This window comes from Silene latifolia, chromosome 7 (assembly GCF_048544455.1).
Source record: "Silene latifolia isolate original U9 population chromosome 7, ASM4854445v1, whole genome shotgun sequence".
Lineage (NCBI taxonomy): Eukaryota > Viridiplantae > Streptophyta > Magnoliopsida > Caryophyllales > Caryophyllaceae > Silene > Silene latifolia.
The window spans coordinates 35,599,450-35,671,538 of NC_133532.1; the positions used below are offsets into that span (position 1 = coordinate 35,599,450).

The 72,089-nt window shown below is 40.6% G+C and overlaps 1 long non-coding RNA gene across 1 annotated transcript; it reads right to left on the reverse strand.

The window, feature by feature from the left end:
* Positions 1-33,871: 33,871 nt before the first annotated feature.
* Positions 33,872-37,309, reverse strand: LOC141592019 (uncharacterized). Its single transcript, XR_012521021.1, has 2 exons — positions 35,405-37,309; positions 33,872-34,344 (listed from the first exon to the last, which is right to left on the reverse strand). It is a non-coding gene; the product is annotated as an uncharacterized LOC141592019 (long non-coding RNA).
* Between the last annotated feature and the right edge of the window lie 34,780 nt (positions 37,310-72,089).

Below are 72,089 nucleotides of genomic sequence, written 5' to 3' on the forward strand. Positions count from 1 at the left end.
TGAGCCGGCTCTCGGCCTACCGGCAGAGAACTTCTATTCTTCAACCTTTCTTCCTTCTTCACTTTGGCATAGGCGTAGGTGTCGGTTGACCGGCTGGCGGTGCGTCAACCGGCACCGAGCGTTTTTGCCTTTTGCCTAACTTCTCTTTATTTTTTCTATTGTAGGAGGTGTATGTTCCCTAACCGGTGAGCCGGCTGCCGGCCACCTGAGGACACAACTTCATTGTCTTCTCCTCTTCTTCTTCTCATGCTAACACAAGTTAGCTCCCGTGCTTGCTCCTCATTCCGTCTTGTCTCGTTCTTGGCCTATTCCCTAAAAAATGAGACGGGAATTCATAGTATAGGAATGACGTTGAAAATGGAGTAAAATGCAATAAAATAGGAGCCAAAACCGTTTCAAGTAGAGTCAAAGTGCATGAGAATAAAAAGGGGAAATGGTATAAATTATTCATATATCACCTAGCCTCTCACTATGGGATAAAATACAATTAAAGTGCCCACACACTAGCCATGGATCTTGAATAGCCAAAGCAAATGTTTCTAGCTGCTCCCATAACATAGTTCTTTCTTGAAGATCGTTAAAATCATATACCATAGACAAATTGAACCATTTATCAGTAGCTAATTCTAGTACTCTCATGTTCATGCATTGAGCATACTAATCACAAAAGTCTACCTTAAAAATAGTCGAATTCCATAGAACCTAAATCCTTTCACCCTTATGTCACCTATTATTTGTAGATAAACTCTAACCATCCATAAGAGTACCAATAACACTATTTAGGGACAAAGATTTAATCTTTGTCTCAAGGAAAACAAACAAGCCTACTTTCTTCATATGTATAAACTATTTAACAAATCTTTGTTAACATTCCAAAATTCAAGGCTATGCATCCCTCACCTCTTGGTGAGGGGCACTACCACTCATCGCAATATCTACCTTGGGTGTATTTGATCTATTCAATGCTTCTAAAAAAGTATGTTGTCCAAATTTGGGAATACTATACCCTCCACCAGTAACCTCTCACCTGCTAAGTCAAACAATGAGCCTAGCAGGGGTGGGTCCCATAGAGTCAGTTCCTACTTGATAAGTAGTATTTTAGTGTCATTTTACCAACACTTTAACCTATTACTTATGTCGATTTTGTGTGTTTCAATTAATTAATAGCTCATTTTATTATTTAATTAGATGTTATTAGTTTAATTGTAGTAATTGTAGATAATTGGTCATTATTTCGAGTATGTGGTATTGCTTAGTTTTATTTCAATATTTGTAGGTATTCGTTCGTGAATTGAAGCAAACCGAGTCCGAGGAGACGGGTCAAAGCACGTTGAGCGAAAGATGACTCGAGTGAAGGCAGGACACTCAGGCCAAAACCAACAAAATAAGAAAAGGAAACCAAAGTCAAGTCAAAGTTTGAACTAGACAAAATTCCTTGACACCATCTTAATTCTTAACAAATCATCTATCACACTCCTGTATTTCATCCACAACTAAAATCCAGCCGATAACCACCACTGGTCCACTGTTTTCAACCCGACATCACCCTCCATTCACGCTTTAGAGCACCACCTGCACCTTCGACAACCAGGATCAACAAATTTCACCTTCTTTTCATCACCATTTTTCGCCACACACCATCATCTCCATCTTCGTTTCATGCTCGGAACCGAATCGAACTTTAGGCAGCCCTCGACTCATCACTTGCAACTACCGAAGACCATCAGCAACATCACCGATGCGAGGCCGGAATCAGACCCACGTTTCACCATCTCTGGTCACTCTACCCGACATTACCACTTGCTGCTCCATCTTCATATGTGTCACCGTTGACTCAACTGAGCAGCTCTCCTCAGCTCCTTCACCGGCGCACATCAAGCAATAAAACCCGACATCGAAACCCGAGTCTAATCAAGCTCAAATGGAGCCCACAACTGAGTCACACAACCACCATTCATTCCGCATCACCATGGCTGCCCGGAATCGTACTCCCATTTCCTTCACCGAATCAAGCACCTGCACTCCGTCACCACAACAATCAGCCATTTTCAAAGCATCATCAATTTTGAACTCCGAATCGAAACCGAGTAAATTAGAAACCAATGCTTTCCCACCCGCCTATAACGAATCTAGCAAGTCAACTGTCCACATCAGCAAATTAAGTCAACAAGTTGTTAGGAAGTTTGTTACAAATACAGTTAGGCTGTTAATAAGTGGTTGACTATTATAAATAGGAGTTAACAGTCATTCCGTCATTCATTTTGAAATAATTCATTACACATTGTTTCACTAGAATCTTTCTACATTTATGTTATTATATTGTAGTTTGTTACAATCTTGTATCCTTTACATTTTTGTAATCAACTCTTCAAGAAAATACAATTAGTTGATCTTCATTCGAATTTCTTCTTTCTTCTAGAATTCCTGTGAATTATCTGCCTTGTGTAATCTTTCTTCCGGATTAGTTCCCTTAGAATCGTTACATATGGTAACAGAGACTCTTTTCTGGGCTCTGAATATCGCCCGCCATTGCAGCACGACTCAAAAGCTTCCGCCATTGTTACAATTAACTCCGAGCTTACAAAATTCTGCCATTGAAGTCCAATTTGAAGCTGGTGAAACTTATAATTGTTCAATTACAAGCACAAATGGAGGAGCGCATGAAGGTAATCGAAGATTCCATGGGGTTGATGAGGGAACAAAATCAGAGGATTGAGCTATTACTTCGGGGACTCCAGAATAATCGAACCACCGAAGAACCTGGAATTCGGGAAGGTATAATTCCTCCAAACCCTAGAAATTTCGGCTTTAACCCTAAAATTGAATTTTCCCAATTTGATGGTAGTAATGCCAGGTTATAGGTTAAGAAATGCAATCGGTACTTTGACCTCTGTAAAATCCCTAACAATCAAAAAGCAGATTTAGCCTCTTTGTATGTGGTTGGGAAGGCAGAATCTTGGGTTCATAGTTACATGACAATTAGAGAAAATGTGGATTGGAATGATTTTGCTATGGATTTGTGTGTTAGATTCAAAGAAGCAATTGATAGTAATGTTGTTGAGGAATTTAACAAACTGTCTCAAGTTGGATCTTTAGATGATTATCTTGATGTTTTTTTTAACACCTTAAGGGATTAATGTTGCAAAGAAATAGATTGCTGTCTAACCAGCATTTCTTAGATAGTTTTGTGGGAGGTTTTAAGCCTATAATTAAGTCATTTGTTATGGCATTTAAACCAGTTTCTCTGAGTGAGGCTGTTGAGTATGCCAAACTACAAGAGGAAACACTTACTGCCACCAAAACTACAAATAAACCAATTTTGGACAAACCACCTCAAATGAGACCAAATTACACATCTTTTCAGTCTCAATATAGACCTAGTTCTTCAACATACCAGAAATATGACAATAGAGTCACCCCCACAACCCAAAATTTTAAAAGACATAACACAACTGTTCCTTCTAAATCCAATCCCAGAAATAGACCACCCTTACCTGTGGATGTAGAGGAGAGGAGGAGAAAGAACCTTTGTTTTTACTGTGATGAACAGTATACTGCTGGTCACATTTGTAAGGGCAAATTGTACAAAATTCAGGTGGTTCCTATTGAGGATGATGATGGATTTGTGGAGGAGTGTGACCAATGGGGTTGCATAACTCAGCTAAAGGGGGGCATTCAGGCATTCATGGAACATACATAAGGGTATCTGTAGTATTCTACTGGAAGGGAATGAAGAAGGAGATAAGAAATTTGATTAGGTAGTGTGTAATATGCCAGCAAAACAAGCCTCTTTTATAAGCTCCTGCTGGTTTATTACAACCTTTGCCAATTCAAGAGGCAATTTGGATAAATATATCCATGGACGTTATAGAGGGTTTACCCAAATCACATGGGAAGGATACCATTCTGGTTGTGGTGGACAGACTGAGTAAATATGCTCACTTCGTACTATTGTCTCATCCTTTTGATGCAGTTTCTGTTGCTAAAGTGTACCTTGAACAGATTTTTAGACTACATGGGGTACCTAAAACCATTGTCAGTGACAGAGACAAGGTGTTTCTGAGCAAATTCTGGCAAGAATTATTCAAAATGATGTAGGTAGATCTGTTACTATCCACTGCTAACCACCCACAGACCGATGGTCAAACAGAGATTGTAAACAAAGGTTTGGAGACCTACTTAAGGTGTATGTTAGGGGAAAGACGTAAAGATTGGGCAAACTGGATCCCTCTTGATGAATGGTGGTATAATAATAATTTTCACTCTGCAATTGGTACTACTCCATATGAAGTGGTGTATGGGCAACCTCCTCACTTGCATATTCCTTAAGGTAGTGGTGACAATCCAGTAGCTGTTGTGGACAGGAGCCTAACTACTAGAGAAGATTGTATAACAATGTTGAAATTTCATCTTAAAACAGCCCAAGACAGAATAAAACAGTAGAGTGATAAGCACATGAGTGACAAAGAATTTTCTATTGATGAGTGGGTATATGTGAAGCTACCACCCTATAGACAGCAATCATTAGTGTACATGCCTTACCACAAGTTAGCTCCCAAGTATTTTGGTCCTTTTCAGGTAATAGCCAAGAAGGGAAATGTGGCATATGTATTGCAGCTGCCTGCTCATGCTAAGGTTCATCTGGTGTTTCATTTATCTCAATTAAAAAGGCATCATGGGCCTCTTCCTGTTACAGTTTCAGTGCCAGAAATATATGGGATCATGCAAATACTAGCTGAACCAAATGTTGTGTTGAAGAGGAAGATGGTTAAGAAAGGGAATATGGTAGTGGTATATATACTGGTACACTGGTCCAATGGATCTGAAGCTGATGCTACATGGGAATCTTATGAAGATATAGAGAAAAGGTTTCCTAACCAAGTGGTGTTAGTCCAGTGGTAGCCGGGTTAAACCTTGAAGCTTGCAGAAGTGCAGGAGTTGAGAGGTCCCGGGTTCGACTACCAGCTGGGACGATGATCACTTGGCCACTGCAGCCTCCGAAGGGGGTGGCTTAAATGGTCCATGTGGTGGTGCGGGAATGCATGGACCCGGGGGGACTCAACCCCTCGTCATCAAAAAAAAAAGAAAAGAGAAAAGGTTTCCTGGTTTCAACATGAATGGAACTTGAGGACAAGTTTTGCTAAGGGGAATGGATTGTAACGAATCTAGCAAGTCAACTGTCCACATCAGTAAATAAAGTCAACAAGTTATTAGGAGGTGTAGATACCCAGTATCTGCTGAGACTCCAACAAACACCCGATGATTATCGGACTATAACATGCTTTGGAATCGCGGCGTTTGATCGACATTTTGTGTACAACTTTACGTCGGAAAACTTAAAACGATTCCGAAAAAAAAACATTTCAAAACTTTTCAAAAGTACCTGGAATGTTTAATGCACGACGACGGGGTCGCAATGACACTAACTAGAGTCAAAACCGACACCGGACCAAAAACTGACTCAAAAATTCAAATCCCGACTCCAATAACGAGTCAAACCGAGTCAACCACCAAAAACAAAACATTCAAAGCCTTCTATACTAAGATTTCCCGGATTCATGAATGCTCAAGTACCAAACATGTGACTACAAATCCTAGGATAGAAAAAATCATGATTGCACTTGTGTGAAAGCAACAAGACAACTCGAAGACCCGCGACGTGGCTCGCGCCTCTTTGAGCAGCCCAGGTGGCCACGTCGCTCAAAACTCACACAACCACTCATTTTCCTATAAATACCCCTCAAATGCCCCCATTTGAGAACTTACGCGAGTGTCCGCCCCCTCTTTTCTCCCTTAAAATTCTCGACTCGACTTCTTAAGTCACAATCCGACGCGTATTTACGACCTACCGATCGTAAATACAAGCCTTACACATTGTTTGGTACCGTCATCGTGCATTAAATCACTTGACCAACCACTTCGACCACTACACCGTCACTAATCTTAATAAAACACTCTTTTTACTTACCAAAACGGTTTTAAACCGAGTCTTTTCCGACCAAACAAGTTGTTACACTTACGTCGGTTTCTCGCCATAACCAAACATGTAAGTATGAGGGTGTAAAAATCCTTCTTTTATCATGTCTTCATTTGTTTTATGACTATAACATGCTAAAACACGCATAACACGATCCAAAACATGGGATAAACGAGCCAAAACTGAGTTTTGGCCTGAGGCAGAAGCCCCTTATTGTGCGAATAGGCTCGCGCCTCAATGGGGTTCCCAGGTCAGAACTCAATCGTGTTTGTTCTCGTCTTTCCCCTTTAATCCATTTTCATATTTGTAATCGGTTTTTACCATTTCAAATGTTTTCAAACCTTTTTTATTTTACTTGTTTTTAACCATAAAATATTTTTCACCCTTGGTTCCTCATACCATGGCGGTTAAATCCGTGTTTCGGTGATAATATTTGGTTAATAACATTTAAAAGGTATTTAAAGCCTTTTATTTCATTTCTTTACATTTTGGGAGGTATTTTAAAGCCTTTCATCATTTCTTTACATTTTCAAAACAAGCATATTAGTCACCAACACAAAGTCATCCTTGGTTCTACATACCATGCCGGATTTTAACCCAGGTACGATGATGAGTATCGACTAATTATATTCAAATGAACTTAAAATAATAAGTTCATAATTATTTTCAAAAACAATTCATGTCAAGCTTGTCAAGTCGAACTCGACACCGAATATCATCAAAATAATGATTATTATTCGAGTCTCGTTCTTTAAATCAACAAATGCGGTCTAAAAGACCCATTCAAACCAAATCGGGTCAAGTACCCATTTTTCAATACGTTTTATAAACGTTTTCCAAATAGTCAGAACACGGCATATAACCGTTGGTTGACCCGCGCCTAAAACAGGCCCCTTCTTTCATATTTCCAAAACCAGGGGAGGCCCCCTTACATTGTAGGCATGCTCGCGCCTCATATGGCCGCCTGGCACAGGGCCTGTTCCCTTTCCATCATTAGTCTAGGACGATCCCGACTCCGGTTAGCCCGGATATAAGACGGATCAGATGACTATTTGCTCATTGAAAATATCATATTTGCAAAATGCTTTACTAAGACAAATGGATCACGTTATGCACCATAAACCTAATACGGTAAATGGATGTTTAATTTCCGTCTTGCATGCAAATCAACCATTAATCCAACTCGACGTCTTATACTTGATATTTGGATTAAATCAACCGACTTAGAAAGCTCTCATATGTTATGTTTAAATTATTGGATGCGCATTCATACATTTAAACCGTTTTATCAACTTTTGCATTCAACCAACCAAGATCGATCAGTAGAGGTCGCTACCGCGGGCGGGATTGGGTGTCTGATTAAAGGGCTTCCCAATACGTACCCTCACCTCTTACTCAGAAACTTTGGATAGTGGATGACCTTATCCAGGGCGTACGAGAGTCATTCTAGAGATAGGATGCTAAAGAGGGACAATTCCTTATCTTTAGTACCTATGTCAAACACTGCTTTGTGTTTCGTTTGACCGAGGTATAAAGTGGATTCGAACGGGTTCCAAGCATCCCACAAATGCTTGGTGGCGACTCCGAACATCTCTAATCGTTTCGAGACCCTTACCGAGACGAAACCGACCGATCTAAAACGATCCGGTCGAAATCATTTTTACGCCGCCGAGCGTGGCTTTTAAAAGACCGCTGTATGTCCACAGATCGGCTGGGCTTTCAGGTGGGCCATGTCCACAGATTGGCGACTCCGCTGGGGAAAACTAGGACACTTACGTCTTTGTGATCCCTAGATGGTGAGACTCGAATGAGGTCTTGGTTGGAATGCATTAATTGATATTACGGTCACGGTCGGGTTCCTTGTCGGGGCCCACAACCTAACCTTTTTCGACCAATTGGCTCGTCTCGTCGGCGTGAGTTTTCTCATCCCCGCGTTTCGAATCCCGATTGAGTCAAGCATACCATTGACGTCACACATTTCTGTTTCGTCAAAGAGCTTTCATCACTTTCGAGCACGAGGCTAGGGCACCCTCCTTACACATTTTGTTTGGATTGGTATCCCTCTTGCAAATAGGGGTTTGATTGCTTGGTGTGTAACCCAGCCTTCTAACCCAAAACCCGTGTCAGCATAATGCATAATATAATGAACTGTGAGTGCTTATGTGCTACTTGATCATAAGTCCTTCCGTATCATTTTCAAAATTTCAAAAAACACCTTTTTGCGCCGTTATAATGGCCATTTCAAAACTCGGTCTTTTGCCGACCGTCGCTCGCCTTTCTAGGCCGTCGTAATGACGATTTTCAAACCCGGTTTTTATAACCATATCAACACGCCTTTCTAGGCCGTCGTAATGACGATTTTCAAACCCGGTTTTTATAACCATTTCAACATGCCTTTCTAGGCCGTCGTAATGACGATTTTCAAACCCGGTTTTTTACAACCATTTAAAATCACCTTTTTTACGCCGTTATAATCGCCGCGTCTAGACACGGATTTTAACCCATCTCGCGCCGACAATGGCTCTTTCAAAACCCGAGAAAAGCACACACCCTTTTCTCGAGACACTTTCGAGATCTCGAGGACCATGCACCGTCCCCGAGACCTCTTCAAACATTTCAAACATGATTTTCAAAACATACAATTTTGAATTTCAAAAACCGTCTTGGGAGGCAATACCTTGTTTTCTGAGCCGATTCAAACTCAAACCGTCTTTTGCAAATAAACTTAAGACAACCCTTTCAACTGACCGACTTACGGGGATCTCTATATTCGGAAGCCGTCCACAAAGCGACGAATGAATCTTTTTGAAAATTTCTATTTTCGAAAACTTCAGTCCACTATTCCAATTCCGCCTCGTGTCTATCGAGTGGAAACAAACGTACTTATGGGTCTTTACTTATGAGTCGTCTCACCACGAGACTCGTCCAATGGCGTCACGCCGCTACGTTGGACGCACGTCAAAAGTTCGGTCAACACCGTCACGTCACAAATAGAGTCAGCACCGAGGTACCACACACGGTCATCCTCGTCTTGTTGAGTCTGATCATTGTCTCATCCTTTGTGTTGTCTTCGTTCAGTCTTTGAACCGTGTCGGATTGAGTTGTAATGTGAGCCGTTTTTCTGCCTCAGAACCATGGCCCCGTCTTCAACTTCGTCTGTCAACAACAACAACAATGATAACAACAGGGATGTCACGACTGCTCAGCTAGCCAGCCTGCTCACCGCTCTTAAGGTCACTCTGGATCGTGTCGAGACCCGTATCGACACCCTGGAAAACAAAGAAGCTGGAGAACATAATACTCCACCTTTGACTGAAACTGAGAAAAGGCTCAAGCTCTTGGAAGAACAGCTCCTAGCCCGGGGTAACAATATCCATCTCGAGAACAACCAAAGGTTTGAACCTATTGGGGATCAACTACCTGACAACTTTACCCTGACTGATGTGCCCAAATTCAAGGGAGTAGAGGACCCGCTCAATCATATTCGAGCCTTCAAAGACTACATGGCCATAAAAGGGGTCAAACAGGAGCTCTTCACCCGGATCTTCCCATCATCCTTGGAACCGATCCCTCGCCAATGGTACTACTCCCATGACCCGAAGAACCTTACTACCTGGGATGAGGTCGCAGTTGAATTCGCCAAACAATACGCTGACAATGTTGAAATCCAAGCCAATACCCGTACCCTTGAGGTCCTAACCCAAAACGACAAGGAGGGATTCACCGAGTTCTTAACCCGTTGGAGGAGGGTAAGTACTCAGCTGGTCAGCAAGCCGAGTGAATCAACCTTGGTGGAAAAGTTCGTCAACAATCTCCGCCCAGTGTATGCCAACTTACTGAGGTATCAAAATATTAAGACCTTCCAGGATCGCAAAGTGCGGGGACACGCATTGAAGATGACCTCCGGAAGGGTGTCTTGGCCAAGACCACTGGCAGAGGCTACCATGGATCCACATCAACCGGGTCTCGCCCTTACGGCCAAAAAAACAAGATCGATGAGGTCAACCTCGTTGAACCATCGCTAAGAGAGCGGAGCGCCTCCAGAGAGTGTTCACTAGTATAGGGTCAACTTATGCAAGTGCCCTGAAGAGACTCATGGACCAGGGAAAGTTACAACCAATCGGACCCACCCCGGATCCGACCGATGCTAAGAAATCCCGCTTCTGGAACCCCAATGCCTACTGTCAGTACCATCAAGGGAAAGGGCATGATACAGAAACCTGCTTCAAACTCAAACACATCATCCAAGACATGATTGAGAAAGGGGAATTGCCTTTACCCCCACCGACTAAGCCGAACAACAAAACAAACCCTCTCGGAATCCACGCTATATCCAAAGATGAACCAACTCTGGACTGCTCTCACCTCATCCTGCCAATTGATGACGAGGTGAACACCTTGGAGAAAGATCCCTCGGACGGGGTATTTGTGTTCAGTGCCGCAACTATGCTCACCATGTTCCAACAGGTTGAGGAAGACATAGCCAGCCTCTCCGAGAGGATTACCCGACTTGACGATGCCTACCGTCGGCTTATCTTCAATCCTCCACCACCACGCCCGAGAGAGAGTCCCCCGAGCGCCCAAAACTACCCTCACCAGGACGGATTGCTCCCGCGACCATTCTGGCATGCACCTCACAATAATCACTCTCACAATAATCATCCTCACAATAATCACCCAATAATCAACCCCACAAAAATTACTCTCACAGAAATATCCCTCACAAAAACTGCCCACCATGGAATATCCCTCCAAAGCGCCTTCGAGATCCTGAAATCAATGGCATCTGGAGAGATGATGTTGAAGAGGTCTATATTCTCCCAGGGAAAGATAAAAGGGCGAAAGAGATCGGTCACCTTACCCGGTCCGGACGCCCCTATCAGAACCCGAACAGTTCAACGGTCGCTCCAACAACAAACGACCAAATCGTCCCGGAAGCGGACACTCAACGAAGAGCTCCTGAGAATTCGATCCTCAAGCAGCTTCAGAAGGCAAAAGCCGAAATCTCAATTTGGCAACTGATCGCTACATCCTTTGAGCATCGACAGGCTTTGCTACAGGCCTTGAGAAAATTAACTGTGCCCTCCACCTCTCCCCTGAAGAAATAGTGGCACATATGACGAGGGACGCCCCTGACTTGAACAACCCGGTCGTCTTCTCTGATGAAGATATCCCTCCCTTCGGAGCCAATCATAACCTTGCCCTGTACATAACCGTACAATGTCTCAAGAAGAATGTACCCATGGTCCTTGTAGATGACGGATCCGCGGTAAATGTCATTCCCCTCAAGACTGCTCACAAGCTGGGTATTAAGGAAGTTGATTTGGTCCCAACAAATCAAGGAGTACGCGCCTACGACGGCACTCGTCGCAAGGTCGCGGGACTCATCACTCTGACTGTCGCAACCAGACCACTGGAAAGGCAAACCAGTTTTCAGGTGGTCGACATCGACGCCTCCTTCAATATGCTCCTTGGACGTCCTTGGATTCACGCCGTCAAGGCAGTTACCTCAACTCTCCACCAAAAGATCAGGGTCCCCTTCAACGGGAAAACAATCACAATTCCTGCTTCCCCTATCAAAGCTGTTATGAGGAAGGGAATAGCCTCCCAGACCATTGAGGAAGATCATAGTGAAATGTGGGGGTTCCAAGCTATGAATGCCATAACTGATGAATCAACACCCTTTGATTGTGACCCATTTGCCAAACTCACGGTTAACCGCATCATGATGCGCCAGGGTTACTTCCCGGGCTTGCCCCTCAATCCACTGAAGAGCACCTTACCACCCTTGAAACAGGCTAAGGTCCCCAACATTCCCTTCGGACTGGGATATGAACCTACCGATGAAGATATCAAGGAGATGAACCTCCTAGTTCGGAAGCGCAAGAAGCACGGAGTTATCCTCCGTCCCTATCATCTGACCCTTAATGGATACTTTGTCCCCGAGGGAGAGTGCGAGCTCTACCATGGCTTTCCAGAGCCGATCTATGACTCTGTGGCCAAGACCAGGTTCCCGGGTATCGAAGTCTTCCAGGACTGCTACTTCATCCCCGACAACACCGAAGCTGCATCAACCGAGTCTAAGCCGTCGTCATGCCTCGATGGGCAAGCTGTCACCCTCCTCTTTGGAGAGGATAACATCAAGCACCTCGACTAAGAGGACATTATCAACATCGCCCTGAAGGACAACCGATTTGACCCAACTGCCTTGATCTTCGATACTGACCCGGAGAAAGCTACACAAGGCTGGAGGAAGACCGTCAAGTGGACCGATCGCCAAGGCCGCATTCTCAAGATCACAACTGGAGAAGGCCATATGTTCAAAAAAGGAAGTGGAGAAGAATCTGAATCTGAGTCGGAGTCAGAGTCTGTCATAGCTCCTAACACTCCTAATGTCCCAATCAAGGTCCCCTTCGCACTATTTTATCATAAGGTCGTGGCTGATTCAGAGGCTGAGTCTATTAGGGTCACCCCCACTCCCATGAAAGGTGACAACCTGGAGCCTGTTCCAGGGGCCACCTCCTCTGCGGTGTCGCCTCTGACTGACCACGAGATGTTTGTCCTCTCCGAGCTTTTCGCTCGTGTCAACTTAATGAACGCTAATTTTGCTTATGACTCGTCTCAATTTAACTGCAATGCAATTCTGAATGACTATAAGGAATTTGACTTGAGTGACTACCCACCTCACCTAGCCAAAGAACTTGACAAACGGGAAACCAGAACCCCCATTATTGAGGAGACCGAACCTATTAACGTAGGAACCGACAACACACCTCAAGAACATAGGATAGGGACAACCCTGGACCCCTCGGAAAGAAAACAGTTCATTGACCTCCTCCACGAATACAAGGACGTATTCACCTGGTCTTACAGACACATGCCTGGGATTGACAGGGAGATTGCAGAGCACCGGATACCCATTAAGCCCGGAGATAAACCTGTGAAGCAGAAGCTGCGTCGAATGCGTCCTGAATGGGCCCTAAAAATCAAGGAAGAAGTGGATAAACAGTTCATGGTTGGTTTCATCAAAGTGTCTGAATATTCTGACTGGGTGGCCAACATTGTTCCTGTACCGAAGAAAGACGGGAGAATTCGGGTTTGCGTCAACTTCAGGGATCTGAACAAGGCGAGTCCAAAGGACGACTTCCCTTTGCCACATGTTGACATTCTGGTAGACAACACTGCCGAACATGCTCTCTGATGTGAATACGGTACGGTGTCTTTAACGAAAATTCTACGGGAAAATTACCGTATCACGGATTGCAAAAAATAAAACGAAAACAGCGGGAATAAGCTTGAGGCTCACGGCCAAGCATGGGAAAGATGGAGAAGAAAATTAATGCATCATCATTTAATCCCATTTTTAGTTATTTGTAGTTGTTTCTAGTATTTTGTTATAGTATGTTTTTCCCATAAAAATTAAATAAGCTTGTAGGAAAACTAGGATAGATTAATTAGCATTTTAATTAAGGGTCCAAAACACCACCAAAACCCCTTGGGTTTGCCGTGTGATGTAGGCTTTATATAGCCTCTTTGGTGTAATCATTTGGATATATGTTGTTTTGATAAAAATTGAGTTGAATCTCTAAAATCTTGTCTCGGTTATTTGTGTCGTTACACAAGTGCTTTGGCTTAAGAGGTCGAAACGAGTATTTCGAACCTTGCTTAAACGAGGGACGTGCTCCTTAGTTTGAGTCGAGTTATTCGACGAGTATCGGATAATTCAACCATTGGCGTGATTATAGGTCTAACCGCGACAAATATCCCTTCCTTTTCCCTCATTTTCGAAAAGGCTAAAAAAATACAAAATTCAAAATGTCGAGTCAAAATCACGAGTCTTCCGCTTCCGCTAAATTCACATCAAAAGTGGTATCAGAGCTTCGGCTCTCGAATATCTTGTGCATAGAAGATCCTGTGGAATGCGATTCCGTCTTCAACCAACCATCTCTCGACCTTTCACTACCACCTATCTTCGACACGTACAACGACGAGGACGGACTCCGTTGGTCGGAGCTCCAACACGGGTTAGTAGACTAACATGATGATTGGTGCGAATCAGGCCCCAACAACCGCGACAATGTTGGTTTAGTTAACCCAACCCATGATGGTTTTATGCCCACTTCACGCGTCGAACAAGGCTGCCAAGGAGGTTGGCTAACCCCTAGTACCGATCTTGGTGGCGAGCAATCCATGCCGGATTAACTCACGGCACAACCAGGCCGCAACCCAGAGGCATTGGCAGGCCACGGTCCTGCACCACCCAACCATCCCACCATCGACATGGTCGTCCAAAAAGACGGGTTCCCTTTGCCGCCCCATAACGAGACTTGCCAAGGTGGATGGCTCACGGCTAACTTCAGGGCTCCACCATTACCCGTCCCGTTACCCCCAACAGGGGCGACGCAAAAGGAGAAACCGTCCGAGATTGCAAGCATTTATCGATTTGAAGCGAAGGGTCAAGGAGGCCTTAAGTTCGTCCTTAGACGAGTTCGGACTAATGACCCACCAAAGATGGGCGGGACTCATGGGGCCATGGAAAAGAGAGTCCAGGGGGAGACCGATTGGATTGGTCTGAATCCTTATGCTAGAAGGGGCAGGGGCAAGACGATAGCACCGTGAACAAGGATAAGGGAGTCGATTGGAAGCAACAAAATTGAGTCGAGCGACGAAGGCAGCACGGCCGCGTCAAGGGTCTTAGATAAGGCGTTACAGCCACGACTTCCTAGGCGTTTTAAGAATGTAAACCGCAAAAGGAAGCGACGAAGAATTGGGAACCATGAAGAATCGGGTCAATTCTTCTAAAAGAAGGAGGAATTGATGTGAATACGGTACGGTGTCTTTAACGAAAATTCTACGGGAAAATTACCGTATCACGGATTGCGAAAAATAAAACGAAAACAGCGGGAATAAGCTTGAGGCTCACGGCCAAGCATGGGAAAGAGAGAGAAGAAGATTAATGCATCATCATTTAATCCCATTTTTAGTTATTTGTAGTTGTTTCTAGTATTTTGTTATAGTATGTTTTTCCCATAAAAATTAAATAAGCTTGTAGGAAAACTAGGATAGATTAATTAGCATTTTAATTAAGGGTCCAAAACACCACCAAAACCCCTTGGGTTTGCCGTGTGATGTAGGCTTTATATAGCCTCTTTGGTGTAATCATTTGGATATATGTTGTTTTAATAAAATTGAGTTGAATCTCTAAAATCTTGTCTCGGTTATTTGTGTCGTTACACTAGTGCTTTGGCTTAAGAGGTCGAAACGAGTATTTCGAACCTTGCTTAAACGAGGGACGTGCTCCTTAGTTTGAGTCGAGTTATTCGACGAGTATCGGATAATTCAACCATTGGCGTGGTTATAGGTCTAACCGCGACAAATATCCCTTTCTTTTACCTCATTTTCGAAAAGGCTAAAAAAATACAAAATTCAAAATGTCGAGTCAAAATCACGAGTCTTCCGCTTCCACTAAATTCACATCAAAAGTGGTATCAGAGCTTCGGCTCTCGGATATCTTGAGCATAGAAGATCCTGTGGAATGCGATTATGTCTTCAACCAACTATATCTCGACCTTTCACTACCACCTATCTTCGACACGTACAACGACGAGGACGGACTCCGTTGGTCGGAGCTCCAACACGGGTTAGTAGACCAACATGATGATTGGCGCGAATCAGGCCCCAACAACCGCGACAATGTTGGTTTAATTAACCCAACCCATGATGGTTTCATGCCCACTTCACGCGTCGAACAAGGCTGCCAAGGAGGTTGGCTAACCCCTAGTATCGATCTTCGTGGCGAGCAATCCATGCCGGATCAACTCACGGCACAACCAGGCCGCAACCCAGAGGCACTGGCAGGCCACGGTCCTGCACCACCCAACCATCCCACCATCGACATGGCCGTCCAAAAAGACGGGTTCCCTTTGCCGCCCCATAACGAGACTTGCCAAGGTGGATGGCTCACGGCTAACTTCAGGGCACCACCATTACCCGCCCCGTCACCCCCAACAAGGGCGACGCAAAAGGAGAAACCGTCCGAGATTGAAAGCATTTATCGATTTGAAGCGAAGGGTCAAGGAGGCCTTAAGTTCGTCCTTAGACGAGTTCGGACTAATGACCCACCAAAGATGGGCGGGACTCATGGGGCCATGGAAAAGAGAGTCGAGGGGGAGACCGATTGGATTGGTCTGAATCCTTATGCTAGAAGGGGCAGGGGCAAGACGATAGCACCGTGAACAAGGATAAGGGAGTCGATTGGAAGCAACAAAATTGAGTCGAGCGACGAAGGCAGCACGGCCGCGTCAAGGGTCGTAGATAAGGCGTTACAGCCACGACTTCCTAGGCGTTTTAAGAATGTAAACCGCAAAAGGAAGCGACGAAGAATTGGGAACCATGAAGAATCGGGTCGATTCTTCTAAAAGAAGGAGGAATTGATGTGAATACGGTACGGTGTCTTTAACGAAAATTCTACGGGAAAATTACCGTATCACGGATTGCGAAAAATAAAACGAAAACAGCGGGAATAAGCTTGAGGCTCACGGCCAAGCATGGGAAAGAGGGAGAAGAAGATTAATGCATCATCATTTAATCCCATTTTTAGTTATTTGTAGTTGTTTCTAGTATTTTGTTATAGTATGTTTTTCCCATAAAAATTAAATAAGCTTGTTGGAAAACTAGGATAGATTAATTAGCATTTTAATTAAGGGTCCAAAACACCACCAAAACCCCTTGGGTTTGCCGTCTGATGTAGGCTTTATATAGCCTCTTTGGTGTAATCATTTGGATATATGTTGTTTTGATAAAAATTGAGTTGAATCTCTAAAATCTTGTCTCGGTTATTTGTGTCGTTACACAAGTGCTTTGGCTTAAGAGGTCGAAACGAGTATTTCGAACCTTGATTAAACGAGGGACGTGCTCCTTAGTTTGAGTCGAGTTATTCGACGAGTATCGTATAATTCAACCATTGGCGTGGTTATAGGTCTAACCGCGACAAATATCCCTTTCTTTTCCCTCATTTTCGAAAAGGCTAAAAAAATACAAAATTCAAAATGTCGAGTCAAAATCACGAGTCTTCTGCTTCCGCTAAATTCACATCACTCTCCTATCATTCATGGACGGGTATGCCGGGTACAACCAGATTAAAATGGCTGAGGAAGACATGCACAAAACTACATTCACTATACAGTGGGGTACATATTGCTACACAGTCATGTCTTTCGGTCTCATCAACGCCGGGGCTACCTATCAAAGAACCGCTACCACTCTCCTACATGATATGATGCACAAGGAGGTAGAGGTATATGTCGACGACATGATTGTCAAGTCAAGAGAACGGGACGGCCACATCAACGCCCTTCAAAAATCCTTCGCTCGTCTGCGGAAATATAACATAAGACTAAATCCTCAGAAGTGTGCATTCGGGGTCACCTCCGGAAAACTCTTGGGACATGTCGTCAGCAAAAGAGGCATTGAGATTGATCCAACCAAAATCAAAGCCCTTCAGCAAATGCCTCGGCCTAGGAACGGGAAGGAGATTCGGCGATTTCCCGGTCAGGTCCAATACATCAGCCGTTTCATTGCCAAGCTCACCATGATTTGTGAACCAATATTCAAGAAACTTCGCGCCTCCGATCACACCGATTGGGACGACGACTGTCAAAAGGCCTTCGACAGGATAAAGAAAACCTATCCAAACCTCCTGTCCTCATGCCACCTCAACCGGGGATCCCTCTATCCCTATACCTGATTGTCACAGACACAGCCATGGGAGCGATGCTAGCACAGTCGACGGCGAAGAACAAGCCATCTACTACATCAGCAAAAATTTCATTGAGTACGAGACAAGGTACACCCAACTGGAAAAGACATGCCTTGCCCTAGTATGGTCAACAAAGAAGCTGCAGCATTACATGCTCAGTTACACGGTCCACATCTACTCCAAGATGGACCCGGTCAAATACATCTTCGAAAAACCCGTACTAAACGGAAGGCTGTCGAGGTGGACACTCATGCTGTCCGAGTTTGATCTCAAGTTTGTACCCCTCAAGGTTATCAAGGGAAGAGCAGTCGCCGATTTCCTGGCAGAAAATCCCGTCAACAAGGATCCAACGACCGACACATGGTCACTTCCTGACGAAGACATCCTTTGTGTTGATTCTGACGCATGGGACCTATACTTCGATGGTGCATCTAATCTGAAAGGCTTCGGGGTAGGAATCCTCCTAATATCACCGGAGGGAGAACACGTTCCGATCTCGGTCAAACTAGACTTCGCCGTCACCAACAATGCCGCTGAATATGAAGCATGCCTCATCGGCCTCCAAGCAGCCATCACACTAGGCATCAAGAGACTAAGGGTCCACGGCGATTCCTCGCTCATCATCAATCAGGTGTCGGGATCATGGTAAATCCGAAGTGACAGCTTAGCTCCCTACCGAGCAAAAATAAATCAAGAGGCCGAGTTCTTCGACCAAGTCGACTACTTCCACTTGCCACGAGAGGAAAATCAATTTGCTGATGCCCTGGCAAAACTTGCCGCGCTCGTCAAGATACCTGACGACATGACGTCGATGCCCCTATGTATCGAGAGAAGGAGCGAGCCAGCTCACATTTGTGCCATTAACAACGACGAGGAAAGCCATGATGAACCTTGGTACCAAGCCATCCTCAACTACAAAACCAAAAACGAATTCCCTCCTAACTCTGACCAAAGAGGACAAAGAGCCATCCGTTTACTTGCATGCACAATTCGTGATAAACCAAGACCAACTATACAAAAGAACACCCTAAGAGATTCTCCTCCTTTGCATTGACCATCACAAAGCCAAAAAAGTCATGGTAGAGGTCCACCCTGGAGAATGTGGCCCTCACATGAGCGCAATGATGCTTACCCGAAAAATCATGCGGCTAGGTTACTACTGGAACACCATGGAAGCCGATTGCCGTAACTACGTCAAACATTGCCACAATTGCCAAATCTTCGCCAACATACAACATATACCACCATCCCTTTTATACACCATGACGTTACCCTGGCCTTTCTCAACCTGGGGCATCTACATCATCGGGAAAGTTAACCTGGTAGGCACCAAGGGGCATTGTTTCGTCCTCGTCGCCATCGACTACTTCACCAAATGGGTGGAAGCCCAGTCATATGCAGTCTTGACCGCCAAACAAGTGGCCAAGTTCATCCAGAACAACATCATCTGCAGATATGGGGTACCCCATGAAATCATCGGCGATCAAGGCTCTCACTTCCGGGCGGAAACTCAGGCCTTGCTGGACAAATACAAGATCAAACGACATCGATCATCCCCCTACCGTCCCCAAACCAACGGAGCGGTGGAGGCAGCTAACAAAACTCTCGTCACCATTATCAAGAAAATGCAAGACAACTATCGCGATTGGCCGAGCAAACTCCCATTCACACTCTGGGGATACCGAACCTTCATTCGAACACCGACAGGCGCCACACCCTTCTACCTAGCCTACGGTATGGAGGCAGTTCAACCGGTAGAGTTAGAGGTCCCATTTCTGCGCATCCTACTGGAGAGTCAAGTCCCTGAGGCGGAATGAACTCGCCGAAGGTACGAACAACTCACTCTTCTAGACGAACGGCGGCTCAACGCCTTGCACAACGTCCAGCTATACCAACGACGTATACAACGGGCATTCAACAAGAGGGTTAAATCCAGGAACATCCAGAAGGGCGATTTGGTCCTCAAGTCAGTTCGAGCACCGTTACCCGTCGATCCGAGGGGAAAATTCAAACCCAACTGGGCCGGGCCATACCTGGTCAAGAAAATACTTTCAGGAGGCGCAGTGAGACTGAGTGACCTAGATGGGGAGGATTTTACAAACCCGACCAACCTAGACCAACTCAAGAAATACTACCCTTGAACCATAGCAACCAACGATCCAAGCCTAGTTTTATAACTAGCGTCCACCTTAATCCTTTTCAAGTCAAGTTCCTCAAACATGTTCTGATTTGAAATTGCATGTTTTATCGAGTCTAAGTGGCGGCACCTTGCCCGTTTCGAATGTCCTTTGACCTGTCAAAGGCAACATCCATTTGCACTAAAACAAACAAAAACCCCTGAACTACGATCATGGTTTGATTTCACCTCTTCAGGTGGATACGTAGGCAGTCCCTCTTATACATGAGGGATACAACCACAAAACCCAATCAAAATTTACAAAACATTTCGAACTACGATCATGGTTTGATTTCACCTCTCCAGGTGGATACGTAGGCAGTCCTTTCTTATACAAGAAGGATACAACCATCCCCATAATCAAAAAACATCACCCACATACAAAAAACATCCCCATCAAAAAAGGAGAAAAGGGAAAACCATTCCCTTTCCCACAAAAATACAAAAAAAGTAGTGTTTCTCCCTTCCTACAAAAATCCCACTTTCCCAAGTGCAAACGTTTAGGACGATTCAAATCGAATTGCCTTTACAAAATGGATGAAAGAAACAAGCGTTCACAATTTTTGACACGGGTAATCCTCTTATTTAATTAACAATGGGAGGGATTACAATTTCAACAACAAATATAGCTCGACGAGTCTACAACTTGTCAAAGCTAAGTTGTCGACTAAAACACCTCACATAATAAAACTATCACAAAACACACAATAACTAGCTAGTACAACATAATAAAAATTCACAACACTAATACAACATAATAATAAAATGGGTAACGGAGGTCTTCACTCTTCCATTCTACCCTTGCCTTTTCCCTCGGGGTACATCTTCCCCTTGTTCTTCTTGTTGGCCCGCCTAGCATGGGTTTCCTCCTCGGAACGGATCCTCAACGGATCTAAGACGGCGACGGCCTCCGGTCTAGCACAAGACCCCATGTTCGGCCCAAAACAAGCCCATGCACGGCCCACCATGTTCTTGGGACCCGAGCTTCTCCTCTTTGGTGGTCTCATCACATCGGGACTAGCTCCATCAACATACTCCTCGAAGAAGGCACGGTTGGCCTTTCCAACCTCTCGATACTTCAAGTCGACAACCTCGTCCTTACTAAATTTGAACCTCTCTTCCAAGGACGAACCTCTTGACCACTTGACATAAGCGGGAGTCACCCATGTCGTGGCAACGGGGTCCGGTACCTCCCAAAGCGGCCGAGTGGCCCACCATCTTTCGAAGACCTCCACAAGCTCAGAGTTACGGAAAACATTCTCTTGGACAAGAGTATCTTGAGCGGGCACCTTTTGTTGACGCCCCATTTGCCTCATGAGCCTTTCGGGATAAATGAAGGAAGCGACCTTCAAACCCGCCACCATCAAAGAACGAGGACTAGCACCCGAAGCGGGCAACCCCGTGAAGGACCTCAAGTGCCACCATGGCACCACCCAACGGATATGAGGACCACCCTCCTCCGCCAATCTTGCGGCCCAATAAGCCTCGGTAGAAGCAAAACTATCCGAGTACAACTTCTTCCTCATGGTAAGGTGACGGAAGGAATAAGAAGAAGAATCAACTGGAGGCTCTAAATACCTTAGCCTCTCCAATAGCCACACTTGGAGGATCCTTGGGGACCCAAATGAAGAAACTTCTCCACAAGAGCCTTCCTTGTCCAAAGCTTGGATGATCTCTCCAAGCACCAACCATGATGGATCTCTACCATGCTCCATTTGCTCAACCACATGAACAAGGGTCATGCTACCATAGCATTTCGGCCCCTCCTTCTTCAAAGCGTCAACAAAGAGGTACACTTGGATAAGGCAAAAGGCAAGACCCCTTCTCCTAGCCACCTCCGAAACATCGGCGTCTAATCGGTTTGAAAAGATGTTGATAAGAGCCAACATGTCCACACCATGTGGAGCAAGAAGGAAGTTGACTTGACTTGTCGACAAACCCAACATGGAACGGAATTTCTCCTTGTAGCACAACCGAGTCAGAGGAAGCACCGGAACACAACCCGGCCACCCACCAATGGCTCCAACTTCTTCGGCAAGAGGACAAATTTCACCTTTCGAGAAAACAAAACACATGGTGTTTCGAATCCCAAAACCGAGAACATGCTTCGAGGAATGAGGATTGCACCTTGACTTGACGAAGCACCAACAATTGACCAACTCCCATGCAAATGAGTTGATACTTTTCGGGAGGCGACAAATCCCGGCACCATTGTCGCAACGCATTTTCAAAGGCATCCATGAAATATTTTTGTGGAAGAAGAAGAAGAGGTTTTGTAGAGATGTTTTTGTGTTTCGGGTGATGAGACAATGAAGCACAAACATCACTATTTATACAAAACTATCACCGCGTTTTTCAGAAAAAAAGGGGAGAGTTGGCTCCCATCGCCAGGCTGCTCGCGCCTCTTTAGGCCCTCCCCCGGGATTCCCGCTTTGACTTGTTTCTTTCAACTTGTGTTTTCTCCTGACACCTCAGACCTCCCGCCAGAACGCTCGCGCCTCTTCGGGATGATCCAGAACATTTTGGGTTTCCTCACACTCACATTTCCTTGTTTTCGCGTTTTACGAAATCCGACACGGTTTCAATGACGCAGCTTTAAACATACGGATTTTCCTTTCGTTTTTTTAGAGGGAAAGGGCTAGTCGCCCCGATCCGCGACGGATCGTTTCCATGTCAGTCGAAATTCCGAATTTTTTTTCGCTTTTTCACAATTTTCCATCGAAATAAAAATCGAAAATTGATAACACGACATCAATTTTCCTCAAAATTCAAGCACTCACAAATTTGAGTCTTAAACTCACAAAAATTGAATCAAATATAATCGTCAAAATCTTTTCTAAAATTCTTCCCTGGCGGATTGAGTTTGAAACTTTTCGAGTCAAAAATCAATTTCAACGCAATTTAATTCAAGACACGAGTTAATTGCTTAATTTTGAAATTAATTCCTTTTGAATTCCAAACGTGACGACTTGTCGCGGAATTTTTCAAAATTCATTTCAATTTTCAAAATTCAATTTTAACTTCAAGTCATCTTGGTTAATTTTCTTTTCCATCAAATGCTTTTACGTGTTTATGTTTATGCATATGTGCTACCTGTTGCATGTTTTCTACACTATCGATGCAGGAACTGGTGCAAAGCAAAAGGAGAATTGACAGCCGACAGCGCTCCTCCGAAACAAAACACAAAAAAAGCCAAAAATCACAAAATGAGCTACAATCCAAAAACACATATATACAAACCGCCTCACGCAAAATACATCGACACACGTTTGATACGAACAGCTGACCGTACAAACAGGATCCAGTACAGACATCTATCATACAGACACTGGCCTAAAACAACCATCTATCATACAGACACTGGCCTAAGACAACGAACTGGGGGCTATCCGCCACCTACCGAACTAAGCACTCCATATCCTTTCGCTCGGAAAAGAAAGGGAGCAACACAGGAAACAGAGGAGAAACAGCGGAAGCAGAGGTGGTTACCATAACGGTAACACCACGTTCCTCCTCCATAACAAAAAAAGAAAAATGATGCATGGCAGACTTCGGACGACACGATAACCGAGGATCGTAACTCAGCACGTTACCCCGACGTTGACCTCCAATCAGCAGAATTCAAGAGTGAAAGAGGACCAGGATAACGGACGCTACCCCGATGTTGACATCCAATCACCAGAACTCGACGACGATCAAAAGTGGCAACATGGGATAACGCGCCCGTACTGAACCCCACTCATCGGACATACGAACCTTTGCAGACAACGACCAACGATCGATACCCGATCATTGGCCGGGCAAAGGCCGCCAGGAAGAAACACAATCAAGCCTGCAACAAAAAACAGTCGCCTCTCCTCCTCCTGGATCATCCTCCTCCTCCAATGCCTCAACAACAGATCCCATAGGCCCCGAACGCTCCCCTGCGACCAAATGCAACCAAAGAACGTCAGCCGAAATTTCGGCATTATGACGGCGTAAATTGGACAAATCCAAAAAAACAAACAACCTGCAAAGCAAAGCAAGGGCAACTCCGCCCAAACCCAACCAAACAAAAAAACAATTCACAAAAACGCACAAAAAAAAACGACTCGCCCTTCTTTTCAAGCAAAAGACGAGTCGAAACAACCACAACGAAAAACGGCACCCCAAGACCCACACAAGATCCGCCAACAAACCAAAGTACATTCCCAATACAATGAGGAATTTTTCTACGGCTCAAAAAGGCAATTTATACACCAATTTGAGCACAAACCGGTCAAAAATTCAAAAACGACCGCAAAGAGGCAAACGTGATTTTATCACGCCTCAAGGCGACCTAAACTACCAATAAGGTCCATTTCAAGGCAAACTGACTCAATTCAAGCCCAAACAGGCGCTCATTTTGTCAGACATAAGACCGTCACAAAAGGCAAAAAATTTCAACTTTGCCCACAATACCCAAGAAAGGTCCACAATGGCAAATACGGTCTTTCCCGACTACAATGCAACCTAGTGGGACCCATTACCCAAGAAAATAAACTTGGTATTGCGAGATGAGACGGTTTCTACACCTCACTCACGTTTTTCGAACATAGGGAGCGGGAACGGGGACCAAAATGCAAACTAAAAGCACCCCTATACTCCTAAACAGGTTTCTAACCTAATGCAATCATCAATTTCACTTGAAATGGGCTCAATCAAAAATGTCCAAATCGATTTTCTAGGGTAAAATTTTCGCCCTAATTCAATTTAGCTAAAAGACCAACAAATTCAAATGGATTCAAGAGGGAATACATACCTTGAGATGACATTGTTGATGATAGCACGAATGGAAGCAAGCTAGAGACCTTCAATGGCGGTTTTTGGTGTGTTTATGTCGAAGGTTGAAGACGAAATGAAGGAATGGCATGCGAACCATCCTCGCGTGTTTTACAGAAAAATAGGGAAGCTCCCTTGTTTCGCCAGGTAGCTCGCGCCTCAATCAGGTGTTCCCTGCTCTTTCAGCGAAATTTTGGGCTTTGGCCCAATTTCCCGTAATAAACTTCAAGTTTTTCAATGACGATATTAAGGACCGTCATTTTGTAAATACAAAAACAATTAGTGAAATCAAAATTCACTATTTCCTTCAAAAATTTCAAACAAACGGCGATCAAAACCGCCATTTTCCCTTCAAAAAAAATAATAATTGTGAAAAATTCACTATTTCTTCAAATTACAATGACGGCGATTAAAACCGTCAATTTCAAAAACAAAACAATAGTGAAAAATTCAAAAATTCCCTATTTCTTCAAATTACGATGACGGCGATTAAAACCGTCAATTTCAAAAACAAAATAATAGTGGAAAATTAAAAATTCACTATTTCTTCAATTTTTAATTTCAAGAATAATAGTGAAGATTCAAAATTCGATATTTCCCTCAAAATTCAAACGACGGCAGTTAAAACCGTCATTTTCAAAATAATAGTTGGAAATTAAATTTCACTATTTTCACCACGCATGTCAACGGCGGCACATAAACCGTCACTTCAAACGTAATAGTGAAGATTCCCAATTCACTATTTCCTTCACATGTCAACGGCGGCACATAAACCATCACTTCAAAAATAATAGTGAAGATTCCAAATTCATTATTTCCTTCACATGTCAACGGCGACACATAAACCGTCACTTCAAACGTAATAGTGAAGATTCCCAATTCACTATTTCCTTCACATGTCAACGGCGGCACATAAACCGTCACATCAAAAATAATAGTGAAGATTCCAAATTCATTATTTCCTTCACATGTCAACGGTGGCACATAAACCGTCACTTCAAACGTAATAGTGAAGATTCCCAATTCACTATTTCCTTCACATGTCAACGGCGGCACATAAACCGTCACTTCAAAAATAATAGTGAAGATTCCAAATTCACTATTTCCTTCACATGTCAACGGCGGCACATAAACCGTCACTTCAAAAATAATAGTAAAGATTCCAAATTCACTATTTCCTCCACATATCAACGGCGGCACATAAACCGTCACCTTAGTCGTAATAGCGAAATTTAAAAAATTCAAACAAACGGCGATTAAAACCGCCACTTCAAATCCGAAAACGAGTAGTGGAAGGTCAAAATTTGCTATTCCTTCAAATGTCAACAGGGGGCTTCGTCGCGGAACCCGCTTATTTCAGAAACAGTGATAGTGGAAATTCAAAATTCACTATTTTTACGGCGGCATCATGAGTCCGTTACTTTCAAAACAAGCCCATCCGACGCGGCTATTCTCACGGTCGATCAACCGACCGCACCATGGCTGGCGAGCCTTACTACGCATCGCGACTGGCGAGCCCTCCTCATATACGCACCATGGCTGGCGAGCCTTACTACGCATCGCGGCTGGCGAGCCCTCCTCATATACGCACCATGGCTGGCCAGCCTTACAACGCATCGCGGCTGACGAGCCTTACTACGCATCGCGGCTGGCGAGCCCTCCTCATATACGCATCATGGCTGGCGAGCCTTACAACGCATCACGGCTGGCGAGCCCTCCTCAGGTACGCACCATGGCTGGCGAGCCTTACTACGCATCGCGGCTGGCGAGCCCTCCTCATATACGCACCATGGCTGGCGAGCCTTACTATGCATCGCGGCTGGCAAGCCCTCCTCATATACGCACCATGGCGGGCAAGCCTTACTACGCATCGCGGCTGGCGAGCCCTCCTCACATACGCACCACAGCTGGCGAGCCTTTATCCGAAAACGTGCAAGGACATATTCGAAGATGCCTCAGGTATGACTCCTTCTTATGGCTGCCGAGCCTTTGTACGTAGTCTAACAGACTTTAAACGACCCGCACGGATCGTCGACAGACTCTAAACTATTTCCGACGACAGGTCCTTGGCTCGTACTCTCGAGTCGCCTTGGCGTCGCCCTTCCCGACGGCAGGTCCTTGGCCCGAATCCTTTCTAGCCGCCTCGACGTCGCCTGGGTCTCCAGTTTGTAATCTTCGATTGACCTGGGGGCTCTACTTTGACTTTCGCCCTGTCCAAGCCTCAGTCAAAGTGAGGGCTCTGTAGATACCCAGTATCTGCCGAGACTCCAACAAAAACCCGATGATTATCGGACTATAACATGCTTTGGAATCGCGGCGTTTGATCGACAGTTTGTGTACAACTTTACGTCGGAAAACTTAAAACGATTTCGAAAATAAAACATTTTAAAACTTTTCAAAAGTACCTGGAATGTTTAATGCACGACGACGGGGTCGCAATGACACTAACTAGAGTCAAAACCGACACCGGACCAAAAACCGACTCAAAAATTCAAATCCCGACTCCAACAACGATTCAAACCGAGTCAACCACCAAAAACAAAACATTCAAAGCCTTCTATACTAAGATTTCCCGGATTCATGAATGGTCAAGTACCAAACATGTGACTACAAATCCTAGGATAGAAAAAATCATGATTGCACTTGTGTGAAAGCGACAAGACAACTCGAAGACCCGCAACGTGGCTCGCGCCTCTATGAGCAGCCCAGGTGGCCACGTCGCTCAAAACTCACACAACCACTCATTTTCATATAAATACCCCTCAAATGCCCCCATTTGAGAACTTACGCGAGTGTCCGCCCCCTCTTTTCTCCCTTAAAATTATCGACTCGACTTCTTAAGTCACAATCCGACGCGTATTTATGACCTACCGATCGTAAATACAAGCCTTACACATTGTTTGGTACCGTCATCGTGCATTAAATCACTTGACCGACCACTTCGACCACTACACCGTCACTAATCTTAATAAATCACTCTTTTTACTTACCAAAACGGTTTTAAACCGAGTGTTTTCCGACCAAACAAGTTGTTACACTTACGTCGGTTTCTCGCCATAACCAAACATGTAAGTATGAGGGTGTAAAAATCCTTCTTTTATCATGTCTTCATTTGTTTTATGACTATAACATGCTAAAACACGCATAACACGATCCAAAACATGGGATAAACGAGCCAAAACTGAGTTTTGGCCTGAGGCAGAAGCCCCTTATTGTGCACATAGGCTCGCGCCTCAATGGGGTTCCCAGGTTAGAACTCAACCGTGTTTGTTCTCGTCTTTCCCCTTTAATCCATTTTCATATTTGTAATCGGTTTTTACCATTTCAAATGTTTTCAAACCTTTTTTATTTTACTTGTTTTTAACCATAAAATATTTTTCACCCTTGGTTCCTCATACCATGGCGGTTAAATCCGTGTTTCGGTGATAATATTTGGTTAATAACATTTAAAAGGTATTTAAAGCCTTTTATTTCATTTCTTTACATTTTTGGAGGTATTTTAAAGCCTTTAATCATTTATTTACATCTTCAAAAAAAGCATATTAGTAACCAACACAAAGTCATCCTTGGTTCTACATACCATGCCGGATTTTAACCCGGGTACGATGATGAGTATCGACTAATTATATTCAAATGAACTTAAAATAATTAGTTCATAATTATTTTCAAAAACTATTCATGTCAAGCTTGTCAAGTCGAACTCGTCACCGAATATCATCAAAATAATGATGATTATTCGAGTCTCGTTCTTCAAATCAACAAATGCGGTCTAAATGACCCTTTCAAACCAAATCGGGTCAAGTACCCATTTTTCAATACGTTTTATAAACGTTTTCCAAATGGTTAGAACACGGCATATAACCGTTGGTTGACCCGCGCCTAAAACATGCCCCTTCTTTCTTATTTCCAAAACCAGGGGAGGCCCCCTTACACTGTCGGCATGCTCGCGCCTCATATGGCCGTCTGGCACAAGGCCTATTCCCTTTCCAACATTAGTCTAGGACGATCCCGACTCCGGTTAGCCCGGATATAGGACGGATCAGATGACTATTTGCTCATTCAAAAAATCATATTTGCAAAATGCTTTACTAAGACAAATGGATCACGTTATGCACCATAAACCTAATACGGTAAATGAATGTTTAATTTCCGTCTTGCATGAATATCAACCATTAGTCCAACTCGACATCTTATACTTGATATTTGGATTAAATCAACCGACTTAGAAAGCTCTCACATGTTAGGTTTAAATTATTGGATGCGCATTCATGCATTTAAACCGTTTTATCAACTTTTGCATTCAACTTACCAAGATCGATCAGTAGAGGCCGCTACCGCGGGCGGGATTGGGTGTCTGATTTAAGGGCTTCCCAATACGTACCTTCACCTCTTACTCAGAAACTTTGGATAGTGGACGACCTTATCCAGGGCGTACGAGAGTCATTCTAGAGATAGGATGCTAAAGAGGGACGATTCCTTATCTTTAGTACCTATGTCAAACACTGCTTTGTACTTCATTTGACCGAGGTATAAAGTGGATTCGAACGGGTTCCAAGCATCCCACAAATTCTTGGTGGCGAGTCCGAACATCTCTAATCGTTTCGAGACCCTTACCGAGACGAAACCGACCGATCTAAAACGATCCGGTTGAAAGCATTTTTACGCCGCCGAGCGTGGCTTTCAAAAGACCGTTGTATGTCCACAGATCGGCTGCGCTTGCAGGTGGGCCATGTCCACAGAAAGTTTGTTACAAATACAATTAGACTGTTAATAAGTGGTTGACTATTATAAATAGGACTTAACAGTCATTCCGTCATTCACTCTGAAATAATTCATTACACATTGTCTCACTAGAATCTTTCTACATTTCTGTTATTATCTTGTAGTTTGTTACAATCTTGTATCCTTTACATTTTTGTTATCAATTCTTCAAGATAATACAATTAGTTGAGCTTCATCCGAATTTCTTCTTTCTTCTGGAATTCCTGTGAATGATCTGCCTTGTGTAATCTTTCTTCCGGATTAATTCCCTGAGAATCGTTACACCGCCCCACCGGCTGCCGTCCCCACTACCGGGTCAGAGCGCCCCATAATTTTGGATCAAACTTTCAGAGACTTCCAAGTCGGCCTAGCCACCGACGGTCGACTAGTCGGCTGGCGACACTCAACAACATCTCAAATTGTCCTTCCCAGACGGTCCACCGGCTCCCTCCTCACCGGCTCGCAGCTGCACAACACTAATTCCACTCCTTTGTTTCCAGAAGGTTCTCAGCCGGTCAACTCACCAGCGGTCGGTCAGCCGGCAGAGAACCCTTTATTGCGCTTAACCCGTCGCTTAACCCGTCGCTTTCCCCCTTTTTGTTTTGCTTTATGTAAATTCTCCCCCCTCTCTATTTGTGGGTGTCGTGTGTCTTATTCTTCTTCTTATTATTATTATTTTTATTATTTACTATTATTATTACTGTTATTGTTATTATTATTATTACTATTATTATTATTACTATTATTACTATTATTACTATTACTACTATTACTATTACTATTACTATTATTACTATTACTATTACTATTACTATTATTATTACTATTACTATTACTACTATTATTATTATTAGATTATTAGACTAGTATAAAAGACACATACTCATTACAACACACACAGCCAATTCGATTAGTTAGTCCATTTTTCTCTGAACATTTTAGAACCCTAAAATATTTTTCTCTCTCAATATTTCTTCAATAAGAGTTACAATGTTTCTTTAATTCTAGTTTAATTACTCTCTTTTTTATCCAAGTTCCTCTCTTTTCAATAGTTTACATATAGTTGTGGGTTGTATCTTGAAGACTAAAAGAAATTCTTCTTCATATTTCTATCCAAGACTCTTACTTTCCTCTTAGCTGGTATAATTCTCATCTTTTGTTTACATTTGCTGCATTAGTTTACAGTTATTATCTTACTTGTTTGTTATTCATTTAAAGTAGTAATCTTTATCATGTGTACCATGTTACCTTGTGTATTGTTGCACTTTGTTGTTGATTTCTCACCCATGAAAATGTGTGAGTAGTTTTATTTAGAGCTTAGGGGGATCTTGGGTTGTCTATGGGTGTGAATTTGGGTTATTAACATATAGGTTTGGGTGGTTTGGTGGTCTTTACTTTCATGCACATGAAGTGTTTGTAGGAATACTTGAATGAAAGTTTGACCCTTTTTCTCACATGTTTGGCTTTTCTTGGTGCCCTTTTCTATTGGATGACCTATCTTGGTGCTTAGGCTATTAGAAAGTCGATGTGTTATGTGTGTAATGAGTTTATCTTAACTAAATGAAAATTTGTTAAGGAACTTAAGGTGACTAAGAAATTAGACGTAAACCCTTGGCCATTGTTATCACCCATATCTTGTTTTAACCTTGTTTCCTGCTCTATTACCAAGTGAACCCAAAGGCTCTAGTTTTTCCCGTCTTTGATCAATTTATCTTTGTCTTAGCTTATTTTCATATCTAGTTTGCATATTAGTTAAGAATCAATCAACCTCCTCCTTTGTTAGACTAAACTAAAGGCTTAAACAAGCCAAGTATCTAACCCCCGCCATCTTCGTGTTCGACCCCGATAAATATTACTTTTATTGGGTTTTATAAATAGTTTTTGATACCGGAAACAACGACTAAATCTGGTTATCACTGCTTTATGCCAAACAACATGGGTTTTCAGCTTGATCTCCAGTGGGTGACCGAGTTGAGCAGGAGTATGAGGTACTGGCTCCTTACCCTTACCCATTTGAGGCTTATCCTTCTCTATCACCTTTGGTCTCCGTACCTTTTGAACATCAACCTTTGGTGTTGTGTAGTTTTCTTTTTAGCTTTCTTAAATTCATTAGAACTATGTCCAATTCTTTAACATCCACATTTACCCAAGAGTCTTTGGAAAGACATTCCAGATAAATAAAGGCATTACCATCTCGGTTGCCGAGGCAGTGAATAACAAAAGTAACAATACAAGGTACTTTAATATAAAATTACTGTAAATTATCTTATTATAATAATCCAAGAACTAACTGAGTATTACATAACTAATTATAGTGGAAGTCATTATGATAAGTACACTGTCAAACTAAATTATATGACTAAAGTCCTATCAACTAAGACTCGGTTACTTCTTGCTTGTCACGCCCCACTCCGAGCATCCAACACATAGTTTCACCTGTTTGTCTTACTGCTCCCCATTTGAACGGAAATAATAAATGGATCATAATAGGTCACCGAATAGAAAGGGTTGGGTCATACATCGTATGGTTAACTAACTCAATGTCAGGTGTCCTTGGTTTAACTATAAGAGGTTTATTATTCAACAGGAAGTGCCCCTATTTTAAAACAGCCTCCCTAGCAACTATGCTCTTAAAGCGAACAAAAAAAACTTCATTAGGTAAAAAGGACAGTTTATCTACTTGATGGTTAATCCAAAGCCTTCAAATAAAGCCTTCTACTATTTCCCATGGAGGATTGGCACCTAGAATGAACCAATAGACTAAATTCTTCCAATAATTTGATCGCTCTACCTTGACTTCATCCTCTGTAAATTGCAGTAAGCCTTCAGGATCCTCTTCAATGACTTCCAAAGTAGTAGATTCAACACCGGAGTTTAACTCAATTGTTCTACAACATTCTCAGCCAACTTCTGAAGATCCAAAGAAGGAATACCCACTAATCCACTATCGAGCTCATATTTTTTTTCCTTGTTCTTATCAGCACTAGAAGGGCCAGCATTTCTTGTCAAAGCAGGAAATTCTTCCTGATTATGTGGAGAAAGAAGAAAGAAGTGTAATTACTATTTTTTTGTAAGCTGAAGAACACGATGATGATTTGATAGTTGCGGCAGTATTGTTTTTTGTGAAACAAAGATCCCTAGGGTTTCCCAAATTCTTCTATTTTCTCTTTCTCGTTCTATCTCAAATATTGTTTCTCCCTAAAGCCGTGATAAATAAGATTAATTGCTTGTGCAAGAACTTTATGTGCATGGGATGGGGCCACTGACTACTCCAAGTCCCCTCTGGTTGGATGGAATAAAGTTTCCATGCAGAAATATGAAGGGGGAGTAGGCCAGGTCTCAGGAACATTCACGTTTGGAATGAGGCATCTATTATAAAGTTGGTTTGGTGGATCTTTGAGAAAACGGATAAATTATGTGTTTATTGGGATAACCATGTTTACTTGAAAGGGAGAGATTAACATTCTTATAAGCAAACTGGACAATGAAACTGGTGTTGGAGAAAAATCAGTCATATTAATTAAGGATAAAATGAAGCATTTGTTACAGTAGGATATATGGAAAGATTATCCTAAACATTACAGAATACCCTGATGGATATGAAGCTATTAAAGATGTTGATACTAAGGTGAATTGGCAATCAAGTTTGGAATGTATGGTCCTGTTCCTAGGCACAATATGATTTCTTGGGTGATTCAGAGGTCTGCATTGAATACAAGTTGAAACTGATTAACTTAGGCATAGGTGACAGTCATAATTGCTATCTATGTCAAGCTGATAATGAAACAATCCATCATTTGTATTTTCAATTTCAGTATAGTTCTAGAATCATTCTGAGTATTGAAATAGCGCTTGGAATTAGGATGGTTAAGAATGTGACACGCTAAAGTCATATGCCTCAAATTAACAATTTATATCACTTAAATCCTTGATACTAAACAAGTAGTAAAGATCATCGACTACAACCAATTACCAACTTTTAGTGAAGAAAGTCAAATCGGTTGCCTTTAATCACCCTTTCTATTACTAACCCAAATCACGCAATTCAAGTTCAAGTAATTAGAAGCATTCAATCAATTGAGAAAAACTAATAGAAATAATTAATACCAACAACGTTGTCGATATTCAAATCACAAGTTTGATCCTCTTTATGAATAAATTACGACAAACGGAGTTCAATAATTTAATCACTATTGCTACCTCGATAAGATTAATATAGCAAGCTGAGCATTTAATCGAATCTTAGCATAAAAATTAATATAAACTCTAATTAGTTATACACCTAATCAAGATGAATATCAAAACGAATATTAAAACAAGGAACTAAACAATACTCACGATGAAGCAAAAGATTAATAATCTCACAAGAAATTACCGGAGTTTCAACTAGTTGAATCAAGTAGAAGAGAATTAGCCTTGCATAATGGTTGCTAAACAATATTAGGTTTTTCTAAGAAAATTGTACAAGCCTTACTAAAAGTGAAATTTTCTTTAAATACTCCCTAAAAAGTCAACTAAATATAAAAGTCAAAAATACCAAATCTCGGAACAAACCGAGTGAAATAATAAAACGCGACATAATAAGGCGAGCTACATCTAGGTCGAATGTAACTACAGACCTCGAATGTAGCTCGAATGTCGCTGAATAATATGACGTATAGTCATTTTCAGAATGAATGTAGCTCGAATGTCGCTCGAATGTAATCCCTGAAACTTCCCATCTTTTAGTTCGACCTACATTCGAGCCCAGCGGTTGTGTGTAGGTTGCACGTAGCTTCTTTCTTCCTCCTTATCTTGAGATACCAATCTTCAACTCCACTCAACCATGGCTTCCAATAACTCACATAGCACATATCCAATTGACAAATTACTCTATAAAGCACACTAAAGATAGTCACAAAGCCTCCAATTTGCATAAACTAACCCAAATTAGCACCTACTAACCACGTCTCATGAACTTCCCCATGTTTTAACTTTTACTCGTCCTCGATGTAAAACCGAAGAATTTAATAAAATGCAAATAAATGATAGCTCAATACATGGAAACCAACCTGTCCAAAAACTTCCATCCCTCACACACCCTCCAAAAATCCCTCTAAGTTAATGTATACTGTCATTTTGCAATCTAAATACCTCCACCAAATAGTAATGACCGTCATAAATCCCATCTCATAGTACTCACAACACAAGACAAAAGGTTAACAACGTGTCATATTTAACAAGTTATTAATAGCTACGCCCCTTATCTCACCAACCTAGACACAAATTCACACGGCTTACCAAAAACAATATATTAAAATCAATAAGGTAAGCATCAACAACACGACACCAAGCTATGTGAATAAACCTAGTTGCCTCTACTCGTCTAGCTAACAGAATAACAACAACCGCTATAGCAAGGTGCCCACAATGCACCGTGGTTCTTCTTACCTTAGCCACTAGTCCTACCCAACCGACCTTCTTTAGCACCCTTCTTATGACGCCACGCCGAAAATAGGACAAAAGAGCAGTGTTTTAGTTTTTTTCTTTTCTAGATCTCTCATTTTGCCTAGAGCGCCTGCCCTTGCGGGTTTTCACTCTAGCTATTTACCTCACACTAACTCTCGTGGCAAGCACCTCAATTTTTCATTTTACCCGGAGCGCTCTTGCGGGTTTTCACTCTGTCCTCGGCAACTTTTCCTATTTTTGCCTAGGCGCCCTTTCGGGTTTTCACCTAGTCGGGTCTTTCTCTTTATTGTCTTTTTCTTTTATTCAACTTTTTTTTAAAAAAAAAAAATTCTGTTTTTTTTCAAGATAAAGGAAATAAAGAAAATTAAATTACAATAGACGGAATCAAATATGTAGAATAGTGAATATACCCCTCCCCATGCTTGAACTAAACATTGTCCCCAATGTTGTACGGGAACACAAAAGAAAAAGGAAGGGGGCATACCACCAACTAGGAAGAACGTGACCCGAAGCACGAGTCGAAGCACGAACAACGGGTCTGACGAGCCTGGGAGCGAACCTCTCTCTCGTGAGTCCGCTGAGCTATCTTGGCATACAACTCACCCGAGGGGGATTCGTAGACATTGGGATACATGTGCTTGAACACGTCTCCAAAAGAGCGCTGGAATGCCAAGGATTCCTCATTCTGATCATGGACGCGACCTATCTTATCTCGTAGCTCCTCCATCTCTAACTCCATCCTAACCCTCCACTCAACAGCATCGCCACCTATCCGGGGTCCGCCCGAACCACCGGCCTCAGCCTCAACATCATCATCCTCCATCACTTCATCCTCCCCCCTCTCGACACGCTTCTGCCTTGTCAGAGAAACTAAATGAGCAGGATCACGCGGGATATATAAATCCCGATTAAGGGGCCTGACTGCAATTGCATTACCCTCAGGTCTAGGCAAACGCAAGTATGGGATTTTTACACGAGTCCCCTTTAGTAAAGCATATGCTGGCTCGTCACAATCAATACGAGCCAACATTCTCATCCTTGTCATTGATGTAATATCCATCCTATGGTCTCCAACAAGACGGACATTATCATCCAAAGGTAATCCCTGTATAGCAATCAAGGTAATAAGACCCCCTATGGCAAGTCTCCCACATTCCACCTGTCTCAAATCCATACAAACACTGACGAAGGCTTTCACCTAATCCGGGTGACCAACTCCAGCTGGACTCATACTCCACAAAGCTCTCAATTCATTTCTTGGAATATTAGTTGGTTCAACCATAACAAGGAAATGCATGGCTATGACACGATGCACAAATCTGTAAGCGGGGTGTGAAAGTTTAGAACTCTTCTCTGTGGCCCTAGAGATAGCGACATGGTTAATGACCTTCAAAATTCATTCGCCACCGTATCACTTGGACTTGCCCATCGTTCCTCATTCTCCCTCAGGTCTACACCAAAAGATGTCTGCAGGGCATTGTAAGTCATCACATGGGTTTGATTAAAAAGTTGAAACCGGATGCTTTTAGGTTCAACATCCTTCAACTTCTCCCTAGTAGATAAAACACCAAGGTTATCCTCATATATGTCGGGACAGACTTATCTAAGAATCCTCTCAGCCCACCCCTACTCAACAATACCTCCACTGCCTCGAGTAAACCCAACTACACCAAAGCATCTTTGTCAAAGAATTTAGATACCAAAATTTCTCGGTTATCACAAGTAAGGTTATACCAAAAACCCTTTTGGGTAGGGGTCAGGTTACAGCTGAGATAATCCATCCCAGGACGTATTTTTGATTTGGTATTGGATTTGGTAGCAGAAATAGAAGCTGGTTTGGTTTTAGTGGTTGCTTTCGGTTTAGTACCCATTAGAATAACTATTAGCGCAACAATCAAGAAGAAAAAACCGTGTGAGAAATCACCAGCCAACACAAACTCCACACACACTCCTCCAATTCACACAAATCCACAATAATCCACTCCAATTAAGATGGCCACAACAACAATAAATCACCAATGGATATGCAAACCAAGGGCCAAAATGAATTGAAGCAACCAATGTAATTTAAAACAGACAAATGAGGTGAATCTTACCAATTAAAAGCCAAAATCGAGATTAGGAGTGTAATTGCATCAAATAGGAGACCAATTGTAACCAAAAACGCCCGAAATTACCCTGGAAACCACTGAAATTTGTCGACCTAAATATTAGGTTTATAAACCCTAATTTTTCGTCAGATTTTCGAAAATAAATGGATGAAATTCTACAATTTGTGGATTTTTAGAGCAAGGATTATGTCAAGGGATTGATTTATGGAATTTTTATTTGATGAATATGTGTAAGTTTGAGAGATTTGAGAGTAATTTAGGTAAAAGAGGGGAAGAATGTCGACACAATGAAAAAAAGGAGTAAGAATTGGGGGCTTTTTATTAAATCTCGTTTTGCAGCAGCTACAGTACACGCGACTCGCGCGTAGCTCGCTTGTAGCTCACGTGGGATTCCTGATTGTTATTTCGTCCTTAGTTCGAGATACATTCGTCCCACATTCGAGTGTCTTGTCGAAAAATTTTATATTACTCACTTCCTTACCTTTAGTTATTGTCGGCGTGTCCACTCGATTTAGCTCCTAGAAATGCGTGATTCCCTGAAATATTATCAAGCCGTAAAAAAAACTAACTAATTAAAACAATTAAAAAGGAACTAAACATAAATAAATGAAATTACAAAGTAGAGGATACAAGACACGGGTTGCCTCTCGGAAGCACTTTTGTTTATAGTCGTTTGCTCGACTTTGTGACGAGATTAAATCTCGTAGTCAGGCTCCGAAAGGACAATGGATTCGAGTCCTTCCATTTGAAAACCATCATAATACAACTTCAAACGTTCTTCTTTAACGTCAAAAATTTTCCCGTTTCCATGCTTTGAATCTCTACGGCTCCATGAGGGAATACTTTCGTAACAACAAACGGTCCAACCCACCGGGATTTCAGCTTACCCGGAAATAAATGTAGGCGACTTTGATACACAAGAACTTTTTGACCCAGCTCAAAAGTCCGCCTAGAAATCATTTTATCATGCCAACCCTTAGTCTTCTCCTTATACAAGGCCGCATTCTCATAGGAGTCAAGCCGAATCTCTTCCAATTATTGGAGTTGTAATTTCCTATGAAAACCCGCATCATCTAGACTCATGTTGAAACTCTTAACCGCCCAGTAAGCTTTGTGTTCGAGCTCAACAGGTAACAAGGCTTACCAAAGATAATACGGTACGGGGACATACCAAGGGGTGTCTTGTAAGCCGTTTTGTATGCCCATAATGCGTCTTCTAGCGTCAAACTCCAACCTATTCGGTTAGGATTAACAGTCTTCTCCAAAATTGACTTGACTTCCATATTAGACACCTCAGCTTGTCCATTCGTTCGGGGTGGTAGGCAGTGGAGATCCGATGTGTTACTCCATATTTCTTCACCGAAGCCTCGATGGTACGATTGCAGAAATGGGTACCACAGTCACTAATAAGAGCTCTTGGAAATCTAAAGTGAGTGAAGATGTGGCTTTTAACAAACGCATCCAAACCTTAGCATCATTGGTCTTAGTGGGGATAACTTCCACACACTTAGATACATAATCCACCGCCATTAAATATAGAGATAGTCATCTGACATACGGAATGGACCCATAAAGTCAATACCCCATAGGTCAAATATCTCACAAAATAACATCAATTTTGTGGCATCTCGCTTTTCTTAGATATTGCACCTACCCTTTGACAATTATCACATGATTTGTAAAAGAGATGGTACGTAACTAATTGGGTAGTGGTGTGCAGTAACGGTATAGTGGTGCTTGGTGGTCGTCAAAGCCTCGTTAAGGATGTTCAAAAAACTTAACTTCATAGGTGTCTTATGTGCTGTAACACCCCAAGTTATTGAGAGTAAGGTTGTCCCACATCGGGGAATTGAGGAGGTTGTGATATGTTTATAAGGGATTCCACCCACCACTTAGTAACAAGGCCTTGTGCTTTTGGGCTTAAGTGAGGACAAGTAATGGGCCCAAAGGTACATATCCCATCTTATTGGGTTGTGTTACGACCGTGGTGGGTCGGGTTATTATAAATGGTATTAGAGCGACCCTGTGACCGTGTGGTGAGCTCGTGGTCGGGAGTACCCGGGTCACACACCTAGCGGGGGAGGATTCTGGGCTTGGCTGCGGTCAAGTTGGAGGCACAACGAGGACGTTGTGTTCTTTAAGTGGGGGAGATTGTAACACCCCAAGTTATTGAGAGTAAGGTTGTCCCACATCGGGGAATTGAGGAGGTTGTGATATGTTTATAAGGGATTCCACCCACCACTTAGTAACAAGGCCTTGTGCTTTTGGGCTTAAGTGAGGACAAGTAATGGGCTCAAAGGTACATATCCCATCTTATTGGGTTGTGTTACGACCGTGGTGGGTCGGGTTGTTATATGTGCCCCAAACCTTGGGTGGCGTTCCTTGTCGTGAAGTGATAGGTCTTTTCTTAGGTGTACTTTCATTGCATTTGGGAAGTATGGGTTGAACTTCGGAGACAAAGTTCCTTTTAAGGGGGAAGACTGTAATACCCGCCCTATTTAAGGACCCCTTGACCGACCGTTTAACGTGAGAAGACCGTAAGAGGGGATAGGCGAGAGGATAAAGGACCTATGTATCTGGTTACTCGACCTAGTAGGGGCTACTCAGCCGAGTAGTGGTAACACTCGACCGAGTATGAGGATACCTGGCCGAGTATCGCCGCTGTTGACACGTTATTATAAAACGCAAGTTGGTAAATCTTATTTCATTTTCGACGATTCCCTATCTCTCTAACCCTAACATATCTCTCTCTCACCTATCACCCACCTCTCAATACACTCTCATCTAGCCTAGACACTAACCCAAGGAGGGGGTTTGGTTTATGCGTGGAGTATTCAAGTAAGGATGTCATCGTTGTCGACTTCGGTCCGCGTCACAAGGTAAGTCGCCATCTCGTTGTTCTCTTTCAGTAGATCTTTGGAGTAGTCTTGTAATGGGATGTGGTTACTATTTGTAGGATTCGTCTTGGAGTCTTGCCTGGCTAGCTGTTCGATGCATTTTCATGGATTAGCGATAAGGTAGGGTTTTCCTACTCGGTTTACTGTTTAATTGGTTTAAGATATGTGTTGTATTGATTGTACGATTGATATTGTGATTATCTGCTGTCGTTGGATTGGAGTTTGGTGGTGGTGTTGTGATGGTTGTTGGTGATGCTCGCAAGGTGCGTCCTCGGCTGAGGGGAGTCACTTGCAGGAGTGGCTTCACGCCCTAGTTTCGCCGTCTGTGGAACCCGCCACAGGAGGGGATGTGCACATTAATGAACAGGGTTATCGCTCGTTGATAAGCGCGGCTTATGTGGGTACGGCTGCGGTCCCCCAGTGGCATGGTTACACACTTTAGTGTGTAGTTAGTTACGTGATGAGATTGGGAGTTGGAGATGGATGATGTGAGAGCCGTTTATCTTTATCGTACTTTGTATTATCTTGATTGTTCAGTAACCTGACCCCGTTTAAATGTTTTGAAAACTGTGGTGATCTATTCGGGGATGGTGAGCAGTTGGTTTAGCAGGTACAGTTGGTCTTGTTGCTTGCGGGCTTGGAAGGGAATCGAGTCACCACGATACCGGAGTAGATGTCACTGACACTCATGTTTAATAGTCTTTGTAGTATTCACGTTGTATCTTGCCACGCTGTCCTACGATGTAAAGTCTTAAGCTATTTAATAATTGTTCTTTTATTGTTTATTTGATCTACTATCTCGGGCAATAAAGATGGTAACGCCTTCATACACTAGGTGGTCCTTGGTAAGGCACGTTGGTGTACGAGGGTGTTACAGCTTCAGCCTGGTCCATCTTTTGCTTCGGTTGCTCCATTTTTATTAGTTGTTGTTTGGCGACAGCCAGTTGTTGTTCTATACTGTCTCTAGTCATTTTTTGGAACGGTTCTTGTGTTGTTTGGGATTAGGTTTTGATTATTTTTTAGCTACGTACCCCATGGTGGGCGCCAATTGTTTTAGCAGGATTTCACACAGGTATAAAGTCTTGCCAGAGATTTAATTGCAGGGCAATCTAACTCAAATAATTAAGCCTGACTAGTACGACTGATAACTTAAAAGATGAACAATAAACTGAGACACATAGATTTATACGTGGTAAAACCCTGGGAATAAGGGAAAAAACCACGGGCACCAAGCCAGGAGGGATTGTTACTATCTTTTCGGGTATCCTGACAGGGAATGAGTATGTCAGGCTAGAGGTCGTGAATAAATGCTTAATAATTATTGGGCCAAGAATTGTCCTACCTGACCAGACAACAGTCAGGCAATGAAGCACCAAGCCTAGCCTGAACAAAAAGAATCCAATACAAAGCACACAATACCTAAGCAGGTGCCAGCCAAGACGGAAAGACAGGTCATGCTATCTATCCAGGCCATGCCTGAAGGAATGTCTCACCAGCTGTATGATGGGCACTACCAGAACAAGTCAGGCAACAACTAAAGTACAACTAAAACCTAGAGAAACGGTTCCTACATTCACGGAAGACTTATTCAACGAAATATACGAAGAGTATGGAGCAGTTGACTGAGCAAAGATAGCGGCAGGCGGATTTAGAGTCAAACAACTACCTCCGGGGAAATAGGGCACGGGGCCTATTACCTAGGAACACCCAAAACAACCTTGAAAGAGCCGTTATAAGCAAGATATAAATAACAAGCAGAAGGAGAAGAAAGGATCATCGACCATTCACTCATCCTTACTCTCATTTTATCGTTGTAAACTACTTAAGCATAATTATTGTTTTAGCAAGATTTCACACAGAGATAAAGTCTTCCCAGAGATTTAATTGCAAGGCAACGTAACTTGGGAGGAAGTTCTCTTTTAGGGGGTATAGTCATTCACAGTTTGAGGTTTGATAGTCGAACTTCGGGACGAAGTTCTCTATTAGGGGGAGTAGATGTAATAATTCCGAAATTTAGGAAAGAGAAAGTACAGAATGTGAGAAAGTAGTAAGAATTGAGTGAAGAAATTTGGGATGAGTGTGATGTTTAAAAAGAGCGTATACGGTTGATAGACATGTGAGGTGCGAGAGAATGCATGAGATTTGAGGAAAGGAGAGAGTGAGGTGAATTTCGGGGACGAAGTTCTTTTTAAGGGAGGAAGATTGTAAGACTCCGTATAAAATAATATTATATTGTATTTATAGGAGTTATATTTGAGACGAAATAATAAAATAATAATAATAATAAGTTATAATAATTATAATGACACATAATACGATACATGTATAATATACGTATAATATACGTATACTATACTCACCTCACCTTATATATATACCCTACCTTATCCACCCCACCCCTATCCCTTTGTAATCTCACAAAATCCACCAATATCATGAGAGAAGAGAGAAGAGAGGAAAAGGAAGAGAAAATGGAGATTTTGTCCCTCCGCCTCGAGTTCGTAAGGTAAGACCGTCTCACTAACTTATATATTATTTTATTGGACCCATCTTGACCTTGACCACCCTAGTTCGTCATTGACCACCCACATAGCCACCATTGACCGTCCCAAATAGGGTATTTGACCGAGTATGTACATGGGTTATAACTGTTTTGTGCGACAGTCTTAAGACGAATTTTTGACCCACCTTTCGTGGTTGTTATGGGCTGAACTTGGGTGGATTATGTCGTGGGAAGTAAGGAGAGTGGAGTGGTGGTCTTGGGTGGTGGGTAAGGTGGTTGTAGGAGGCGGAATCGAGGGTCAAAGAGGCAGTTGTACGGCCTGTTGGTCGTTGTTATTGTTGTTGTTCATTACTGCTAGTGTCGTTGGATGTGGTGGTAGTCGACAGTGGCTGGTGTCGACTAGGGTAGGGGTCATGGTGGGGGTGCTGGTGTGGCCGACCGTGGCCGGTGCTGGCCACGGTTGGTGTGCTTGTGTTTGTGGTTGCTTATGTTGCTGTTTGTTATTGTTGTATGACGTGGATGGTCGTGGGGATTGCTGGGGTTGCTGGTGGTTAACGGTAAGGTCCACCGTGGTCAGGGGAAACCACGGTGGTGGTCGGCGCCAGCGAGGAAGTCATGTATTGGTGGGGGCAATTTCGGGAGTGCGAGTGGGTGAGATTGTCGTGTTGTTGTTGTTGTTGTGCTGCTGGCCGTGGTCCACCGTGGCTGGTGGTGGTGGCCACTGTACCAACGACAGGTGGTGGTTGAGGTGGTGGCTGGCGGAGTTAAGGAGGGAGTGTGAGGTTGTGAGCGAGATTGGTTTTGGGCGGGTGTTTGAATCGGGATTCGGATTTAATTACATTAAATCATATGTTATAATTTAATTAGGTTATATTAGTAATTATATGTAATCGTATTTTATTTAGGTGACGGTTTTATGGAGCATTATTATTATTACTATTCTGATTGCTAACGGAGTATGCTAAAAGGTAGGTTTATCCTACTCAGTTTCATTGTCTTGTTTATTTACAAAATGAGTCTTTATCATTCATTTGCTTTGAGTGAGTCGATAATTGGCATGTTATATGATATATCGTATTTGTTGTGTTGTCTTGTATGTCAGAGGACATGGTGGTTATATTGTTGACTTGTTTTGGAGACGTAAGACGGTTGAGAGACCGTCTTACGCTTGAGTCCCCTCTTGGAGCTTCCCACTCCAAGAGGGATGTGCACATTGATGGCTTGAGTTTGTGGGACGCATGTGGTTGAGACACGACGCCTGGCAGGGGATCCGGTTGGCTTCCAGACCTGGTACGTCTGGGCGTGTCCCGGTACCTGTTTGTGGTTATCGGTATGTCTGGGCGTGTCCCGGTACTATTGTGGTTATCGGTATGTCTGGGCGTGTCCCGGTACCAGTGTGGTTGTCGGTATGTCTGGGCGTGTCCCGGTACAGTGGTGGAGGTTGATTGACAGTGGTTTATTCGTATCATGGTCATATTGTATGCCCACGCACTCGAGTTGTGTCACACTTTATTTAATTAATGAAACTGACATTTGTGTGTCTGTGTCTTTGTCATCTATCTCTTTTGGGGTGGCCTGTGTCGATCCATATGATATCCTTTGGTCAAATGGGGCGCAGGTTAAGTACAGGTTGTTTTGATAGTACGCGGGAGACGGGACGAGCTTGATGATATTACGAGACGAGTCTAGTTGGCTAGAGGACTATAGATGTCAGGAGTTGTATTTTATTTATTCATTTGTTTACGTTTATGTAATTCATTAAACATTTCATTAATAAAAATGTTCTTTGATTAAAGTTTTGAAACCTTACCTCGGGAAACCGAGATGGTAACGCTCCAATTATCTTGGCCGTATAGTTGGGGTGTTACATTAAGCCTGACTAGTACGATTAATAACTTAAAGAATGAACAATAAAGTGTATGACATAGATTTATACGTGGAAAAACCTTGGGAATAAGGGAAAAAACCACGGGCACCAACCCATGAGGGATTGTTACTATCTTTTAGTGTATCCCGACAGGGAATGTGTATGTCCAGCTGAAAATAGAGTATAAATGCTTGATTAGTATGCTCAAGGCGATCACAATAATAAAATGAGATTAAGAATGAGTAAATAGTAGATGATCCCTTCTCCTTCTGCTTGTTATTTATATCTTGCTTATAACGGCTCTTTCAAGGTTATTTTGGGTGTTCCTAGGTAATAGGCCTTGTGCCCTATTTACCCGGAGGTAGTTGTTTGACTCTAAATCCGCCTGCCGCTATCGTTGCTCAGTCAACTGCTCCATACTCTTCGTGTATTTCGTTGAATAGGTCTTCCATGAATGTAGGAACCGTTTCTCTAGGTTTTAGTTGTACTTTAGTTGTTGCCTAACTTGTTCTGGTAGATCCAATCATACGGCTGGTGAGGCATTCCTTCAGACCTAGCCTGGATAGATGGCCTTACCTGTCTTTCCCTCCTGGCTGGCACCTGCTTAGGAATTGTGTGTTTTGTATTGGATTCCTTTTGTTCAGGCTAGGCTTGGTGCTTCTTTGCTTGACTGTTATCTGGTCAGGCTGGACAATTCTTGGCCCCAAAATTGCCCCTTGTCTTCTTATTCCCATTGGATCTGGCCAGGGATAAGGAGATAAAAAATCGGGCCAGGCAAAAAATATAAGAATCTTTACCGGAAAAGAATTTGAGTTCCCTTCAACTTCCTAACGGCTAGTGACCATAAATGAGGTAGGTTCATCAAACCCTAGGAGACTCATGATTGGATTCATCCACTTGCTTTATCCGTTGGATTGTTTGCGGCTATAAAATGTTTTGAGCCGTTATTTGCTTCCATATTTCCATTCTTCAATTCTTCAAACTTTCTTTCTCTTTTCTCTAATTCCTTTGTGAGACAAATCTTTCTTTGAAAATAAACTTTATATTCCAATCAAGAAAAAATGGCCGGTGGAAGAAGGAGGGCTAGTGCACCAAAGGATGCTGGGACTGATCAGGCTCCAACGGTGGTAGACGTCCCAGAGATTATCCCTAAGGATGAAGTTATGGAAATTTCTACCCCTGCAGAAATTATGTCTATCACATACAAGGGTGTCAGTTTTGCCCCTGTGAAATCATTATCTGCTTCCTTCCCTGAGGCCAACCAATTAAAACCTTCCTTCGAACATTATTTGAAAGGCAGGGGTCTACTCCTTTCTGATGCTGAGATCTGGGTTCCTGAGAGCGGTCCAGTCAGGGTTAACTGGTGCAGTCCTGGCTGGTTTTGCATCTTTGAATGGGCATTCAAAGGGGGTTGCAGGCTTCCCTTTTCTCCAGTTATGGTTGAGGTTATTAGGGCCATCAAGGTTGCTGCTTTTCAACTTATGCCGATGGTTTAGAAGATTGTTCAATCTGTTGAACATCTATGTGCCAAGCACAACTTGGTAATTACTCTTGAGGATTTCAAGAATGTTTATCATTGGAAAAGCAATACCACTGGACGCTTCAACTTTCAAGTCAGGGCAAAGATGACTCATATGATAACCAACTTTGATTCAGGCAATGATAAGGGTTGGGCTACAACCTATATGTTTATCAGGGCAGAGTCTGTTCCCCCTAATCTAGATTATCTTAACTATCCGGCTCTGGAGGGTGGTAAGTTCTTTTTCCTGCGTTCAATTCAAATTATAATAGTATATAAATCAGATTTTAATGAGAAACATACTTGTGTTGTGCCACAGTGGCTGACTGGGCGTGTGATCCTGATGCTGAGGGGTCGGCTGATCGGATTGCAGCTTTTATGGCCTTTCCAGATGAGGAGAGGGCGTGGCCTGCTTGTCTTGGTCAAGAGCCCTTGGCTCGCTTCAAGAAGGCTAATTTGAGCACATACAAGGCTACGGAGGTGCCAAGGCTTCAAGGACCTCATCATCAGGCAGTAAGTTTTTGTCTTTTCTTTGTAGATTTTGATGCCTAAACATATGTTAGTATTACTGATATAGAATTTCGCCATGTAGCTACCAGGGCTTCTGCAAGGATTGCTAGTTTTGGCTGGTCCTTGGTAAAGGCAGGCGTCTTATAGATTACAGGGGAAAAGTCCCGGAGTAGTGAGGCTACAGGGAGTGACAGCACGCTTCAAGTCTAGGCCCCTGCTTATCAGGCTCAATTGGTGTCTCCTCCGCAGGTTGTGGTTGATGTTGATGAGCCCAGTCAGGCTGGCAAAAGAAAAAGGTTGGATGAGGCTTCTTAGGGAGTTGGTGGTGATGGTGTGAGTGAGGTTAGGGAGGTCAGGGCTAGGCTTTCTGACGTTCAATTTGCTAAGGAACACAAACTTTTAATTTTATGCTGGTTGGTATTTGTCCCACCCAGGGAGGGATGTTCCCTGGGCAAACTTTGTTCCTTGCTTTTTCCTTAGTGAAATTTGAAGTTGCTTTCTTGTTCCCGTTGTGTGCTTTAGTCTAATTAGATGGTACCTGTAATAATGCAATTTGAGCCATTTGTTAATATAATGCCTGTCAGGAGGGCTTATGGCCCTCAATCCGTTCAGGAAATCGTGGCTTTTTTGCCTGTCTGGAGGGCTTTTTTGAGTAAGAGGGGTGGTTGCCCGTCAGGAGGGCATATGGCCCTCAGCCTGTCAGGAGGGCTTTAAGACAAGTGGTCTGGATTTATTTCACCATCATACCTGTCTTTTTATACTAAGCTTTGTTTTTGTGTGTTTTTTAGATGTGGCAAAAATGCCAAAGTTTGTGAAGCATTTCTGAGATGTTGTTCAGGTTGGGTGGAGTTGTCCTCAATCCTGAATATTTGTTTAAGCCTGCAATTATAATGACCTAGACAATTGTAGCAAAGGCGTAAAACAAGTTTTCAGGATTTAACATGGTAATTTGAAACATATGGTAAAAATTGTAGTTATAGTAGGCAATTGCAACTAACAGGAAAGCACATATAAAGAGCATAGAAGGAACATGGATTATTTCATTCAGGGGGTTACACATAGAATCTTGCCAGGTAAGAGATAAGATTAATAGTCTTACCTGGTTGAAGCATAAGATAAGTGGTTTATACTTGAAATAGTTTTAAGTGGGAGATGTTCCAGGATTTGGGGATCATTTCTCCATCCAGGTTCTGTAGCCTGTAGGCTCCCTGCCCTACTATTGAATTAATCAGGTAAGGTCCTTCCCATGCAGGAGAAAGTTTGCCAGTGTATTTGTCTTTTGTATTTAGGAAGACTTTACGTTAGACTAAGTCTCCTTCCTTGAATACTCTGATGTTCACATTTTTATTATAGATTTTGGCTACTGTTTGCTGGTAGGAGGCTATTTTAATCTTGGCTGCATCTCTCAATTCTTCAGCCAGGGTCAGGCTATCTTCCATTCTTGGCTTATTTTTTTCCACGGTGTTCAACAACTTGTAAAAGAATCCCAAGCGGCAAGAGGCTGCTTCTGGTAGTTGGTACATGGATTTCTGCTGGGATCACTGCTTCACAGCCATAGACCAGGGAGTTGTTGGAGTATGTGTCCTCAACAATAGTGCGATCATATTATTTAAACTCATGATAAGAAAACACAAAGGGATGATTCATTTTTATACGTCAACTGATCAACATTAATCGGTAATGATTGGCTGACTAGAGTTTGACATTACTGTCGTTTGACGGTAGTGATCAGTTGATACCTTAAGGTCACACCTAAAGGACAATTCCCTTAATAGATAAATTAATTAATTGTATAATGATACAGATTAATTAATTCCTTAAAATTGAACAATTTACATATGTGAGTAAGAATGTGAATCTTGTTGTAATTCGATTAAATGAGATTCGTTTTAGTAATTAAGATGTTATATTACTAAAACTTTGTTTTATGAAACAATTAAATTAAGAATGAACGGTTATTTATAGTTGCAATATGTTGTAGATTATATTAACATGGACCATTTTATATACTTGTAATTGTGAATTACTAGTCAATTATTGTATATAATTAAATTAATATATATAATGATATTTAATTGTTAAATATGCATTAATATTATTAATAACATGTTACATGTCACATGTCACACATTATATGACAAAATTGACAAATTGACAAAAATAAAATGGACTCCATTTTAACCTAGGGGCACCGGTTTTATGGGGTAGTTTAGGTGAAATGGTTAAGATTATTTTATTAGTGGTAAATACAGTCATTATCTACAAAACCTAAACTACACCCTAGCATCTTTGATAAGATTAATTAGAAAAAGGAAAATGGCATGCATTGGCTCAATGGCCATCCCCCTACCCACCGGTTTTTCCACCCCCATATGATAAGAATTGTTCTTATTTTTGTACACAAATTCTTACATATTCTCACTTCTTACTCCTCTCTGTTTTTCTCTCTAAAATTAAGCTTTAGAAAAGAAAATAAAATTGTTCAAAATCTGATATTTAGATTACTAAAAGTAGTAATAGAAATAATAATAAGATTAATTTTAAGATCACTAATTATATATATCTAGTTAATATATTAATTAGTATTAAGGGTTTGTCTTCGCGCAATTGAAAGGAGGTTCTCACAATATTGAGACAAAGGGGATCATCCATTTATTTTGAGCTCAAGAACAAGTAAGAAAGGTGTTCTTACTTGTTCCTTATAAACCGTATTTCTCAATGTAAGGAACATTTTCTTTACTTATCTATTTATATTTTGTTATGCATGCATAAGATCATCATATTTGATTAATGGGTAATTAGATGTAAAATTAAAAAGTGTTTAATTTGAGGGTTAATAAATCCTTTCAAGTGGTATCAGAGCTTTGGTTGTTGAATGGATAATCGGCTTAGCTTTTCCAACTAATTTAAAACTAGAAATTTGTGTTTTATATGATTAAGCCACGAAATTATTTTTCATGTTAAGTATTCTGTTTCTAAAATGTTTTAGGTCATTTTGATGATTTATGGTAAGTTTTGGCTCAATTTAATGATTTTTAGTAATTTTATTACATTTAAATGTATAAAATGGTAATTAAAATGCTAAAAATAGTTAAACTTTGTTTCTGACTTTGAAATTTTTATATGACCTCACATACATATTTTACTTATTGTATGTAAAATTTCGTATAAATTTGATTTATTTTGCATGATTTATGATTTTTATGAGATAAAAATGACATAAATTGAGGTAAAATGGTTAAATTAGTTAAACTTCAAAATAGGCCATGAAATTTTAATATGTTGTCACATGCACATTTTACTCACTGCGTGTAAAAGTTTAGATGAAATTGGTTCATTTTGCATGATTTATGAATTTTTAGTGTAAAAATGACATAAATAGTGACTATTTTAGCATAAATAGCTAAAATAAATTAAATGGCATGAGAAAATTATTGTAGGTTTCACTTTTATCCCACATATCAGATCTAAAGTTGGAACATTTATTAGATTAATCTTTATATACTTTAGATATTTTATTAGATAAAACCGATAAATTACAACTATATTTTTTTTCTCGAAATAAATTCGAAATTTTTACCTTGATTTTTGACATTATGAGTGTCATGTAATTATTCTAGAATGTTCAAAAATTTAAAATTCAAATTTCAAAATTATTGTAATTTAATTTGGATTTATTCATAAAAGGTTATGATATTAAGGTAAAAAATGAGCATAATTGATAAATCAAGTTGAATTATTGTCAAAAATTGAGTAATGACTATTTTTTGAGTCCTAATAGGTTCGGATAATTAACTTGGACTAAAATTAGATTTTAGTATTATTTTGTGATTTTAATAAGTTAAAGATCGTGAATATCCATAAAACCGGTTCATATTTACGATATAAGTTTAACAGGGCAATTGGGCACATAATTTGGCATGTGAGATACATATTATAATGCTGCATATTTCTTTGATGAATGTCATATTTCTTTTATATAATTTTGAATTATGTAATTTTATCTTAGTATGGCCTTAGTTTAATCGATATTACCCGTAATGTAAGGGAATATTGATTCGGTCGTAATTTATTGTGATATCGTATCACTTTTATTTTATTAGATTTTATTTTAAAAATGTATAATAGGAAGTACAATGTACATTTTATTATTTAAATATTTGTAATTCCGGAGTTCCCAAAGATGGTGCTATTCGGAAAGGAGTTCCGATCGAGACGGTGTCTATCCTTGGGAGGCGTGTCAAATGAAGCTTCAAGGGATCAAAGGAGTTGGTTTCCGAATATGTAATAGAATATAAGATTTTCTATTTTAGGAAAGGCCATACTAGGAAATTTGTTTTCTTTATTTGCTTACTTTATATGTTTGCATGCATTGCCAAATCGCCATAACTACACATGCATATTTAATCGTTTTATCGACTATTGTCAATTATAATTATCGAGTATTAATCGACTTAGTTCACTTAAAGATGATAGATAATAAATCGACAAGACCTCTCACATATTTAAAATTGAGATTAGCCTTACCAAATAGCAGGACTCATGAATCCCTTTGACATTTGGGGTAGATTCGGTTCCCCGGGGTACTTTTATTTATCATTGGGTAAGTGGGGTAATAAAACGTTATTACACGCGAAATTTGGTTGGACTCAACGGGATATAAAGACTAGTCTTATGTTCCGGGGCTAGAGATGGAATTTATGAAATACATCGACCGAGAATTCAATAGTAAAATCAATTAAAGAGTTAATTCACCAAATTTATGCGAGTATGGGTTGTATCGGTTTCCCGTGCCCATATTTGTATAAAAATGGATCTCGGAATCATTTATATAATTTAGGTGCGAGGTCATTATATAAATGCATATTTTCTTTAAAACCTGGTTAAAAATGTTTACAAGTAAGATGATAAATGTTAATTGTTTCCTTCATTTCCTTTTTGTAGTCAATTTTGATTAATTTGCAATGACAACTCCGATTTCATCCGCTTCTACTAGTGGAACCGCTCCACCTCTCACCAATGCTTCTTGGCTCCGATCCTTTATGGATCGATGTAAACTTCAAAAGAATGGGACTAACTTTGCCGATTGGGATGCGCAACTCCGCTTGGCCACGGAAGGTGACGACAAGCTTCGTTACCTTACCGAAGCCGCTCCAGCTATACCTACTACTAGGTCCACCGCCGCGGTTTGGGAGACCTATGAGGCTTACCTAAAGGAATCGGCCGCGATCAAGAATGTCTTGATCTTCTCTATGGATACCGATCTCCAAAGGAGTGCTATTAAGATAGGCACCGCCTATGAGATCTACACCAAGCTTGTGACCATGTTTTCACAAGCTTCTAGGATCATCCAATATGAGGCGGCCTCCGCATTCTTTGAGCTCAACATCAAAGAGGGTCAAAAAGTGAGCCCTCATGTGCTCAAATTGATTGAGCATGTTGAGACGATCAAATTGCAAAAGGTTGAAATTCCCGAACAACTCGTTATTGACCGAGTTCTCCATTCCTTGAATCGCATCAAAGCATTTGTACAGTTTAGGGTAAACTACAATATGCAAAACATGAAAATCTCTCTCCATGAATTGCACAACTTTCTTCTACAAGCCGAGAGAGACATGGGTCTTAAGGTGAGTACGACCAAGGATGTGCTCAATATTAATGATAAGAGCAAGGGGAAATTCAAGAAAAGCGCTAGAAAGGGTAAGAAACCCCCTCCCAACAAGGGCAAAGGGAAAGCTATTGTGAATAGCTCTTCCAAGCCCAAAAAGGGTGCTTCTTCCGAAGATAAGTGCCACTATTGTTGTGGTACGGGCCATTGGAAACGTAATTGCCCAAAGTATCTAGGAGGTGTCAAAGCTGGACGTGTGACTCCAGTAGGTAATAAGTTCTCTAATTTATTGTGTTATTTATATAAATCCCAACTTTGGTATTTTGATACAAGTTGTGATTCTCACCCCCTTTAATTTAATTTAGGGCATGTGAGCAAACACAAAGGCAAGGAGAAGCAAGCTTGAAGAAGATCTTCAACAAAGGGATACCAGGGTAGCCGCCCATAGTAGAAGACCTATGGAAGCTTGGCTTTCATTTTGTATTGTCTTCTTAGTATTATTGTATTTTGGCTTATTGTTTTTAGAACTTCTTTTGATTTCCATGTTGGACATAGAAGTTTGTTTTATTTCCATTTTGCAAACAATGGTTGTATGAATTTTAATTGCTTGGCTTTCAACCCAAGTCATTCGGTTTATGGAATTTTCTATGTTCTAAAAACTCGTCATTATGCACGTTTTACATCAACAACATAAATTGATTTGACTCAAATTAATCATAAAAGAATTACAATGATTGGATCATTGTAATGAAATCATAAGCCATGAATTTCATTCCCTCTTATGCTTTTATGACTGAATATCACATCTTATTTGAGATAAGATAGAACGATTGAAAAGTCAAATAGAGTTATTTGAACTCAAGGTAGAGAATTTTATAAACCAATTGAGAACACCACTTTTAACTAAGACTTGTAACCACTTATAAGACTCCATACGAGTTATGGGAGGTCTTAAGACCCTAAAATTGTATAAGACATGGATATGAGTCCAATCCTTTATCTTATAAAGGTTAGTCTATCTTACTACTAGATTACAATGTCATTACAAAAGGGTCATCTATTAAGGTCATAATGTGCGACATTTACTCTTGAGAATTGTTTGTTGCTCACATAGCTATCTTTCGAGAAAAATAGACGTATTTTTCAAACGATAGAGTGGGAGAAAATTAGCAACAAACTCGAGACTAGTGAGGAGACCAAAAGAAAGCTTCCTAGGTCAAACTCGAGACTAGTGAGGAGACCAAAAGAAAGCTTCTTAGGTCAAACTCGAGACTAGTGAGGAGACCAAAAGAGGAGACCAAAAGAAAGTGTTTTTCAATAAAGATTATGAAGTGGTTGTATCAAGAAAAATTTAATTCAATTTACATAAGAGCCTAATGAACCAAAGTGAAATTTGTGCATATGAGTTGCATAGATAGACATTAAGTTGTCAACAAAGCTGAGTTGAAGAGTAACTACGCTAAGATCCATATCATCATTGCTACACCTCAAAGTGTGAATAATCAAGTTAGATGTTAAAACCAATTTCTAAATAAAGGGTGTGTGTGTGTGACATTAACACAAGGTTTTAATCAACACTTAGAAATTGCAATGATCATCTCAAATTATGTGATAAGAAAATGGTTTCACTCGAGTTGTCGAGAAGCCATGAGTTTACATGGATTTAAGTGAGAGTCAATATTGTCATGTTTAGACATGAAAGTCAGTGGGAGAAATTGTTTTTCATGTTAATGTCATTGAGGATGACATGCTAACACTACCGCCGATAAAGGAGTGTTTTTGTTTTCAATTCTCGATGAAAGAAGACATGTTGCATTTTAAAATTCCAAATCTATCATTATATAGGGAATTTTAAGTTGGCACTTAGATAAGTATCTTATGTTGATAAGATTCTTTATCTATTTAATATCAACATATGTTGAGGAGGTTATTCATTTTGATGAAAGTGGAATTACTATGAGAGAGTCATAGTCATTCACTGAACCCCATGAGTTGTTGATCACATGAGATCGATTGCTAATGTTTCCGCCATTAGATCGACCATGTATGCGAAAATATGCACATGCCATGATGATTCATATGCTTGGAGCATAATGAGTCAATAACAAGTTATTTCATGTAAAAGTCATTTGAAAGCCTTCAAGAACATCCACTACAATTCCTGAGAAGAACAGATCCGTTCTTATGTTTGGAAGACTACTAAGTTGTGTGTTGAAGGGTTACAGAAACTCTGGTATCCAAACCTATAAGGATTTATTGAAATCCTAGGCTAATTTTATTGACTTAGGAGTAAGTGACTAAAAAAGTGTTCTAGTATCAATCATTGCAAATTGTACAAATGGAGTCTGAGTACATTGTGATAAGGTGGTTTATAAATGGACTATAGGTAGTTCCTTCCACCATGTATTTTATCACAAGTTATATGATGATAGTGGGAGCATCTTTCAAGTTAAAGAGCCCAAGTCTATGAAGAAGTCTAGACATGTACTTAGAAAAGTTCATAACATTAGAAATGACATTGAATAGAAGGAAATAGCAATTCATAAAGTTGGACTGAATGGATACATGGTATATCCACTAACCAAGCTTTTATTGCACCTTGACATGTGTAACATATACACTTTAGATTATGAGATATGAAATAGTAATATGGTATTGACTATTCATATGTGATAATCGCATTCATCGTTTGAGTTTCTAAAACTCATCCATTACCTTGTTATATCCAAATAGGTTGTTGAGACAACATTGAACCCTATTAAACTGAACTGGATTAACATAGTAATTGCCCCTGGTCACGCATGTGAGGTGACGTCTCTAAGTGACTAGAGTGCGAGTCGATTGATGGCAAGTTCAAGTGCCATAGAGTCATAAGAGATGACTAGTCAATCACGTAGACAGAATGTAAGAGACACTCTGTCGGGCAGTGACCGCTTATAGAGTTCTGGTAATTCATATAGCCTGGTCGTGGTAAGAGCTACTATGGTATTCTTTTGAGTCAATTCTTTGACTAGAGATTGTTCGCCCCAGTTGGCACAGTTTCTGAGTGACTTTAAATTATGCTCTACGACTTTCGTAAATGAGGTCAAATGGGCATCTTTTGGGTCATGATGAGCTGTGGTTAAACAAAGGGAATAGTGCGATAGGAATTGTCCACCCCTTGTCAGGGTTATTTAAAAATCTCAGGGCCACTCGAGGAGTAGTGAACTGAAAATGCGTGGCCACGCTCGGAAGGTATCTACGGTAGATAATTCCGGTCAGATAGTTACTCTCCAGATCGAGGAAACCACTCTTGATATGATCACTTGCAAGAATGACCTGCAAGACACCTTGCATTGAGTGGGAGATTGTAATAGGACAAGAGAATTGGTGACGCACGCTTGTCTTTGACAAGTGGGAGATTGTTAGAGTATGTGTCCTCAACAATAGTGCGATCACATTATTAAAACTCATGATAAGAATACACAAAGGGATGATTCATTTTTATACGTCAACTAATCAACATTAATCGGTAATGATTGGCTGACTAGAGTTTGACATGACTGTCGTTTGACGGTGGTGATCAGTTGATCCCTTAAGGTCACACCTAAAGAACAATTCCCTTAATAGATAAATTAATTAATTGTATAATGATACAGATTAATTAATTCCTTAAAATTGAACAATTTACATGTGTGAGTAAGAATGTGAATCTTGTTGTAATTCGATTAAATGAGATTCGTTTTAGTAATTAAGATGTTATATTACTAAAACTTTGTTTTATGAAACAATTAAATTAAGAATGAACCGTTATTTATAATTGCAATATGTTGTAGATTATATTAACATGGACCATTTTATATACTTGTAATTGTGAATTACTAGTCAATTGGTCTATATAATTAAATTAATATATATAATGATATTTAATTATTAAATATGCATTAATATTATTAATAGCATGTTACATGTCACATGTCACACATTACATGACAAAATTGACAAATTGACAAAAATAAAATAGACTTCATTTTAACCTAGGGGCACCAGTTTTATGGGGTAGTTTAGGTGAAATGGTTAAGATTGTTTTATTAGTGGTAAACACAATCATTATCTACAAAACCTAAACTACACCCTAGCATCTTTGATAAGAACAATTTGAAAAAGGAAAATGGCATGCATTGGCTCAATGGCCATCCCCCTACTCACCGGTTTTTTCACCCCCATATGATAAGAATTGTTCTTATTTTTGTACACAAATTCTTACACATTCTCACTTCTTACTCCTCTCTCGTTTTCTCTCTAAAATTAAGTTTTAGAAAAGAAAATAAAATTGTTCAAATCTTATATTTAGATTACTAAAAGTAGTTATAGAAATAATAATAAGATTAATTTTAAGGTCACTAATTATATATATCTAGTTAATATATTAATTAGAATTAAGGGTTTGTCTTGGTGCAATTGAAAGGAGGTTCTCACAATATTGAGACAAAGAGGATCATCCATTTATTTTGAGCTCAAGAACAAGTAACAAAGGTGTTCTTACTTGTGCCCTATAAACCGTATTTCTCAATGTAAGGAACATTTTCTTTACTTATCTATTTATATTTTGTTATGCATGCATAAGATCATCATATTTAATTAATGAGTAATTAGATATAAAATTAAAGAGTTTAATTTGAGGGTAATGAATCCTTTCAGGAGTAAGGGGTCTGGTCTGTGGATGTTTTAGGTGTAGTTCTGTCAGCCCAGAGGACTAGAGGGAGTTCTTCAGCCCAACTGCCTTTTCTTCTCTTTAGTTTTTTCTTCAAGCAGCTGATTACCACTTTGTTGCTAGACTCAGCCTGGTCGTTGGCTTTTGGATAGCCTGGTGTAGAGGTCACCAAGTTGATATTCCATTGTGCACAAAAGGCCATTGTCCTTTTTCCCACGAATTGAGTGTTATTGTCACAAACTATTTATGAGGGGATGACATATCTACATATGATGTTTCGCTTGATGAATGATATAACATCCTTCTCCTTGACTTGCCTGTATGAGACAACCTCTATTCATTTTGAAAAGTAATCAGTCATGGCTAACATGTAGACTTTTTGTTCTGGATCTTGGGGTAGTTTGCCTACAATGTCCATTCCCCACTTCATGAATGCCCAGGGGACTCAAATAGAATGTAGTAGCTTTGATGGTTGATGAATGAATGGAGTGTGAAGTTGACAGGCTTCACATTTTGAGTTGTAAGCTAGGCAGTCAGCTCTTAGGGTTGGCCAGAAGTAGCCTGTCCTTAGAACCTTGCTTGCCAGGCTTCTCCCGCCTTTGTGATTTCCATAGTATCCATCATGTATGTCCTCAATAACCTGTTTGGATCTATGAGGCTCTAGGCATCTCAGGTAAGGTCCAGTCTGAGACTTTTTAAACAAGGTGTTATTTATAATGGTATAGGTGGAAGCTTTAATTCTAAGGGCCCTTGCTTTATGCCTGTCTTTGGGTAGGATCCCCTGTAAGAACCAGTCATAGTATGGTTTGGTCCAGGAGTTCGTGTCCTCAGTGATGGGACAGATTTGTCAAGTTTTGTAATGGTCGGTTCGAGAAGGTGAACAATAGGTATCTTATCAAATATAGCAGCGCTGAAATTTGATCCCAGGCTGGCTAGGGCATCAACCTGGGTGTTTAAGTCTCTTGGTATTTGATCAATGTCAAATGAACTAAACTTTTTGCAAAGGTTTTGACATAGTCTAAATAAAGAACCATTTTGGAATCATTTGCAGCGTAGGTTCCTTTGACTTGATTGGAAATTAAAAGTGAATCAGTTTTTACATTGAGATTTTGCACGCCAAGATCTATACATACCTTGAGTCCAGCTATCAAGGCTTCATATTCAGCTTCATTGTTTGTTGCTTTAAATTCACAACTGATAGCATGAGCTATTAAATCCCCTGTGGTGATTTTAGTACTAATCCTAAGACAGTTCCTCTCATAGTGGTTGCTCCATCTACGTGTAAGGTCCATTCCTGGCCTAATTTTCGGGTGTCTAGATGATTGACCTCTTTTATGAGGTCTGGTTCTAGGCTGGGACTGAATTCAGCCACAAATTCTGCTAAAGCCTGGGATTTAATTGTTGTCTTAGGTTTAAAGGTTATGTTATATTACTGAGTTGTACTGACCATTTTGCCATTCTGCCTGAAAGTTCAGGTTTTCTGAGGACAGATTTGATAGGCAGATTGGTCCTGATAATTATTGGGTGACTCTCAAAGTAAGGTCTAAGTTTTGTGCAGGATACAATTAATGCCAGTACGAATTTTTCAAGTAATCCATACCTTGTTTCTACATCCAGGAGACTTTTACTTATATAATAGATGGGGTGTTGTTGGCCTTCAACCTCCTAGGTCAGGACTCCACTTACTGCTGTCTCAGTGACTGATAGGTAGACCGTCAGGGGTTCTCCTTTGTTAGGTTTGGTCAGTAGTGGAGGAGTAGCCAGGTAAGTCTTTAATTCTTGGAAGGCTGTTTCATGTTCAGGCATCCATTTGAACGACTTGTTCTTCCTGAGAAGGTCATAGAAGGATCTGCATCTTTCAGATGATCATGATATGAATCTGTTCAGGGCTGCAACTCTTCCTGTTAATCTCTGGATATCTTTGACTGACTTAGGAGATTCTAACTCCAGGATGGCTTTTATTTGTTCTGGGCTGGCTTCAATCCCTCTTTTTCTCACCATGTATCCTAGGAATTTGCCTGATGACACTTCAAAGTGGCATTTGGAGGGGTTGAGCTTCATGTTGAATTCTTCCAGGATTTTGAAGGCTACTTCCAGGTCCTTCACGTGATCTTCTGCCTTCTTTGACTTGACCACCATGTCATCTATGTAGACCTCCATTGTGTCGCCAATTTGGTCTTTGAACATCATGTTGACCAGGCATTGGTAGGTTGCCCCTACATTTTTCAGGCCAAAGGGCATTGCTGTGTAGCAATATATGCCCCTTTCTGTAATGAATGCAATATTTTCCTAGTCAGCTAGGTGTATTTTGATCTGGTTGAATAAACTTGAGGCATCCATAAATGTTAGTAGTTCATGCCCAGCCGTAACATCTACCATTGCATCAATGTGAGGGAGTGGGAATGGGTCTTTTGGATAGGCTTTGTTGAGATCTGTGTAGTTGAAGAGACTATTGATCCAAAATACTCAAGAGGGGGGGGGGGGGGTGAATTGAGGATTTAAAACTTTTTAAAAGCTTTTTTGATTATGCTAATGTAATTGATTATTTAAAGTTTATTGATTAAACTTTAACTAATCAACTAATGAAGATGAACGTGATGAACGAAACAAACGAAAGAAGAAGAGACACACGGATTTTTGAAGTGGTTCAGTTTCACAAGTCGAAACCTACGTCCACTATTCTCGATTAATAAATTTAGTACCTTTCTACGGATTACAAATTTACTAACCCAACTCGTACAACTAACTCTAGCTGTAACTCAATGAGTACCGTTAAATACTCGAGTGACTAACTTACGCTAATAAGAAAGCACTAATGATTCTAACAAAGGTTCACGTTAATGAACAAGTTAAGAATTCAACTAAGCACTATTATCTTATAACGATAAATGAAGAACAAGTATGCGAGTTTTTATGACACACGACCTTTCAAAATTGCAAATCGGTTTTTCTGCTTAAAACACACGGTTTGCTTTTTAAAGATGAAAACAATTTTTACGCTTAAGGTCTCTATTTTAGATGTTGTAAATAGCAAAGTATTTATAGGAGGATATAATCTTTCCAAATATTATCTTTACTATAAATTCTAAGATTATGATAAGATTTCCTAAAATAAGAATATCTTTAATCATAAATAAATATATTAAGTAAGATATATAAGATATGTAAAGATATTATTATAGAATAAAATCTTTACCTAATATCTCCTAGGCAACACGAGATATCACGGCCCATAAGCTCGTGAATCGTGCAAACCCTAGTCTTAATATACAATTAGAATTTAGGTTTTAGGAGAGGCTATTATAGAAACCCTAATTAGTAGTAAAGTCCAACTCATAAGTTGATCCATCATAACTACCAATTAACGTTTACAATAAAACCGGACTCCTCACTAAACCGGGCTTTATTAAATAAATACTTTCATTAAAACATTTAAAATAATCTTTAAACAATTATAAAACAATTTTCGAAACGTTTATAAGTCGTGTATAAAAACTCAGCATTTCAATGTTATAGTAGAAGAGCTATAACATTGAGCTCTTTTACTAGTAATGTTATAGCTGCAAAGCTATAACTTTACTAAATCAAGAAACTCACTCTTGATTACCATTACGAGATAATCACCTATACTATTCTAATCTTCAAGGAGATCTTCGAGTATAGGCTACGTCATCATCCAAGCTTGATTAATCTTTAGACGAACTTCGTCTTCACATAATACTTGATTGAATCTTGAATTGTTTGATCTTGAACGAAGGCTTGAACTTCTCATGCAATTGTCACAATCCTCTTTGTTGCTCGTAATAGGTTAGTTCTAAGATACTCAACAAACAATTACACACAACAAGTATATAGAATGTAAAACACATTGACATCATCAAAACATAAACATATAAGCTATATGGTCCAACAAATTCCCCCTTTTTGATGATGGCAAGTCTCCTAAAATTGTGACTAATTAAAAAGTTCCCCCTCAATATAAGACCGTTATCTTGATAATAAAGATTAAAGCAAGATCAAGACAATTTTTCAAAAACCGAAACTTTAAGGACTTTAAGAGACAATTGGTCTTGACAAGGAGCAAGCTTAGGTAGATGCTTAATATAGACGTTCTTTCCTCCTCTTGACATCATCGAAAAGCTAAGAACAAATAAAAAATGACTAGAATAATATAAGACGAGACAAGAGATAAAAACGCCATAAGAAATAATAATAACACGCAAGACCAGAAGCATCCAAAAGATAATTAGCATACAAACTAAGAATTAAACATGTTAAAGCCAAAGTTGGCCGAATGAACACATGTCTAATAGAACACTTGGGCCATAACCACAAGTGCATTGCCAAAATGGGCCGAATAAGAAGTTTGTTTAACACACCATTAAAGTAAATAAAAAAAAAGCTAATTAAGGTAAGGGCTAATGATGGTAAGGCAGGGGATCAAATATTACGGGTCTTATACGGGTTCACGTAGTCGGGTCTAGTGCGGTGCTCCAAAGCATCCAGACGGTCAAACGAGCTCCGAACCAGCTGCGAAAGAGTACCAATGCTCCTTTCAAAATTAAGCACTTTCAAAGAAAGAGCCTTTGTGGCCTCCAACGTGAGAGCTTGATCACCCGCCATTGCTTTCCCGTGCATCACCAAAGCTCCACCCTGACTCGTAAGGAAAGTGAGACGATCATCGTGTGGGAACACTTCCCCACGAATTGCCTTCAACTCCCTCTCAAAACCCGCTAACCTCTTGTCTACTTCCTCCATACAAGAGTACACCCGAGTAGCATCCAAGCCCGAGTCTAAAGACCGAGATGGTCCAACCCGTGACAACACCGTAGCCAAATTAGTCGAATGCTCCTCGAATTTCTCCATTAAACCACTCATAAACCCCTCCAACTTTGACTCGACAGCTCCTAAACCCGAATCCACCGGGGCTTTCTCAACATCCTTTGCAAGAAGCAACTCGGGTCCATCAACAACAAGACCCATTAGCTTGATCAACTTGTCACACATACAATCCCGAGCACTAACACCGTAACTGTCAGGCCTTACCACTCGCTTTATTTCCAACAAACGAGATATCCACATACCATACGGCAAATCGATTGTGGTGCTCAACTTATCCTTAGTTACCATAAGACTTGTCTGAATTATACGGTGCAAGACAACACTACCCAAATTAACCTTCTGACTTTCCAACCAAGAATAAACCATTATAGCTTCATAACTCGACACCTTATCACGGCCTCCTCTCCTCGGCACCACTGTGTTCCACAAAAAGTTCAAAAGGAACTTGATTTTTGCCGAGAGAGGACGAACCACGATATTAACTCCCTCCGTCATCTCCTCAAAATACTTCTTCACTAACAACTCCTTTTCACTCACAACATTAGACCATTCAAGACTCGGATTTAATTCGATTCCTTCATCGGGAACCGAAAAAGCAGAGCAAAAATCCGAAACAGAAACGGTAACATCAACGCCATTAACAACCGCATGCAAGACACCTTTCTTGATTGAGACACTAGCAAAGAATTGTACCACCTCAACTGGGTAAATAGGACCTGAAAACTGACTAATGAGACTCCACCCTTGAAAATCAAGAAAATTAACAAAGAAAGCAAGAGCGGGAACACTAACCAACCAAGATTTCGGATAGTACCTACCACCATGAATGAAATACCTCAAAACTCGATTAACTAAGATGCTTTCATCATGAGTAAGCCGAACACGATTTAACCCTTCCTTGGTCGCGGCTTTCGAAGCATCTCTAAGCAAGCTACGAGCAACTCCATTCCGAACTATCACCTCGGGTTCCTCCACAGCTTCACTATCATCAACAACTACTTTATTTTTACCCTTGAAAAGACGGCGTCTTTTGCCTTCGGACACCGATTCGTCCCGACTACGAAACACGGGCGAGTTTGAGTTTGGTTCTGGTGAAGGACAATTCATGGAACGAGGATCATGTGGTGGTAAAGGTGATGTTTGGTTAGGAAAGGGGCAGTTTTGGTGATGACGGGTTGAGGATCGGGTAGTTTTTGCATGAGATGGATTCATGATGATGGTGATTGTTGAAAAAGGAGGGGATGGTGATGGTTTGAGTAAAGGAGAAGAATTGTGATGATGGTAAAAATTTGGAAGAAAGAAAGGTATGCAAGTGGGGATGGGTGGACGGGTAACACGCAAAGGGTAGATATAGGTGTAGGCTTAGGGTTAACAAGTGGAGGTCAATTATGGTAAGTGTCTTTAACTAGGAATAGGTATTGTGATAAGTATAGGAATTTATGGTGATAAGACAAGAATTAGGAAATTGAAGCTATATAGGAAGCATGAGCCGTGTATGTGAGAGCTTATTTGGAAGATTTTTGTAATTTGGAAAGATAAAAATATGGTGTGTTTTGTTTATTGTGATAAAGAATAAGTTTGTATATCAATTAAATTTTAAATAGCAAATAGAATCTTATGATAAAAATATTTCTATAAACGAAATTATTCATGCAACGCAATATACGGACACAGTCATACAATCTTAACTTAACTAGTCAGTCATAAAAAGATTGAACAAATATAGAAGCTTAGGTACCACTGATTAAACCAATTTCCAACCGTAAAGTCTCAAATCGTTCTCTAGCTAATGATTTTGTCAAAATGTCTGCCCATTGTTTTTCAGTACTACAAAATTCAAGTTTTATATTCCCCTTCTCAACATGGTCTCGTATAAAATGGTGTCTTATTTCAATATGTTTGGTACGTGAATGTTGTGCGGGATTTTTAGAAATAATTATCGCACTAGTATTATCACATAAAATAGGAATACATCCTACGTCAACACCATAATCACGTAATTGTTGCTTAAGTCATAAAAGTTGAGTACATACCAGTCCTGCAGCAATATATTCGGCTTCAGCAGTTGAGAGGGCAACCGAATTTTGTTTCTTCGAACCCCACGTGATGATACACGGTCCGACAAACGTGGCGACACCCGACGTGCTTTTTCTGTCTAGAGAACAACCTGCGTAGTCGGCATCGGAATAACCGACTAGATCAAAATTGCATTCCATTGGATACCATAGGTATAAGTTGGTCGTTCCAATTAAGTAACGTAAAATTCGTTTTACGGCCGTCATATGCGATTCTTTGGGAGATGATTGATATCTCGCACAAACGCATACGCTAAACATAATATCGGGTCTACTTGCGGTCAAATATAACAGTGACCCAATCATCCCACGGTAAGTAGTTTCATCAACTGATTTACCGTTTTCATCCAATGTCAATTTCTTGTTCTCGACCATTGGAGTAGGCATAGCATGTGAATTTTCCATCCCAAATTTCCGTATCAACTCTTTGATATATTTCTGTTGATGGATCTTAATGCCTTCATCTTTTTGTTGTATTTGCAGACCTAGGAAGAATTTCAATTCTCCCATCATACTCATCTCGAACTCGGAAGTCATCAACTCAGAAAAATATTTTCATAGGCTTCGGTTGGTTGATCCAAAGATGATATCATCGACGTATATTTGAACAACCAAAAAGTCAGAATCCTCAGTTTTTAGAAATAGGGTTTTGTCGACGGATCCTCTACTAAATCCACTGTCAAGTAGAAACTTAGATAATCGATCGTACCAAGCCCTAGGTGCTTGCTTTAATCCATATAGGGCTTTATCCAATTTGAACACGTGATCCTCAAATTTGATATTCTTAAAACCAGGGGGTTGTTCAACGAAGACTTCCTCTTGTAAATAACCAATCAAGAATGCCGTCTTGACGTCCATCTGGAAGAGCTTCATTCCCTTGTGTGCGGCGAATGCTATCAGAAGTCTAATAGCTTCAAGACGAGCAACAGGTGCGAAAGTCTCGTCATAATATATTCCTTCTTGTTGATTATATCCTTGGACCACCAATCTTGCTTTGTTTCTGACAATGACTCCGGCATCATCTAATTTGTTCCTGAAGACCCACCGAGTTCCAATGACCGTACGATCTTTTGGTCTAGGAACTAAATGCCAAACCTTGTTTCTTTCGAACTGTTGTAGCTCTTCTTGCATAGCTATAATCCAATCTGATTCAGCAAGAGCTTCATTGATGTTCTTTGGTTCGATCATGGATAGGAAAGAGTAGAAGGAACATAAGTTGTTTAAGGAACGTCTTGTTTGAACACCCTTCTTAATATTTCCAAGAATATTATCCATGGGGTGTGAATTCTTGTATTTCCATTTAGTTGAAGTACTTGGTTCTTCATCGTTATTTGAGCTTGATCCGACTTCATTTGGTTCGGAATTAGAGGAAGTTCCCCCTGAATCCAATCCGGGTGTTGTATTAGAGCCGATTATAACCTCGGACTCTACACCTTGATTTGGATTCAATGTTATAGTAACATCATCTATAACATTGGTTTGGGAGTTCTTGTCTTGAGTCAATGTTATAGTATCATCAACTATAACTTTGTTTTTCTCCTTTTTATCTTTTGAGGAACGATCAAGTTCATCGTTTGATCCCTCAATCTCATTATCCTCTAACTCCAAATCCGGGGGATCGTCTCTTGAGAGACTAAAGTCGGGTTCGTCTAAGTCTTCTTCCTCATCCTGTAAGGGCTTATCAAACACGTTATCTTCATCAAAAATAACGTGGATACTCTCTTCAATACAAAGAGTTCTTTTATTGAAGACTTTATAAGCCTTGCTATGATCTGAATATCCTATGAAAATCGCCTCATCACTCCTAGGGTCGAATTTACTTAACCGGTTTTTACCGTTTTTGTGTACAAAACATTTACTCCCAAAACAGCGAAGATGGGAGATATTAGGTTTTCGACCTCTAAGGAGTTCGTAGGGGGTTTTCTTGAGAATAGGTCGGATCATAGCACGATTATGGATGTAGCAAAAAGTACTAATGGCTTCAGCCCAAAAGTTACGAGGTAAACCACTACACAAGAGCATTGTACGTGCCATATCTTCTAAAGTTCTATTCATACGTTCAACGACACCGTTTTGTTGAGGAGTTCTTGGTGCAGAAAAGTTGTGCCCTACACCATTAACTCTACAGAATTCTATAAAAGTTTGATTATCAAATTCGGTGCCATGATCCGTACGAATAGATACTAGATTAGTCTTATATTTATTTTGAACACGTTTCATAAGACAATCAAATTCATCAAACGTTTCGTCTTTTGAATGAAGGAAGATAGGCCATACATACCTTGAGTAGTCGTCTACAAGAACAAAGACGTACCTGGATCCTCCTCTACTCCTTACCTTCATAGGTCCACATAAATCCATGTGTACCAGTTCCAAGGCTTGATTTGTGCTTACTACTCTTTTAGGTTTGAACGATGATCTTACTTGTTTGCACCTTGCACACGTGTCACACATCTTTTCTTGGTCGAACTTGATCTTAGGTAACCCCTCAACCAAGTCCCACTTCTTGAGCTTGTTCAGGGTTAGTGAGCTAATGTGACCAAAACGTTTATGCCATAAACAAGGATCATCTAGTGTAACTTTCATGCACGAAAAAGAGTTAGTAGGCACAGCATTTAAATCCACCATATACACGTTCCTTTTTCTGTGGCCTTCAAGAATAACATTGCTAGTTCCTTCAATAATGATGCGACAACTATCAATATGAAAAACTACTTTGTTACCTTTGTCGCATAATTGAGATATGCTTAGCAAGTTGTGTTTTAGGCCATCCACGAGATAAACATCACTTATTGCGTGAGATTTAGAGATTCCGATTTTGCCAACGCCAATGACTTTTCACTTTTTGTTGTCCCCGAACGTCACTTTTCCTCCGTTGAAGGGCTTGAGTGAAAGAAATAGATTCTTATCTCCGGTCATGTGTCTTGAACATCCACTATCAAGATACCATTGATTGTTTTCTTTCACTACTTCCTGCAAAAAGGATTAGATACAGTTTTTAGGTACCCAAGCTAAGTTGGGTCCCTTATGATTAGTTACTCTAAATACTAAATCCTTTCGAACCCAAACACGTCTAATGACCGTTTTTCTAACTTTAGGTTTGTTTGGCTTGGGAGGAGTTCTAGGGTTAGGGTTTTCTCTAGGTCTCTCTTGACTATTTGCCTTGTGAATAGCTTTACTGGGTTGAGATCTACAAGGGCTTTGTGAAGTGCTAGGTTTCTTAGAGTAGTCAAAGGCCATGTCATATAACCAACGAAATTTATTGTTCCTTTCTTCGTTAGGTTCGTTAGTGGGGATTTCCTTATCCTCGACAACTGTGTCAACAGTTTTGGCATGTTCGGCATTTTTTCGTAAATCATGAGCCTTCTTGACACAATTGATTTAAATATGACCCGTATGACCACAGTAATTGCAAATCAAATATTCAGGAAGATCAGCATACTTCCTTTTTCTAAAATCAAAATATGAAGGTGTTGATTTGCATTTAGAGTGATCTCTACGGCTGTAGCACTCATGTCCTAACCCCATCTTCATATTATTGTTAGATTGTTCGGTTAGGAAGTTTAGGACTTTTGTGCTACCTTCCCACTTGTCATGGACTTTTCTAGCGTGTAGAAGTAGGTCTTTTAGGGTTTTAATTTCCTCTTGACATTTCGTGTGATCTAAATCATTGTCCTTTTTAAAGTTGTCACGAAAGTCTTGGAATCGTTTGTTAAGAATGAACACAACATCTGTGTGTTGTTTCTTAACATTGATCATATCAGTCTTAGATTCTTTCAATTGCTTTGAAAGAGAATCTATCTCTTTCTTTTGATCCAAGATTACTTCTTCATTAGATGTGACCTTAGTTTCCAAGAGTTCTTTGACTTTTCTAAGTTCTAAGGTTATAGCTTCATTAGCTATAACTTTGGCTTGAAGGTGCTTGATGTTAAGCTTTAGGTCGGAAGTTATAGCTTCATTAGCTATAACTTTGGACTCTAATTCCTTCTTTTCAGCCATAGTAGAATCTAATGTTGTAGCTTTCTCAGCTATAACTTTAGATTTCAACTTCTTAGCTTTAGTCTTGAGAGTATGATTCTCTTCCGCGATTTCGATAATCTGTTCCTTTAGATCTTTCAATTCCAAATCCTGTTCGTGACACTTATCAAGAGATTGTTCAAAGAATTCAATTAAAGCATTTTTAGACAATTTCTTAACACGTTTCTTAAGCTCAAGATAACTTACTTCTTCATCGTCGTCTTCGTCTGATTCTCCAAGAAGGCAATAGTTTGAATGAGAATTTGTGCTTTCATCGTCACTGTCGGAGATTAGGTCAAGACTCACACTGCTGAGACAAAGGTTTGTAACTTCGTCGTCTTCAGATTCCTCGTCATCTTCTGAGTCAAGGTCTCCCCAACACGAAGCCATCATAACTTGCTTGAATTCTCTCTTTGTCTTCTCACATTTCGTCTTGTCCTTTATCTTCTCCCATGTTGGACAATCTTTGATCATATGACCAGATTCTCCACACTTGAAGCAACCTCTATTTGTGAAAGACGACTTTGATTCATTAACCTTTTTGTTGAATGACTTGTTGTTATTATTGTTATAGGACGATTTTGTTTGTTTATTTCGAAAAATCTTATTTTTAAAACGTCGTGCAAACAAGACAGTTTCATCCTCTAGGTCAGAGTCCACTTCTTCGCTCTTTAAGGCCATACTCTTATTGCGACTTGGTTCAGCGTCGTCTTTGTTAAGAGTAATTTCATGGGCCATGAGAGCACCAATGAGTTCTTGATAAGATAGGGTTTCAAGATCTCGTGATTCCTCCATTGCAGTGACCTTAGCACGCCACTTCTTAGTAAGGCTCCTAAGAACCTTTCTAGCAATGTCCTCGTCTGAGAATTTCCTACCTAGGTTTTTCAGTTCATTTATGATGCTTGAAAACCTTGCGGACATACTATCTAGAGACTCATTAGGCTCCATGATGAATAGCTCATATTTTTGCATAAGCAAATCAATTCGGTGCTTCCTAACAATGGAAGTACCTTCATAAGCTAATTCGAGCCCATCCCATATCTCCTTGGCCGTGGAACATGAAGAGAACCGATCAAACTCGGTAGAAGTCATTCCGTTTTGCAGAAGACTTATTGCTTTGGAGTTCTTTTCGGCCTTTTTATAGTCGGCCTCGATATAGTCCTCTTCTTTCTTCTCATAGGTAGTGCCTTCCTCGGATGCCACAAGAATTTTGTGTGGTCCGTTTTGAATAATCCTCCAGCACTCCCAATCGTGTCCTTTCACATAGTGAGTCATCATGTTTTTCCACAATCCATAATTCTTCCCATCAAAGACGGGACACTTGAGATATTTGGAATCCATTTATCACGTGATAGGCAGCGGAATATAAAACGATAAGATAAATGAAAAACAAGATAGATCAGCCTCTTTGCGGTTAGGCAATCAAGAGCACGAGGCTCTGATACAAATTGAAGAGTCTATTGATCCAAAATACTCAAGAGGGGGGGGTGAATTGAGGATTTAAAACTTTTTAAAAGCTTTTTCGATTATGCTAATGTAATTGATTATTTAAAGTTTATTGATTAAACTTTAACTAATCAACTAATGAAGATGAACGTGATGAACGAAACAAACGAAAGAAGAAGAGACACACGGATTTTTGAAGTGGTTCAGTTTCACAAGTCGAAACCTACGTCCACTATTCTCGATTAATAAATTTAGTACCTTTCTACGGATTACAAATTTACTAACCCAACTCGTACAACTAACTCTAGCTGTAACTCAATGAGTACCGTTAAATACTCGAGTGACTAACTTACGCTAATAAGAAAGCACTAATGATTCTAACAAAGGTTCACGTTAATGAACAAGTTAAGAATTCAACTAAGCACTATTATCTTATAACGATAAATGAAGAACAAGTATGCGAGTTTTTATGACACACGACCTTTCAAAATTGCAAATCGGTTTTTCTGCTTAAAACACACGGTTTGCTTTTTAAAGATGAAAACAATTTTTACGCTTAAGGTCTCTATTTTAGATGTTGTAAATAGCAAAGTATTTATAGGAGGAGAAATAGGCTACACGGTTTTTGCACAAACCCTAATAGCCGAAATAATAAGATATAATTACAAATTATATCTTCTTATTATCTCTTTCCTAAAAGCCTTGAAAGATAATAAAGAATATTCTAAAAGATAGAATATAATCTTTCCAAATATTATCTTTACTATAAATTCTAAGATTATGAAAAGATTTCCTAAAACAAGAATATCTTTAATCATAAATAAATATATTAAGTAAGATATATAAGATATGTAAAGATATTATTATAGAATAAAATCTTTACCTAATATCTCCTAGGCAACACGAGATATCACGGCCCATAAGCTCGTGAATCGTGCAAACCCTAGTCTTAATATACAATTAGAATTTAGGTTTTAGGAGAGGCTATTATAGAAACCCTAATTAGTAGTAAAGTCCAACTCATAAGTTGATTCATCATAACTACCAATTAACGTTTACAATAAAACCGGACTCCTCACTAAACCGGGCTTTATTAAATAAATACTTTCATTAAAACATTTAAAATAAACTTTAAACAATTATAAAACAATTTTCGAAACATTTATAAGTCGTGTATAAAAATTCAGCATTTCAATGTTATAGTAGAAGAGCTATAACATTGAGCTCTTTTACTAGTAATGTTATAGCTACAAAGCTATAACTTTACTAAATCAAGAAACTCACTCTTGATTACCATTACGAGATAATCACCTATACTATTCTAATCTTCAAGGAGATCTTCGAGTATAGGCTACGTCATCATCCAAGCTTGATTAATCTTTAGACGAACTTCGTCTTCACATAATACTTGAATGAATCTTGAATTGTTTGATCTTGAACGAAGGCTTGAACTTCTCATGCAATTGTCACACTCCTCTTTGTTGCTCGTAATAGGTTAGTTCTAAGAAACTCAACAAACAATTACACACAACAAGTATATAGAATGTAAAACACCTTGACATCATCAAAACATAAACATATAAGCTATATGGTCCAACAGTAGTCTACACAGACTCTTCACTTACCATTCTTCTTTTGCACCATGACCACGTTGGCCAACCATTCAGGGTACATTACTTCCCTGATCATTCCCATGTCTAAGAGTTTGTCCACCTCTTCGTTAATGGTTGTGTTGCGCTCAGGGGCAAACTTTCTCCTTTTCTGTTGTACAGGCTTAAAGGAAGTGTCAATATTGAGTTTATGGGTAATAATATTAGCATCTATGCCAGTCATATCAAAATGGGACAAGGCAAAAAATGAGGATTCCTCTTGAGAAAACTTACTAGTTCTGGTCTGACATTATCAAGGACATCAGATCCTACCAGTACATACCTGTTAGGGTACTCAGGGTCTATTACTACATGATCTGTTTCCATTTGGGTTTCTGTCACATAAGTGCTCCTGACAGGGCACTGTAATTGCTAAGCGAGAGACTTACCTGCCTTGGAAGGTTTTAATGATTCAGTGTAAGATTCCTGGGCAGACTTTTGTTCACCTTTGATGGTTGCTATTCCCATTCTGTTGGTATTTTGACGCACTGGTGGTAGGTTGAAGGAATGGCTCTGACATTATTGATCCAGGGCCTGCCTAGGATTGCATTGTAGGATGAGAGGCAATTCAGGACTCCAAATCTTTCATATGATGAGACTCCATCAACGTAGGTTTGCAGGTAGATCTCTTCTAGAGTGTTCTGGGTTTCACCACTGAATCCTACCAATATATTTGGCTTCTTTATGATCTGGTTCTCATCGATCTTCATGGCTTTCAGGACATCAAGCATAATTAAATTAAACTGAGCTGCCACCATCTACTAGGATTCTCACGACACGTGCAGTGCCAATTTGTATAGTAATGACCAGGCAATCATGATGGATGTCCGAGATTCCCTGCATATCAGTATCATCAAAAGTAATTTGAGGCAAATTTCTAGGTTTAAAAGGAGATTTCATTTTTGACTCCCTAGCAATTTTCTTTGTAGATGAGCTAGTGAGGCCGCAAATCTCATATCCTCCAGTGATGAATTTGACTTCGTAGATGGGTGGTGGTGGGGGCAGGTCACGTTGTGGTCTTTCCTAATCCTTTCTTGATCCATCATCTTCCCTGTTCTTTGATGGCATCAAATCTTTCAGGTAGCCTTTCTTTAGCAGGTAGGCCACTTGTCTGCGTAGACCCAGGCATTCTTCTGTGGTATGTCCTTTGTCCATGTGAAATTCACACCATCTTGTTGTGTCTTTACTTGTGTTGGGATTGTCCGTCTTTTTGGGCCACTTGACAATGTCTCCTATGTTGTCAAGCCTTTTGATCAATCCTGCAGTATCAACAGAGAATTTATATTCCTGAATAGGTGGGTAAGTATTAGAGTTACCTCGTTGCTCATGAGCATAGTTGACTTCTGATCTGTCAGGCCTGGTGTAGGGGGATAGCCTAGAACTGCTTCCCCTGTGATTATAGCTTTTTCTGTTAGATCTTTCATATCCTGAA